The following is a 72089-nucleotide window of genomic DNA, read 5'->3' as shown; positions in this document are numbered from 1 at the left end:
TGTATTTTGAATTAAAGTTATGTGAGCTCTTTATGTTCTACCCATGTGCTGTGACATGTGATTACTCGGTGATTACCTAGCTAGATACTATAGTCTGTGTGACATTAGTATCTTAGCACCCGTCTTTGTGATGGTTATGAGTTCCGGCTTTGTGTCGGCGATGAGTTCCGGCTTTGTGTCGGCAGTTTAGTTCCGGCTTTGTGTCGGCAATGAGTTCCGGCTTTGTGTCGGCGATTATCATGTGGCCTTGGGTTAGATTTTCTGGTTTGGAACGGTGTGTTATTGCTCACAGTATAGTAAGTAGTTTCATGTTGAGATATTTTGAGGAATATATAGTATGTAATCTCATGAGAACATTTTGAGAAGTTTTGTGCTGTGTCAATTTATTCATTATTGTCATATTATTTTTGGGAAATGGTTTTGTAAGAAACTATTTGGAAACTCCCGAATTAAAAGCATGATTTGTAAATTGTTACCATCATGAAACTTGCATTTCCCCACCCCCTTTAATTTTGCTACTTACTGGGCTTTGTCTCATTCCATTATTTTTGTCTCATTCCATTATTTTTATAACTTTTCAGAGTAGGCAACAATCTTTTGAGACAGCTTTTTGGTGGCTAATAGTAGTTAGACTAACTACTGATGGAGGCTGAATTTTTGTGTAATGGATATATTAGATGGTGTACATCTTAGTCTAGGCTTGACTCATTTTTTGTATATTATAGTGGTTATGACTGTATTTCCACTGTTGGAACAAGCTGTTGTTATGTAATTGTTGTTTTCAGACCTCTATTCTTTTGTGGCTTATGGTCCTTGTAATTAATGCTTAGGACTCTGACTTACTCTGAAAGTATATTCTATGGGATGATTATGATAATCCTTGTTGTTGGCACTCGATAATAATTATGTGGATTGAATTGTCAAAAAGGAAAAAAATTTACAGGTACTTGAGACGTCTCTCTCATGTTTTGGACCCTTTGGGGTTTGGGGCGTGACATGGAATCCCCAAAAGAACCCCCACATATTGTAATGTGATCATCATCTCACCATGTGGCAGGTGGAAGGTGTGGGTTTCAAGCCGCCATCACTTAACAAAGGCCGTTATCAAGTTATGATCAATCTCTCTAGATGGGGTCCTATGCAGCCCCTCTAATCCAGTTCTCTTGACAATGTTGAGGACGCGATCATCCACCATCGGGCGTCGTTTTCGGAACTCATCATTACGACCACAACATTTTAGTGCCCCTGGATCTTGCACATGATAGAACCATGGTGATGAGATGCAATATGCCACAACCTTTGTATATATGATTGTAGCTATTGTTCCAAAAAAACAAAAATAAAACGGTTATCAAGGGAAATTAAAATATCATCCCAAAAAAAAAAAGCAATAAAGGGAGAAAATAAAAGGATGCATTGCACTTGATACATTTGTTTTTAGCTGTTTATCCTGCTACTTATGCCGTACATGCTATTGTGTAAACAAAGGGAAGCAGCAACCATGAAAAGCACGGCAACAGAGGCAACATAAAACATTTCAAAGAGCATGAAGATTTAGAATAAAGAATAGAGAGAAAATTTCCTAAATGAACTTTTCTCTCTTCATCTCTCTTCACTTACTTTGTTCTTTCTTTCCCATTTTGATTTGAATTCTCATGTGAGTTTTTATACTTGTTTTCAGCGGTTCAGCCTAATACCAGGATATAAACACCAGGGCTTGAAGTAGAACAAAGCAAGGAAGAGTGGGATAAGCAACCAATAGCAAGCAAGAATCAAAAGCAGCTCGAAACAGCCAGGCAGGGTAAATGTATAATTGTATACTAACCACCAACCAATTAATTTGTGTGTGATATTTCCTCTCTGTCGTACACATATTGTTTCTCTCCTAAATGCATATTAACACACACAAAACAAAGCATACTGATTCACATTTAAGTGCTGACTGTTACATACTAGTGTGTGCCAAGTGTGTTTGTCACGCCAGTTGATTTCAAGTATAATTTTGAAATTGTTGATTCCAAAATTATAATTTAAGGTTATGTGTCCGTATATGTGCAACAAACCTTACATACAATAGAAAAAATCACTCTTCCACACACAAATTGGCAAAACACATGCAAACCACACACACACACAAAATAAATCTTAAACCCATCACACACTTTCAGACACCCTATTCAAACCAAGCTAGTTCACAGCCATACCCATATAGAAATCCACACGTTCTAGAAAAAAAAACTCCCAAACTTAGTTGCCTAGGACCTCCAATCTGAGAGAGTTGACCTAGAATAGGGTATATGGGCATTTTAGAGAAAATAGACTTAGGTTGGGTTCAGTTTTTAGAGCGATGCTTGGTCTACTAAGTCCAACTCCAACCCATTCCGAAAACTGATGTTTAAACACAAAATCCTATTTTAAATAAAACTCAACCCATTCACTCAACAAGCTCCTCACACTAATCTTATTTTACTTTTATAAATTTTTGAAGTGGGGAATGGCCAAATGGGAACCCATAGAGCTTAATTTCAACTAGACCTTTGTGAAAATTTCTATCATGTTAGCTATTCCTTTTTTCAATCCCATCTTGGATACTTTGACAAGTAATGGGAAGAGTATAAAGTATAAGTATATGTAATTTGCCAATTTATTTTTTTTTTATTTTCTTCATTTCCAAGGTTTTTTTTATCCCTTACTAGAAACAGAAAATGAATTGAATTCAACATGTTTTTTAATAAATTTTTTTGTTGCACTAAGCCACTGACATTGAAGAATACACGATAGGTGGGCTTTGCACCCGATATAACCCTATCTAATTTACCACTAGTTTTGATGGGCTATAGAGGCCCAATTAGTGATGGGCATGAATATGTTTTTTTTTTTTTTTTTTTTTTGGATAGGTAGGGCATGAATTTGTGTAACCTTTATGTAAGGGTGTGCAACAGTCAACCAATCTAACTCAACCCAACTAACGGGCATGACTATGCATTCAAAGCTAGTAATACCATTGACAAACTTAGAATTTTAGAAATGAAAAAAAAATCAACATAATGTAAAAGGATAAGAAGAGAATATAGAAATTCAGCAGGTGGTCGGTTTTAATTTTACCTCGCCTTCCTAAACAGCGCACGATCAATGTTCTTTTAGAAAGCTTAACATCGAACGCTCCATGGGACCAGGACCGAACTCATTAACCTCCTCAGCAACAACAACAGCCATACCGCACAAAGTTTAGGGAGTCAAGAATAATATAAGCATATGTTCGAGATAAATTGGCAAGGATCTCAATATATAGCCTAATTTCTTGCACAAACGATAAGTATGACAATCAACCACAAGGAATAAAGATACATATAAAAAACTCAGTATGTTGCCAACAATTGTAAAAGCAAAGCTTTATATTAAGATTAAAGAAAGAAAGCTTAATTTGCAGCACGGTTCTGACACCAAACTCTTTTATGTTTATTATGCTTATTATGAAATCCAATTCTGACACCCCAAGCCCTCACCCTTCTTTCTCTAATTAAGAGAGAAGTTGGGGGACCTCCTGTTAAACTTTTAACCACTCAATATATTGGGTGATTAATTTACAAAACCAAAAACAGTCAAAACTAGAACACTGACCTACCTCTCTCTCTCTCTCTCTCTCTCTCCCCTTAATATATATTTCCTATGTCCTTCTTAAAAAACAAGAAAAATAAATAAATGATGTGACAAGATTTAGTTACAGACTAGTGCTCGTGTTCCCACGGCTAGGATATACAAATTGGCTTAAAATATTTGGTCTGTCACAGACAGAAACAATTAAAATCTATTACTGCAAAACAAATCAGGGTGCTTTACATCTAGTTGTTCAAACTTTAAAGGAATTCAGAATCATTTTTACTATTTTCATGGAAGTGTGATGAAATGAGCTTCACTTGTGCCAAATTTATACCACAAAATTTGATCTGGACTTGACCTATAGGAATCAAGTAACAAAATTTGTTCTACCTAGATGGCAAAAAATATATATATACCACATATTTGACGCTCAATTATTTTGATTAAGAAAAAGTAAAAGGGATTAACAGATCATGCAAGGATCAACCCCTTTTTCTCAACATTGAAACAACTTTATACAAATGATCCAAAGCCACTGTAGGGTCACAATTTAGAGCCCAAGCCCAAGCCCAACAGGTATGGGGTTCTAGTCCAAGGAGCCCGAAAACAATAAATTTGTAGAGAGTGGGCTATAGGACTAGGCCTTAACGAAGTGTATTCTAGCTAAGGTTGGGCCATACAACAATTGAAAGTAAGAAATCCCCTTCACATTCATAGATTCTCAGTCCAAGGAGACATGGGGAATGTATACGGGTCCCAATTCAAAGACTATGGTTCTTGTACTGTTCTTTTATTCTAACTTCCTTTTTTCCGTCCTCTACTTTATGGGGACTCCCCTTTCTTATATAGTCTTTTTGGAGTCATAAGGGCCTTACATTTGTTGATCATTTGGGCCCTCACTCGAGTGCTTGTCCCATCGGACATCCACTCCCATCTTTCTGTGAGTTGTGGTAGCCAAGGCAGCACTGTTCACAGGTCCTCTCCACATTAATGCGGTTAGAAAAGTAGCTGTAATGCATTTAACGTGGCAACTACAGCCTCTCCTTGGACACCCTACGCTTCCTTCCTTCCTATAGGCCTGTGGGACTCATCCTTGTTACTAATGCCTGTTGGGGTGGGTCCTTCTAGCAGGCAGAGTGCATGTTTGAGCCATATTTGTTACGTCCGAGGAGACATTTCTCCTCGGACCGCCTTCTAAACGTCTTCAGGCCCACAAGAAATGGGCCGGGAGCTTTTTTGGCACCTATGTCTTCTCCTCGGACGTGGTCCATCTTCCCATACGAGGCCCAAGGCCCATTGTATGATCTTGGGCCTTTGCCCCTACAATAGCCCCTCAAAATTCCAGTTTTTCCCTCTTATCCGAGGAGAAAATGTGGGATTTTGATACTTATGGGATAACTTATTATAATTCCTTGACTCACGCATGTGGGAGTGTAGCCTTACGTGCCTTATTATTGCCACTGGCGTTTCGTAGCCCACGAGGCGCTATTAATTGCGCCAAGCGGCTTTATGTCCCCCGCATCCAACGGTGGGACACCTAATCAACGGTAGATATTTCCCCAATTCTTTAGGCGGGAGTAACCCCGTTCAGTTTCTCCTTGCTATATAAGGCTTCTGAGGGGAATTACTTCCTCTTTTTAGAAAAGGCACTCAAACGTTCCAGAGCACTTCAGCATTTCCTCTCGCAAAACACTCAAAAGTCCATAGCCACTTCCATGAGGATTTTCGGCGGGTTCTTTGAAAGCTTGGAAGGTTTAGAATCTGCGCTTCCCGTAAGTGTTTATTTCCCCGCATTCCTTAACTCTCCTTCTTTATTGTTCTTCTCGGCTCCCTTCCATTAGTAAACCTTCTCCGTGCCACCTAGGGTTTGTAGGATGGGTAAGTTTCAAAACCTGGTAGATTCTCCAGCCGGTATGGAAGGTTTCAGGGTCAAATACCGTATCCCGCCGGGAGTGGGTCTAGAATACTGCTCCTCGGACCAAATTTTAACCAAAAGGGAGACGGGGCAGGTCACCATTCCTATGATCGCTTTCATAGAAGGAGGAATGACAATTCCTATGGGGAGGATAACTAGGGATTACTTGCGCGGTCATAGGCTGGCCCCTCACCAGTGCGCCGCTAACATGTTCCGAATCCTAGAGTGCGTAGACGCTCTAAACGAACAGATGAACCTCGGCCTCTCATGGCACGATGTGGTTCACTTGTACGAGTGCCATTACCTCAATGAGTCGTATTACCTGAAATCCAGGTCCGACGAGGTGAGGCTAATATCCTGCCTTCCCAAGTCCAACAAAGGCTTGAAGGATGACCATTTGATTGTCTCCAGAGCATCGCACGACGGTCTTCGTTGCCCAGTTAGGGCGGGAGCACCAGGTGGGGCTCTATAGGGTTAGATCCCCCGGTGGGGATCTTAGTTTTGAGCTTTTCTTTCACTTATTTTGGTTTTGGTTTTGATTATTTACCTTCTCGAACTGACATAGCCCTCCCTTTAGGCATTTTGCAGACAAGGCACATACAACTCCGAAGATAAGTTTGGTCAACGTCCAATCCCTCAACTATCTCCTAAGGTCCAAGATTTTTGTTAGCGAGGACGGGCAGTTGCGTGCCGCTCACCTCATTTTGGACTACAAGCCCCTTTCTCGAGCTTTTGTGGACGTGGGTCAAGCAATAAGGGCTGAGAGTCCCCGATTAGCCCGTATTGATGTTTCTAAACTGTGTTTCCTTACTCGGAAAGACCTACCACCAGTCCAACCGCCCGTTTAGCACGTTCTCCAAGAGGTAGCCGCCCGTAGAGGGAATTGACTCCTCGCATTCATCTCTCGAGGCTGAAATCGACTACTTCCATTTCACCAAGGAGGGCGAGGTGCCAACGAGGCCCGTAGACCTCTCAGATTCTGGCTCGGATCTTGATCACTTCTCGGTGAATCACTTTCCGGGCCTGGTAATTGCTCGGATTAACACGAGCCAAGAAGTCGAAGAAGAGGGTATGGACTTAAAGCTAAGGTCCGGTCTGAGGGGGCTTTTGTCCAATAGGAATAAGGGGCAGTCCTCTAAGGATGCCTCCAAGGAGCAGGTTCCAACTAAACTTCCTCCTCCTCTTCCTCCTTCCACTGACCTCGCGCTACAACCCCTTCCTAATTTGAGGCGGAAGAGGTCAGTGGAAGAATTGGAAGAAGGAGAGGTCGGCCCTCAAAAGGCCAAACAACAGAAAAAAGGCAAAGAGCCCAAGGACAAGAGGACAAAGTCTATCGATAGCCGAGAAGAGGCGGCTATTAGGAGGGAGCAGCGCACCTGGTCCCCCCGCCTAAAGCTGGACGACGCCCCTATCTCGTGGGACGCAACCCTTTGGGAGTCCCAGCGGGGGCAGGTGTCTTACCTTGTCGAGGCCCTACAGTAGCCCTTCCTTCTGCCTCGTGACATGGAGGGGCTCCGAGCCACTCGGCAACCGGACCTCTTCATGTCGTTGAAGAGAGATCTGGCCATGGTAAAATGAAGACTCTTCCTTGTTCAGGTCCTTTATTCCATGCTCGTCTATCTGTCGTTTTCATTTTAACGATTCTTCTGTTACTCCTGTGCAGGTCACCCAACAAATCTTCGTGGCTGAGGAGTGGGCGAAGAACTCTCGGGAAGAGCTGAACACTGAGGTTCAGTCCCACCTTGCCGCGGAGAAGACTGCGGGTGCTCTTAGGCTGAAAAAAGAGCGCTTGAGCAAGGAGATCAAAGAGGCATTTAAGGCCCGGGACAGTGCCGAGGCGGGCCTTAAGACTACAATGAAGCAAGACGAGGACATGCGCCAGCAGCTTCATCTATCAGAAATAAACCTTGCGATCAAGAAGCAAATGGTCTCGGACCTCAAGGCACAGCTGCTACAGGCAAAAGAGGCGGTTCGTTTGGTCAGGGAGGCGGCTGAGGCTACGGTGGCAACCTCTTATGAGCGCGGAGTGGCGGATACTGAAGCCAGGCTGACCGAGGAGGTGGTTGCAGTTTGTAGGGACTACATCACCATGTCCTGAGGGGTAGCCTTGGACCGGGCGGCAGTTCTTGCGGACTCCGACCTTAGGAAGATCGAGAATATCTTCTTCCCTGAGGATATTCATGAGATTTCGGGTTCGGTTCCTCCTAAAGAGCCCCTTTCCGCCCCGACCACTACTCCCGATTCCATCATACTTGAAGAAAAAGGGGGGAACGAGGAGGTACAGCTACTAGCCAAGGACAAATCGCCTGAGGACACCCTCACTACAAGGGACATTGTCGCGCAAGCCAAGGAGGCCGGACCCAAGCCCACGGCAGGAGGTGATCACCCTGAGGCAGAGGTCCCTGCAAAGAGCTCAGCCCAAGATAAAGCTTAGGATATTAGTGTAGGACTTTTCTTGTAGTTGTTTTGTTTTGTCTTTCATTTCCTTAGCTTTTGTTAATGTTTGTAAGATGACACATCTCGGAGCTTAATGAATGATATAATTTCTTCTTTGAACTTTGTTTTACTGCTTCCATTTTTGCCTTTATTATGAATGAATTTTGACTATGTTACTAGTTTTTCGAGGGTAAACCATTACTCGTAGTTTAAGTAATACGGCTAAGTATGAATGAAAGAATAGTGGTTAATTTCCCCCAAGCCTGTGGCCCAAAGAGCCATGCAGGACTTGGGTTATGTTTAACACTTAGATAAAACTGCGTAGTGGTTAATTTGCCCTAAGCTTGTGGTCCGAGGAGCCATGCAAGACTTGGGTTCTGTTTAACACTTAGATGAAACTGCGTAGTGGTTAATTTCCTCCAAGCCTGTGGTCCGAGGAGCCACGCAAGACTTGGGTTCTGTTTAACACTTAGACAAAATTGCGAAGTGGTTAATTTCCTCCAAGCCTGTGGTCCAAGGAGCCACGCAGGACTTGGGTTCTGTTTAACACTAAAAAAAACTGCGAAGTGGTTAATTTCCTCCAAGCCTGTGGTCCAAGGAGCCACACAAGACTTGGGTTCTGTTTAACACTTAGACAAAATTGCGAAGTGGTTAATTTCCTCCAAGCCTGTGGTCCGAGAAGCCACGCAGGGCATGGGTTCTGTTTAACACTTAGATGAAACTGCGAAGTGGTTAATTTCCTCCAAGCCTGTGATCCGAGGAGCCACGCAAGACTTGAGTTCTGTTTAACACTTAGATAAAATTGCGTAGTGGTTAATTTCCTGCAAGCCTGTGGTCCGAGGAGCCACGCAGGACTTGGGTTCTGTTTAACACTTAGACAAAACTGTGAAATGGTTAACTTCCTCCAAGCCTGTGGTCCGAGGAGCCACACAAGACTTGGGTTCTGTTTAACACTTAGATGAAACTGCGAAGTGGTTAATTTCCTCCAAGCCTGTGGTCCAAGGAGCCACGCAGGACTTGGGTTCTGTTTAACACTTAGATAAAATTGCGTAGTAGGTAGTACCAAGAATACGAACTTTCATTAATAATAGTACCTTTTTAGGTTATTTACATTCTAAGGACGTGGCACTACATGCTCATCCAAATCTTCTAAAAAGTAGGCCCCTATGCCGGCCACCGAGGTGGTACGATATGACCCTTCCCAATTTGGTCCAAGCTTTCCCCACGCAGGATTTTTTGCAGTGCCCAGAACTTTTCTTAATACCAGATCCCCAGGTGCTAGTTGCCTTAATCTCACCTTGGCATCATAACCTTGCTTAAGTTTGTGTTGGTAGTAGGTGAGTTGGACCATTGCTCTTTCCCTTCTTTCCTCGATGAGGTCTAAGCTTTTTTCCAGCAACTCGTTGTTGACATTAGGATAGAATGTGCTGGTCTTCAGTGTTGGGAGGTTTATTTCTAAAGGAATGACAGCCTCAGCTCCATAGGTCATCGAAAAGGGGGTCTCCCCCGTGGATCTGGTACGTCCACAAGACATAAGGCAATTCTTCCACCCATCTCCCTTTCGTGTCGTCTAACCTCTTCTTCAGCCTATTTACTATGATTTTGTTGATGGCTTTGGCCTGCCCATTCCCCTGTGGGTAAGCCGGTGTGGAGTATCTATTCGCAATTCCCAACTCACTGCAATACCTTCTGAAAGCCTTACTTTCGAACTGGAGACCGTTGTCTGAGATTAGGGTGTGAGGAACTCCGAACCTGGTGATGATGTTCTTCCAAATAAATTTCTTGGCATCCACGTCCCTAATGTTTGCTAGCAACTCGGTTTCGACCCATTTTATGAAATAATCAGTACCAACGAGAAGGAATCTTTTGTTCCCCACTGCTTTAGGAAATGGTCCTAGGATATCCAAGCCCCACTGTGCGAACGGCCAAGGGCTGGACAGCGGATTGAGGGTCCCTCCTGGTTGATGTATGTTTGGGGAAAACCTCTGGCATTGGTCGCACTTCTTCACGTATTCGTGCGCCTCTTTCTGCATGCTCGGCCACTAGTAACCTTGGGTTATGGCTCTATGGGACAAGGACCTACCCCCTGTATGGCTCCCACAAATTCCTTCGTGCAATTCCTCTAGGATAAGCTCCGTGGCATCCGAGTGTACGCATAGCAAGTACGGTCCTAAAAATGAGCGCTTGTACAGTTTCAAGTCCTCGGACAGCCAAAATCGAAAAGCCTTTCTTCTAATTTTGTCAGCCTCGCTCTTCTCTTCGGGCAAGACGTCCTCCTTTAAAAACAGTATTAAAGGATCCATCCAGCTAGGCCCTGCCCTGATGCTGTGAACATGCATCGACTCGGCCTTCACCAACGAGGGCCTGTGTAGATCTTCCACGAGTATAACCCGAGGTAGGCATTGCGCCGAGGAGGTGGCTAGCATGGCAAGAGAATCGGCATGGGTGTTTCCGCTCCTAGATACATACGCTAGGCTAAAATAGTCAAAACGCGCCCGCAAGCGCTTTGTTTGGACCAAGTACTCTTGCATTCTTTCATCCCTTGCCTCTAATTCCCCATTTACTTGTCCTACAACAAGCCTTGAGTCTGAGAACATGTTTATGGATTTCTCGCCCAGTTTCTCGACCATAGACATTCCTTCCAATAGGGCCTCATATTCTGCCTCGTTATTCGTGGCCGAAAAGCCCAGCCTTAGTGATTTCTCGATGGTAATCCCCTCGGGGAAAATCAGGACGAGCCCCACCCCAGAGCCCCTTTGATTTGCTGTGTTGTCAACATATGCTTTCCAACAGGTTGGCCCTTACTGAGAGACTGTGTCGACCAATTTTCCGTCTGTGCTTGGCATCCCTCCCCCCTCTTCTGGTGAGGGTTCAGCAAATTCAGCCATCAGATCCGCGAGGACTTGGCCCTTCACAGCTCTGTGTGGCATGTACTTAATGTCGAAGGCACCAAGAATGGTCCCCCACTTAGTTATTCTCCCTGTGCAATCGGCACTTCAGAGTATTAACTTGAGCGGGAGTTAGGTCAATACAACAGCAATGTGTGCTTGGAAATAGTGGGGGAGCTTTCTCGTGGCTTGTACGACCGCTAAGATGGCCTTTTCCAAGGAGAGGTAACGGATCTCTGTCTCATGCAACAACTTGCTCACGTAGTAGACAGGCCGTTGTATGCCATTGTCCATCCGGATCAACACTAGGCTCACTACACGAGGGGCCACGGCAATGTAGGCGAATAACACCTCGTCGGCTTCAGGACTGGACATGATTGGTGGCTAAGACAGATACTCTTTGAGCTGCTGGAAGGCTAAGTCGCATTCTTCAATCCACTCGAACCCTTTCCACTTGTTTAATAAGAGAAAGAAGGGCCTACACCTATCCGCCGAATGAGAGATAAAACGGTTCAAGGCGGCAATCATGCCGGTGAGCTGTTGGACCTCCTTGGGGTTTCGAGGGGGCTGCATGCTGTGGATAGCTCTAATCCGGTCGGGGCTGACTTCAATACCCCTGTGGGTCACCATATAACCTAAGAATTTCCCTGATCCCACTCTGAACGAACATTTAGACGCGTTCAGGCACAACCTGTACTTTCTCAGGATTTCAAAGATATCGCTGAGGTCCCTCAATTGATCGGACACCAACTTACTTTTCACCACCATGTCGTCTATATACACTTCGATGCTCTTGCCCATTTGTAATTCAAACATCCTGGTCATCATCCTCTGGTAGATGGACCCAGCGTTTTTCAAGCCAAAAGGCATCACTTTGTAGTAGTAGTTTCCAATGGGGGTGACAAAAGCCATCTTTTCTTGGTCGTCGGCGGCCAAGGGTATTTGATGGTATCCTTGAAAGGCATCTAAAAAGCTTATTCGAGGGTGTCCTACGGTTGAATCCACCAATCAATCTATCCGAGGCATAGGAAAAGGATCCTTCGGGCAGGCCTTATTCAGGTCCGTGAAGTCCACGCAGACTCGCCATTTTCCACTCTTCTTCTTCACCACAACTGTATTAGCCAGCCATTCGAGGTAGAAAACTTCTTTGATAGCCCCTGCTTTCTTTAATTTCATCACCTCCTCCCTTATCGCATCCGCATGCTCTTTCGACGGTCACCGAGGAGGTTGTTTCATAGGCGTAACGGCTGGACTAACATTAAGATGATGGCAAATGAAATTCGGATCGACCCTCGGAGCCTCGTAGGCATCCCATGCAAACACGTCCACATTCTCTTTTAGAAAATCAATCAGCTTTTCCTTCTCTTGGGGTGGCAACTTAGAGCCGACCTGAAAAAATCTTTCCAGATTGGAGTACACAAGAACTTTTTCCAAATCCTCACAACTCGCCTCTTCGGCAGGTCCCCCACCACCCGGGGCCGGGGCTGGGGCTGTTAATTGCAATAAGCCATTCTTGGTAAAGGTAGAGGGCTCGGTACTCAGTTGTCGTGAGATAGTGGACACCATGCATTGCCGGGCCATGGCTTGGTCCCCTATCACTTCTTTGACCCGACCCTCCGACGGGTACTTCACCTTTTGGTGTAAGGTTGAGGATACAGCTCCTAGGGCATGAAGCCAAGGTCAGGCTATAATGGCGATGTAGGGTGAATATACGTCCACCACTATGAAGTCCACCTCCACTATGTCCGAGCCTGTTTGTATAGGCAGCCTAATCTGACCTTTCAGAATAACAGTTTTCCCTTCGAAACTTACCAAAGAGGAGTAGTATGCTGTCAGGTCTTCTGGTCTCAGCTTCAGCCCCTTGTATAGGTCGAGGTACATTACTTCCACGGCATTGCCCTGATCAACTAACACCCTCTTCATGTCATATCCCCCAATCCTGAATGTGACGACTAGAGCATCGTCGTGGGGCTGGATGGTTCCAACTTTATCCTCATCCGAGAATCCGAGTATAGGCGAGGCCATCCCTTTAGCCCTCTTAGACTCACGGTCATCAGCTTCAGCGGGGAGTCGGGCCACCGACATCACTCTGAAAGGATGGGAGCCGGTTCATCCTAGAGCAGCAAGAATGACATTTATCGTGCCAATAGGCAGTCTCAAGGTGCTTTTCCTTGCCCCGATGCTCGTCTACTCTTGTCATCCAATGGGATGATACAAGAGATGTCTCAGCTTTCCCTCTTAGACCAGTCGGTCCAAATGGTTTTTCAGGTTTCTGCAGTCATCAGTGGTGTGCCCCGGTTCTTAGTGGTATTCGTAATATAGGCTCTGGTTACGTTTCGCGGGGTCGCCTGCCATCCTACTTGGCCATTGAAAGAACGGTTCATTCTTGACTTTCTCTAAGATCTTATGTAATGGTTCTCGGAACACAGCGTAGACTGCCTGTGCCCCGGTGGATCCAGACTGCTCCAAGTAATCCCTTCTTGGCCGGTTGTTGTTGCTAAATCGATTCGACCTGAAGTCCCTCCTCTCTTGAGGGACAACCTTCGATTTACCCTTTCTCGTCTGTTGGTCCTCTTCGACCTTCTTGTACTTATCGATTCGGTCCATGAGCTAGCGCACGCTGGTGACCGGTTTCCCAATCAAGGACTTCCTTAAACCGTGCTCTGTCGGCAGGCCTCTCTTGAAGGTGCTGATGGCAACGTCATCGTAATTTCTCTCTATCTCATTATACATCTCCCAGTACCTATCCGAGTAGGCCTTCAGGGTCTCTCCTTCTCGCATGGACAAGGACAAGAGGGAATCTAAGGGCTGAGGAACCCTACTGCTCGTTATGAAGCGAGAACTGAAAGCCTGGGTTAGCTACTTAAAAGAATTTATGGAGTTTGGCTTGAGGCTGTCAAACCACCTCATCGCCATGGGTCCTAAAGTGGATGAAAACACTTTGGACATCAAAGCTTCGTCTCTGGAATGGACGGCCATCATCTGGTTAAACTAGCTTACGTGCTCTACGGGGTCCGTCCGACCATTATATATGGCGAAAGTGGGTTAGTGGAACCGCCGAGGAAGTTCAGCCCCCTCTATCCTGCGTGTGAAGGGTGACTGAGAGATGCGGTCCAAGGCCTTACTCATGGCGTCGTTTGCTAGACCCTTGTAAGACGGACTTTTGTGGCCGCGTTTGTGAGGTTGCTCTTCCTCATAGAAATAGGTTTCACTTGGTGGGGTTCTCGACCTTCGCCTATACTCATTATCCTCTTCATCGCTGGTGTCTGGACTGGGGGAAGGATGCCTTTGCTGTACTCGGCGCAACTTCCTCTTCAGGTCATTGATTTCTTACTGTAGAGCCCTATTATCATCCCGCTTTTGGGATGCATGACCTTTCCCTTTCGAGCGACTTCTGCTCGTGTGGGAGGTATTTACGCTACCCTCTCGTCACTTGTCTTGATCTCTTTCCCGTTCGAGGTTCAGAAAGTTGACCTGCCATTGGGAGTCTACGGGTCCCGTTTAGCGCAGACCTGATCCTTCCATTTCTAACGGTCATACTTGCTGAGGCACAAGTTCTTCCCACAGACGGCGTCAATTGTAGGGTCACAATTTAGAGCCCAGGCCCAATAGGTATAGGGTTCTGGTCCAAGGAGCTCGAAAACAATGAATTTGTAGAGAGTGGGCTATAGAACTAGGTCTTAACGAAGTGTATTCTAGCTAAGGTTGGGCCATACAACAATTGAAAGTAAGAAAATCCCCTTCACATTCATAGATTCTCAGTCCGAGGAGATGTGGGGAATGTATATGGGTCCCAGTTCAAAGACTATTGTTCTTGCACTGTTCTTCTGTTCTAACTTCCTTTTTTCCGTCCTCTACTTCATGAGGACTCCCCTTTCTTATATAGTCTTCTTGGAGTCATCAGGGTCTTACATTTGTTGATCATCTGGGCTTTCACTTGAGTGCTTATCCCATCGGACATTCCCTCCCATCTTTCTGTGAGTTATGGTACCCAAGGCAGCATTGTTCACAGGTCCTCTCCACATTAATGCGGCCAGAAAAGTAGCTGCAATGCAATTACTGTGGCAGCTGCAGCCTCTCCTTGGACACCCTACGCTTCCTTCCTTCCTACAGGCCTGTGGGACTCATCCTTGTTACTGATGCCCGTTGGGGTGGGTCCTTCTAGCAGGCAAAGTGCATGTTTGAGCCATATTTGTTACATCCAAGGAGACATTTCTCCTCGGACCGCCTTCTAAACGTCTTCAGGCCCACAAGAAATGGGCCGGGAGCCCTTTTGGCACCCACGTCTTCTCCTCGGACGTGGTCGATCTTCCTATACGGGGCCCAAGGCCTATTGTATGATCTTAGGCCTTTGCCCCTACAGCCACCATGATAAACCATAAAAAAAAAATTGCCATATTTTTTAAAATGATCTTGAAATGATCATAAACCTGAAACCTTCTACATCAATCTAAAACACCCAGATTCTATTCCTTAACATATTTGGAATAAAAAACATTTCTACAATAATGACCAAGAAAATCAGAAACCCAATATCATATAAAAATAATAATAATAAAATAAAGTTTGCCCTAGAAAATTTTACTTCTACCACATAAAATCCCAAAAAATAGCACTAAGAAAACAAAAAGTTTCAAACACCAACAGAGAGAGAGAGAGAGAGAGAGAGAGAGAGAGAGAGAGAGAGAGAGAGAGAGAGAGAGAGTCCTTAATTGTGATAGATGTGGAGTCCCTACCAGTGGAGCCACCCAAAATCAATGTCTGAGGGAGAAAACGACGGAGCGAAGAGTCTTTGAAGAGTGAGAGGGAATGAGACTAAGAGAGACCGTGAAGTTTGAAGTAGAGGGAAAACCCAGTTTGAAGAGTGAGAGTGAGAGGGAAAACCAACTTTGAAGAGTGAGAGTGAGAGAGTATGAGAAGACTCGGTGTGATTTTTTTTTTTTTTATACAAGATAGAATTCTACTCTAGTCTAATCTAAGTGCATATGTGTGTAAAACTCTCTCCTGAAGACTTGAACCCTGGTCCTTGTCCCCCACACTCCACAAGCACTTATACTTGTGGAGTGACCATTGCACCAAAGGTGTGCGGTGGTTGAGTATGTTTCAGTTTGAGTGTGTTTGACTTTGAGTGATCTGTGTTTTAAGTGATTTGGACACGTGGAGGGCTAAACTAAAATTGAGTTCAAAAGACTTTGTCAGTCATGGCCATCCTCTCTGTTTATGAAGAAGATCAGCAGAATCAACAACCTTTTTCTTCTAAGAAGGAGATCATTCTTGCTGAGAAAGAAGCCGAGGTCAAAAGGTCAAAAGAGGAGTAGAAGCGAACACCCTTTCCAAATAACAATAAATATCAAAAAATTTAGTTAGTTGTGACGTTTCAAAACAATGCTGAAAACTAGCATCTCAAGTGTCTAAAACTCGAGTTCCAAGATAAAACTCGAGTTTTTAAGTCTTGATTTGTAAGCGGATGGGTCTAATGTGGAAAAAAATCCACGTGGAAATCGAGTTTTAAAGACTCGATTTATATAAATTGCAGAAAAACGCTGCTATAGGGCTTTAAAACGTCACTATAGGGCTCCCAGAACCTGGTATGGGGTGATCACACTTATAAAAAAAAAATTGCAGGAAAACGCCACTATAGGGCTTTAAAACGTCACTATAAGGCTTAAAAACGCCACTACCTGAACCTGGTATGGGGTGATCACACTTATAAAAAATAAATTTGCAGGAAAACGCCGCTATAGGACTTTAAAATGTCACTATAAGACTTAAAAACGCCACCATAGGGGAAAATTTTTTTGCATGGAACTCGAGTCTTAAAGATTCGAGATCTATGTGGCATTTTCAGTCCAAATCGTCCAGCCAAACACTCGCAAAGCGAGTCTTTGGGACTCAGGTTTTAATATGGATCTCGAGTTTCTAAAACTCGAGATGCTATTTTTCTTAAAACTTTGAAATGTTGCCTAACTTACTACATAGTTGCCCCTCACACTGCTAGTCTGCCTATTCCCCTAGGAGAAGCAGCAGAAAGAGAATAAACCTGTTTCTAACAAAGACAACGGCCTAGATATGGAGAATTATTCATGGGATCAATCCCTGTAAGAAGTCACTGTAAACGTACCAGTCCCACAAGGCACTAAATCCAGCCTTCTTTTGTGTGACATAAAGACGAACTTTGAAGGTTGGGCTCAAGGGTCAGCCTCCAATCATCGATGGACAGCTATTCACGCTTGTGAAAGTTGATGATTGTATTTGGAGTTTGGAGGATAAGAAGATGATCACTATTCTTATTTGCAAGAGAGATCTGAGCGAGTGGTGAAAATCTTTGTTGAAGGGTTATCCAGAGATTGACACACAAAAAGCTGAACTAGAGCCAAGCAAGTTGTCTGACTTGGACTCCGAGACCCGTTCTACAGTGGAGAAGATGATGTTTGATCAGACACAGAAACAGAAGGGACTTCCAACAAGCGATGAGATTAAACAAGGACAGCTGATGAAACAATTCATGGCTCAGAATCCCAACATGAAATTCCCCCCAGGAGCTCAATTCATGTGAGATTAGGAAGACAACGAAAAGATTTGATCTTTTTAGTTTGTAGTAAATGTTTATGGCTATATGTAGTTCTAATTTTTATTGCTTTCGTTTAGGATTAAGGATTTGTTTACAAGTTTAACCATTGTGATCGTGTGCTATTCAATATCAATTGTGGGCTTTTCAAATTTATCAAACTTCAATTTTTGGTTGGATTTATTATAATCTGTAATCTTTTTAGCTCATAGATTAAGACTCCATTTGGATAGAACTTATTTTGTTGAAATTGAAAACTGAAAACATTGTAGTAAAATAATTTTTAAATGTGTGAATAATGCCGTTAGACCCATTTTTAATGAAAAAGTGGTTAAAAAGTAAAGTTTGTAGGATCTGTAAACAGTGCACGGGTGCACTGTTCACGAGAGAAAAGTCAAATATTGCGGCTTAAAAAAAAAAAAAAAGAACTAAACGTGATTTTAAAACGCAGACGCACAAAAAGCCGGATCCAAACCGCATCTAAGTATTTGTTTACAGATTTAAGCTTGAGATCATATGCTATACAGTATCAATTGGGGGTTTTTTAAAATTTATCAAAGTTCAAAAAAAAATTTTTTTTTTGGGTACTATCATTAAACATGGAACAAAAGGCAAATACATCAGGTTCAGCAGCAATGCTGGATGGCCAACTTAGTGGTTGGATTTATAGTAATAATCTGTAATCTGATATATATGAGAACAAGTTTTATATTAGCTATTAGTAACATTGTAATTTTTTGGCTAAATTTAAGCCTGGTTAGATGCACTAACCATCCAATTTGCATTGTATACTGATTTTTTTTTTTTTTTTTTAATGAAAATTGTATACTGATTTAATTCTTTATGTACCGTGTGGGTACATTGAATTTTGAGGGAATAGACTATAGAGTGTAAAACAGAGCTTGCATAAATTTATAGAGTGGTGATAATTAGAAATTATATGTAATTGTAAATTTGTGTATGACAATGAATAACTCACCGTATGCAATAATAATTAGTAAAATTTATAAAAACTAGTAATATCATGCCTTAATGTAAAAGAACAAACATTTTAAGGCTCCACGCAAAGATTGATATTAATTTTTTTTTGTTTATAATAGAATTTCAGTTGAAGTATATAAATATGGTAAAGCTTAGATATTGTTTCTTAGGTTCCTTTCTTAATATTCAGTCATGTGGCTTTTTTCTCATAAGATGGAAGTGTATTTTTAGTTAAGTACAACCATATGACTGAATCTTAAGAAAAGAACCTAAGGACCGGTACCTAAACTTTACCCTATATATATATATATATATATAATTACAACATGAAGTTATTTATCAAAAAAAAAAAAAAAACATGAAGTCATGAGCGTCTCTTTTAAAAACACCAAGACGTGTTAATTGAACTACTAAACTCTTGATAATTAGAACTTAGTACATCATCATCAATTTCCACAGGAGATTTTGTCTATTTGATAAAGTTTTTGTCTCTCTCTAATGTGAGGATTAAAATGATGAGTTCTATTGGTTGAACAAGACAATGTCTTTTTCGTGTGTACCATTGTTATATTTCTCGTGCAAAACTCAGTGGATCCATGATGGGAGGTTTTAATTGTTATGGTAATTAAAATGTAATGTTTAAATTGACACAATCAAATTAATATATAGAGTCCCTAAATTTAGCCCATGGCCAGTTTTAATTAGTTCATAAAGTTTAAAGTGACCGTTTTGGCGATCTCCTGGTCCCTTACAAGTCTAAAGAAATCATGATGTGCCAATTTTTCAAAAATGTCTCATGCTAGAATATATAGATACATAGGCTAATACTAGTTGCACACATTGTTCACACTACCCATTATAACTTAAAAGGTGACTTTCAAGTCACTGTTTCAATCTTAAAAACGGTCATTTTTCAATTTAATGGGTAGTGTGTTTGCACACAAAATGTGTGAAACAAATGTTTCTGTACGTTTTTAGACCCCTTAAATACAAACAGATTAACCTAGTTATTTAGTCAAGTGATTAACTTAGATAAATTATGCAAATCTAGGTTAATACAGATAAATCATATCATTGAAACAGTGTGGAAAATAAAGAACACAACAATATGATAACCCAGGAAAACCTAACCGGTAAAAAACCTGGGGAGAATTTAACCTAGTTATTCTCAAGGTAAAACAGATCCACTATAAAAGAATTGAAGTTTACACAATAGCGACTTAGACCACTAACATCCTACAGCTACCTCAAGTAGGAAACTTATATCCATGACCATGTGATAGTTCCAAGTCCACGGACTACTTCTTTCTTGGATTCACAGCAACCACAAGTACTCTCACTTGTGTTTCTCTTTAAGCTCTTTGTGCAGCAACTGAAACGATCATCAAGCTCTTGACATGAATCTTGATTCTTGATAACCTTATGTATGAAGGCAAACACCTCTAAATCTCACAAGAGATTCATACACAACTTAAACAGCAACCGTAAAACGTGGCAAAGGTTTTTCTTTTTATACTTAATGCAAAACATAAAACCCTATACGTCATATGGGCTTGGGCTGAGTTGGAAAATTCTGCAAAAAAACAATTTGCACGAGTTTCAATTGATCGAGTCTAATTTTCGATCGATTGAACTTTGCAGATTTACATAATAAATCCTGCAGTACACTCAATTCCAACTTTACACAAAAGCACACTTTAAGCAGCTTAAATCTAGACCAAATGTTTTGATCATGGTTTGCCAACATTATACATTGAAGTTATAATACATTAGTTCCTAATTCCTTAGAACCTAACAAACTCCCCCTTTGGCAATCCGTGACAAAACACATAATAAAACAAAATGCTCAAAGTTACAAAAACAGCCCAACCAAAGACAATTCAACCTAACTACTATCTATCAGTTGCAAGTGTAGACAGCAGCACGACTGAACCCACCTGTATATTCATGTAACATTTAACAAGCACATAAATGCATGTGTGGAAAATACAAGTAAAACAAAATAAATTCTTGATTTCACATAACATAAAATAATATATATATATATATATATATCATGAATAACCTTATAAATATAAATCAATAATCAATGTAGCACAATGTGAAACAAGAAACAAAAACAATAACATAATGTCTCCCCCCATCATATACAACTCATAAAATATAAAGACATCAAAATAAATACATCATGAGCCAAAAAGTAAGTACAATGTGAAGCACCTAGATATAATCTAAAGCTCCAAAACAAAAAAAACAAAAAAACAAAAAAATCTCCCCTTATCTCCATCCATATGTACTCCCCCATTTTGTGACGAATTGCCAAAGGGCAATCAAGACTCATCATCAATAGGAGGTGGTGGAGAAGACCGTCTAATGCTCGCCAACTTCGCATGCAAAGCCTGAAGCTCCGTGAGCACGTCCACCAAAAGCTGACCACGAGCCGCCTGAACGGTCATGACAATGTCCAACATACAACAAATGCTAGAATCATCCGAAGTAGATGGCGGAGGAACAGCAGCAACAGTCGGATCAACATACACATCAGCAGTCGAATCACCTGAAAAAGAAGGAGGAGGAAGTGCAACACTCGAAGACGACTCAACTCTAGGACATTTAGAGCTAGCTCTCATCTGAGCAGCTCTCTGCCTAAGAAAGGTGGCACCTATAGGAGTTATAATTTGAACAAGCTCAGACACAGGAAACTCCTATAAACCTAAATGCAATAAAATCAGATGAATAAAAACCAAGAAGAAAAAATCATGAGCAAAAGAACTACTTCTATGAACCTCAACCAAGGAACGAATGAAAAGACGAGGAAAACTCATAGGAGCATCCGTGACAAGGGCATACAAAAAATGCACATCTCTTGATCGGAATAGTGTGCAAGTGAGAGATGGGCCAGATAGAATGGCAAGAAATCCAGAAAAACAAATAATGAATCTCGTTCAACTCATGAGAAGTAATCTGAGGATTAGTACCCCATTGAATGGAAGTACTAGTCAGATATGACATAATGTCATCGAGTGGAGGAGACTCATCATACGAATAGATAGGATGCTGTACCTTAGGCACCCTAAGAGCAGAGGCCACTATCGTATGAGTAATGGTATACTCTTCATCCCATATCCAACTCTTCATAAACTAAGTGTTGGAATCATTGGAGTGGACAGAGAGGTTCGAGTAGAACTCTTTGATCAAGGTAGCCGGAGGAGGATGGTCAATATCCATCAAAGGCAACTAGCCCCTATGCTCAAAATTTCTCCTAATCTCCGGGTCAAACTCATCTAAAACAACTTTCCTCTCAGCCTACACAGATCTAAGAATGTTCAACTTTTCATAAGTCTCCTGGTTTTTCTCATTGAGAAACCTCTCACCATCAAAAGATGGAGTAGAAGAGGAGGTTGATGTCCTATGGGCTCTAGTCTTCCTAACCATGATGTTAAGGTTGAAATAGGACAGACAGAAAAGAACCAAAGAAAAAAAAACAAGAAAACCCAAGGGCAGACTGCATCAGACATAGTTAGAGCAAAAACAATATAGAAAATAACAATCTATATGATGCATGAACAATATTAACACATGATGCATGCTCTAATGCAATGAGAATAGTTCAATTACACTTTAAAAATCACAGAATTGGCTTGAACATAAAGTTTATATCAAAAACCCCAAATTTTGAAAACCCACTTTCAAAAATCCAAACAAATTGACCAAATTATCATTACACAAGTTAGATAACAGTATATAGTGATAAAAATTAATCAATAACACAAGCCAATTTCATCAATTTTTGCTTAATTGAACAAAATCCCTGAATCGGGTAGTTTCAACCTCTAGAAATTCCATTTATTCCCAATTCAATAAATTTAACAAATTAAACCACGAAGATCATGTTAATATCATCCAACAATAAAAACCCATTGATCAATTTTGAAAGAAATCATTGAAAACACCAAAAACCCCAAAATCCCATAGGTTCGAAATTTTCCCTTTAAGTGCATGAAAAATGAGATTAAACCAAAAAAGAAAGGGTAGAATGGTCTTACCGGTGCTAGAAGACAAAAACCTTGAAGAAAATTTGAGGGAAAACGACAAAAAAATTGGCTTTGAATCTGGATCGGTCAAAGAGAGAGAGAAAGAGCTTTTTGAAAAGTTTTGAATAGTGAAGAACACGTGAAAATCTCATGCTTTAAAAAACTCTTTGAACAATTTTCAATTGATTGAAAAACAGATTTGATCGATCGAAAATTACATTCGATCGATCTAGCATCAATCGAGAATCGATTAAGCCAGGTCGATTCAAAACAAAATTTTAATCGCAATTTCAATCGGTCAAGTAATAGGTTCGATCGATTGAAAATATGGAAAAATCAAATTTTTGAAAAACAGAGCAAACTTATGCATAAACTCCTCAAAGCATGGTATTTCATGAATAAAATGCATGAGTATGAGATTAAAGGTTTTTCAAAAAACACTTGAACGTAACCCAAATCTTTTAAAAACAAGATTTTCAATCATATTGTCCTTAAATCTCAAATATTAAACACATTTTGCATTAAAATCAATGAATTTTTAATCTTGGATGGCCACAACAAGATCACACACAATAACATGTACAAAGTTTAGCAAAGAGTAACTTGTGTAATGTGTGCAACTATCAAAAACTTGAGATACATGTGAGGTTATATGTGAATAGTAATCAATCAAAATTTCTACAAAATTCATCACATAAATTTGAAAGAGACTATTACCTAAAAAGTTACATCATATAACTCTCACATCTCCTAAAAAACAAGCTTGCAATCATGTAAGTTTCTTGATTTGCCTCATAATGTACACACCAATTTTATTTGATTAGAAACTTATTAAAATAGCCAAGATAATGTATACACCAATTTTATTTTATTGAATTAATTATAGCCCAATAATGTACACATTAATTTTAGCATTAAATCGAGGCTACACCTTATGTTCTTTTTGTGCATGTGCTATACTTTTTCAAGTACAAAATCTTATGATATGCACTAAGGTGTTCATGATTGGCTAGTAAATAGTGGTGATATGGTTATTTATGTCTTTCTCAATAAGTTCAAGTCCAACAATCAAAGGCATATGACTTCAAGATCAAGAACAAGCGATTAAAAACTATAAACATCTCCCACACAACATGCACTACAAAGCTCAAACTAGTAAAGTGCAATAAAATAAACTCATCCATGCTAAACAAAACAAAGTACATAAACATGTTATGTAAAGATAATATGGTCAACCTTGATTTCAAATTCAAGAACAATAATGCAAAACACATTTTTCTTCCCTTTTCCTCATTTTTTTCTTTTTTTCTTTTTTTATTTAATTTTTTAATTTTTGAAAAGAATAACAAAAACAACCTAGAATGAAATGCATAAATGTTATGCAATACAAATCCTAGAAAAACAAAGAAAACAAAACAACAAAGAAGGATGGTCACAAAGAGTAGAGCGATGAAACACAAGGACCATGTCAGAAAGACTTAATTAGATCGAACTTTTTGCATCCAAAACTTTTTAGATGCAACTCTTGCATTGGAGTTATGATTCATATTAGAATGCTGAGCAACTCCAGGATTGGAATAAAGGTTTAAAGCCTTTACCAATTCACCAATAAGTACCATGGGATCTTGTGCTTAAGGCATAGGTACTTTTGGCTTATTTGCTCGCTTAGCAGCTTGCAATTTGAAACAGTTTAGATGAATGTGCCCAGAATTTCTACAAAAAAGACAAACTCATGCAGGTCTATCATGCACCTTGTCCTTAGGAGGGTTAGGAGTCTTAGGTTTAGACTCTTTAAGATCAACCCTAATCTTCCTAGGAGATATAACTTCTTCTAGTTTGACAATCTCACTCACAGGAGGCTCTGATGAAGAAACAAAGTTTGTAGAATGATTCTTAGAAATAGTGATGCTATTTTCAAAATCTAGACCAGTTTTGTCTAAGGGAGACTTCTGAATACTCAGCATGTGTTCAAGTTTGGAACTAGTAGTCCTATTTGTATGTTCTCTAGCAACAGATAATTCAAGTTCCAAATTTTTTACTTTATCAAGCAATAACATGTTCTCAGTCTTCACCTTATCAAGCAATTCATTTGCATCAAACAATTTCAAGAGCAAATTTTTCTTATCAAGTTTAAGAGAAGCAATTTTTTGTAAGCCTAAATCAACATTCATGGCATCCTTTACAACAATCTTGCAAAATTTATTATAAGCTTCTTGCAAATCAGCACTCTCAGAGAGTTTCCATCAAAAGAGTTCTCATCAGCCACAACACTTTCATCAACTACAGAAGTAGCTGTGAAAGCAATGAAATTTCCATTTTTATCGCTACCAGACTCATAATCAGAAACTTCATCATCACTAAGGGTTACAGCCATAGCCTTACCCTTTGATCTTAAGAATGTAGGACATTCTGATTTCACATGACCATACCCTTGACAACTAAAACATTGTTGACCTATAGAATTATTAGAAGTTTGACCTACTTTCTCTTTAGGTTTTCAGTATTATTCACCTTAGTGGGATCATTCCGCCTAAAATTTCTATATTCAGCATTGTTTTTACCTCTTGTCCTTCTGTTATTGTTCCTAAGAAAATTTCTAAAGTTTTGGTAAGGTAAGCAATCTCTGTAGCAAAGAGTTCATCATCAAATCCATTCCCATCAACATCATCAACTGACTTAAGAGCCATTGATTTGGGTTTGCTTGTCTTAGGTAGGTCCAACTCATAGGACTGAAGAGATCCTACAAGTTCATTAACAGGGATGGAGTCCACTTCCTTGCTTTCAATGATGGCAGTCACTTTGGGTCTAAAGTCCTCCGTCAAGGATTTAAGAATCTTTCTAACAATCTTAGGTTAATCATAGATTTCACTCAAATTATAAGCAAAGTTAACAATATCATTCAGTTTAGCATAGAATTCATCAAAACATTCATCATCAGACATTCTAATACTTTCAAATCTAGTAGTTAACTGCTGTAGTTTGTTAATATTAATTGCCTTTGTGCCTTCATGCACAGTTTAGAGAATATTCCATGTAGTATGAGCAACCTCAACATTAGAGATTCTCTTGAATTTCTCTATAGAAACAGTATTAAAAATAGCATTCATGGCTTTGCTATTAAAAGAGGCTACTTCTTTCTGAGAGGTTTGCCACTCACTAACTAGAGTAGTGGGCTTCTCCCGTCCGTATTCAACGGAATTCCAAACTCTCTTATCAATAGATTTCAGGAATGCTTTCATCCTTACTTTCCAATACGCATAATTGTTAGCATCAAAGTGAGGTAGGATCACAAGAGAGTGACCGTGTTCCATGACAACAAGGGTCAAGGATCAACTCTTAGATCAAATAATCTAAACACTAGAGCTAACTTGCTCTGATATCACTTGTACGTTTTTAGACCCCTTAAACGCAAACAGATTAACCTAGTTATTTAGCCAAGTGATTAACTTAGGTAAATTATACAGATCTAAGTTAACACAGATAAATCATATAATTGAAATAGTGCGGAAAATAAAGAATACAACGATATGATAACCTAGGAAAACCAAACCGATAAAAAAACTGAGAGGATTTAATCTAGCTATCCTCAAGGTAAAACAAATCCACTATGAAAGAATTGAAGTTTACACAATAGCGACTTAAACCACTAATATCCTATTGCTATCTCAAGTAGGAAACTTACTACCACGACCACGTGATAGCTCCGAGTCCACGAATTACTTCTTTCTTGGATTCACAGCAACCACAAGTACTCCTACTTGTGTTTCTCTTTAAGCTCTTTGTGCAGCAACTGAAACGATCATCAAGCTCTTGACATGAATCTTGATTCTTAATAACCCTAAGTGTGTATGAAGGCAAACACCTCTAGATCTCACAAGAGATTCATACACACAGCATAAACAACAACCGTAAAACGTGGCTAGGGTTTTTCCTTCTATACTTAAGGCAAAACATAAAACCCTACACGTCATATAAGCTTGGGCTGAGTTGGAAAATTTTACAGAAAAAAAAATTTGTACGAGCTTCGATCGATCGAGTCTAATTTTTGATCGATCAAGCTTTGTAGATCTACATAATAAATCCTACAGTACACTCGATTCCAACTTTATACAAAAACACACTTTGAGCAGCCTAAATCTAGACTAAATATTTTGATCATGATTTGCCAACATTACACATTGAAAATCTAATACATTATTTCCTAATTCCTTAGAACCTAACAATTTCCTTTATAAATAACTAATATAATTAATTATGATCTATTAATGTTTTGCAATAGATCAATGACCATGGGGGCCATGACAAAATCATGGGAAAGACTTTATTAATTTCGAGAAAAAATATTCCACGTGTTAAAATATATATATATATATATATATTTTATGAATTAATTAAGTTAGTAATTTACTACTTAAGCTTAACTATGACCAAAACGGAAAGAAAGCCAAATTTCTGTTGTGATCTTAACTAACTAACTATCGGTGGCAAATCTGTAAATAACACGATTAAACTATAGTACAGAATCGTATAAATAGGAGTCATCGCCTTGTGGAATGGAAGCGCAGAGAAAGAGAAAGAGAAAGACAGAGAGAAAAAAAAAAAAAAAAAGCAAACTTTTCAAAGAGAAAGAAAAGGTTTTTACTTTATACAATTCATAATGGCGCTGATTCCACGACATATACGTCGAAATCTCTGCAAAAGGAATTCCGAGATCAGAGTGTATGCTGCTAATGAGGTTTTTCCTTCCACAACCTTAAATTCTTCTGTTTTTGATCTTTTTGCCGCCTTTTTCACTATTTCTATCTCTGTTTGGTTACTGAGAAAATAATATACTAAAAGAATAGAAAAGAAAAACATATATAACAATTAAGAAAGAAAAAGAAAGGAATATGTATATATGTGTGTGTCAGTGTGCATGCGTGGGTATTATTAATGTGACTCACTCAACTCAAGCAGTAGTCAATTAGTTTTATATATAGTATCTTTTTTCTCGTTTCGTTTGTGTAATACTATTTTCTCAGACACCAAACGCAAACAGAGCATGCATGTTCTTTTTCGCTTCTTTTCTTGCTAGCTATTATTTCTCAGTATCCCTCTGTTTCTGAGCGGCATTTCTGTCTGGATGTGGTGTTTTATGCCCTTCAAGAAAAAGGAAACTTTCTTTTTTCTTGATTTTCTTTTTTCTTTTTTCTTTTTCCCAATCTGGGTATAAAATATATGCACACACGTTCTTGTGTTGGGGGCATTGGTTGATTTTATATGCATGAAATATTTCTGCAGATAAAAAAAATCGTGGAAAAGGTACAGAAGAAGATTTTTGACAGTCCTCATGAGAAAGAGAAAGTTATTAAAGATATAATCAACTTGTTGGTGACAAAATTCGTAGCCTCGACAGTGGAAAACCATATAAAGGTGATGATGAATTCATCATTTATCTTTGTATCTATCTATGTTGTTTAATTGTTTATTTATTAAAGTTAGTTTCTTGTATCAGGGAGGACTAATGGGACTTGCTGCTGTTGTGGGCGGGCTGGCTACAGATACAAATGTGTTGGACCCTGCTGTACCTCATCTTGAGGTACACAATTTATGTCACTCAAAACTATCTTGTTCTTGGTGTACCCTGCTACCATGATTCATCCTGTTAAGAACTAAACTTGTCATATTGATAGCTTAAATGTTTAATTATTTGCTATAAACTAGGGTTTTTTTTTTTTTTTTTTTTCATTATTATGGATTATATTGAATTATTTGGGAATTTATATCGTAATGTTCAATTATTAATTTATCTTCGTAATCGTTAATTTTTTATTTCGGAAGTATTTCCATTTTTATACTTAACATAATCGATTCTTCTACTTTTTGATGATTAGGTAGCAAAACAAAGTATCTTTAAGTTCCTCAATAAGATTTTTGGAGCAATCTGCAAGCTTTTTGCTTACTCAGATCTGGCTGTACAAAATGCCACTCGTACACTCAATGACAGTCTTCTGGTATATTCTGATTTGATTTTTCCTTTTTATGTTATGCTTGGAAAAAAAAAAGGGGTAACAGTTGAATTCGCACTACTCTTGTCTTACAAAAAGAATTTTCTGCCAATTGATAAACAGGATATTGTGAGAAATCATAGTGAGCCCCGGTAAGCCTCCTTTTATTTTACATGTTAGTTTCATATTGCAAAATATTTCTGCCATATTTTGTTGCTGAATTTTGTCTAACTTTATTATTTATGTGATTTACAGCACTGAAGAATTCATGAATTTGTTGGTTGAGCGTATAAATACACCGAATCCTTTTGGACGAAAAATTTTGTTATCCTGGATTAAAGTAATGCACAACGATCCAGAAGTTGATATGCTTGGTTATCTTCTGAATATTATTGATGGTAACTATTGATTGTGGTTGAGGTTTTGAATAAAAGCCTTTTTTTAGTTGGATTATTAAGATGACATAGGAAATAATGAACTGAAACTTCAGGTATGTTCAACATGTTGAGTGATCCGGATCGTGAAGTGAAAAACGAAGCTGCTACAATGTTATCCAATTTTCTCCGAGAAACTAAGATCTCACAAGTATGTCTTTTGTTCTGCCATATCCACTTTTGAATTATATATTCTATTATTTATTCTTGCCTTGCAAGCCTGATTAGTTTAAGTTAATCTCGTTTACTATTTGATTCATGAGTCATGCCACTTAGTTTGTTTCAGAAAAACTAATGCAATAATTTTACACACTTATGGATTAGACATCCTTTATTATCCAATCATTTTCTCATATGACAATAAGCATGAAAAGCTTAGATAAGATGTGCAATTTAGCATTGCATTCCGCAAAATTATCTCTAAACGTGAAAAGATACTAGATTAGTGTAAGATCTCTAAACGTGATGCCATTCAACATAACACTTTATTTGAATCAATATATTACCAAATTTCACAATTGTATTATATGCTATCCTTGTTGATAATTGACCACTCGTTCCAAAAGTTTAAACTATCAAAAAATTATGAATATAATTATTTGACTATTATTCTAACACTCTCTCACACATGTGGTCCAAACTCCATCTTAATTAGTGAGTCTGAATACCATGATAAATTACCATTTCTCCAAAATGTTTAAGTTGTTAAGAAATAATGAACTTAATCATTTAACTGTTATTCTAATACTAATGTTTGTCTTGCATGCCAAATTAATGATTCTTAGCACCTCCCAGAAAATTCTAGACTAGACTTAACAACTAATATATCTTTAATTCATTAGGATTGCAAAAATTGCAAGTTACCTTTGAATACAAAAAATTGATTATAACTTGTTAACCTAGCAACTAAATTGAAGACTATTTTAATCCTAGGACACATATCATTAGATAATCAAAACCATATGTTTTTTATTTCCATTATTATACTTTACACGTGGGTCCCATAAAATAAGTTTTGAATAGATGAGTTTGCAAAGTAGTAACCAGTGCATCAAAATACCATGTAAATCATAACAGATAGGCCTGATTAGACTGGAAAGGAAGAGGATGGTTTAAGTAACAGTAACAGACATATGTAGCCAAATGGGTTCAGACTATTCTGTGTTTAGCTGAGGATAAATGAAATACTTTTATTCTTCTTTTTAACTTTCTGTTTTCATGATTCATCCATGTCAAGTTTTTGACTTTGCTCCTCTAATAGTCTGTAGACTATGTTGGTGTGAGTCAAGTATTATTATGTAAAGCAGCTCTTCCAGACAAATTGACTCGGTTGACAGCTATCACATGGGTTAGTAGCTAGATATAAATCTATTTATTTCTCACAAAAACCTTATCAGTTTTCATATCACTTTTCTTCTTCTAATAAAGGATTGGCATCCTTCTTGGTTTATTAATACTTGTGATGTGTCACCATCAATTTAGATGTGGAGTTAGATATTTAAATTCAGTCCAATGATATGACTTTACAGATTAGCGAGTTCATACAACTTGGTAAAAAAGAGCTTGTTCCTTATTTTGCTAAAATTGTGGGAGTCATGTTGGATAGCATATCAGATAATGACTACGCGATAAGAAAGGTAAACCTTTATTTGTTTCCTCAATTTTTAGTTTATAAGATCATTTGCTATGTCCACCCTAAACTATAAATTTGCTGCAATAACATATTAATTTCAGACTTTGAGATTAGTCTGCAATGTCCATCCCTTCTCCAAATTAGTGGTTGGTTGGAATGGTATGGTGCACTAACATGTCAAAATTAATAGATTAGTTCCTATAACCTTATAATACCCACCCCCAATCAGTCCACTAATTTGTTAATTTCACAACAAAAATTGTATTTTTGTGGTGAACATGGAATGACTTCATAGTTAGGGTACAATTTACACTTCTAGTTATATGATACACATATTCATAGTTTTCCTAAATTATTTTGCATCATATTTCATGTCTTTTGCTTACACTTATTTGTCAGGTTGCCAATCAGACTAATAAAATGTTTAGAAAAATTGTGAAATCTTCAAATGCAGACTGGGATGTAGTAAGAGCAATTCTCTCTGTTGTTGCTAGGTACTGTTTCATTGCCAAACAAAATCTTTCCTTAAATCATTAGTAGCAACAGGACAATGAAACAATATGTTTGTTCTATATGTTGCAATTGGTTTTATGAATGAAGATGGTTATTAATTGGTTGTGTTTGGCCATTCAGGAATCTATCTAGTGAATGTACCAAAATCAGAATCCAATCATTGAAATGGATAGCAAACTTGTCTCTAAATCCTGCTGAGGTAATTGTTTTATTTTTATTATAAGAACTGTGTGACAAAGTTGGGCATATATATTATTATTTTTCTTGGCACTAGTTTTCTTTTTTCAATGTGTACCATTTGTTGTGATATTTTTGCAAGGACCCCCTTATTCATGTAATGAAATTTTTTTTGCTTAATGTTGAAACAGATTTTATCTTCACAAGATGACTTGTTGGACAAGCTTCTTAAAATGTTATTAGATCCATCAACTGAGGTACTATCATTTTCTTGGTTAACTTTCCTTTTTCCTAATTATATTTTGTAGTTTTAGTGCATTCCCTTTTTAAAATATCAGTAGACTGAATTCATCAGTGTTTCACACCTGTAATTGTGGTTTCAAAACATTTGATTATCCTTTGTCTATAAAATATAAAGGGGCTATCTAAACTATGGAGCCTGCCTTTGGATCAAATGTCATAGTGCTTGTTTATGGAAAAATATTTACTTTTAAAAAGGTTTAAAGCTGTGAAAGATAGTTCTGGCATTTTTTTTGCATGCCTTAGTTGGGCACTAATTACACATCACCTATTTTACATGTTAAATGTAGACATGCTTAAAAAGTGTAGACATCTTGTGTTAAAATATAGACATGGTAGTTTATAAGAATATTTTCCTGAATTGTTTTGGTAGCTTTCTCTTGTACTGGTTAAAAGGTTACAATCATTTGTATTTGATTATACACAGGTAGTGCGGCAGGCACTTGAGGTGCATGCAAGAATGGCCAAGGATGTCCAGTACTTCAACCGTCTTATTGCATATTTACTGGATAGTTTTCGGGTTCAAAACTCACTGCTTCAAACGTGAGTTCACCCTGTCCCCTCCCCTCAACATTATCAAATTTTCTTCTAGTCAACATTTTTATTTAGAAACAACATTTTTAGGAACTTGCAGGGCATTTTCTCTCTCTCTCTCACTCTCTTCCTGTGTTTTCTTCTAGCCATGCTTCGTTGATTATTCTTCAAATGTGTGAACATTTGGGTGCTGAACGGGTTTACCAGAAACTTGCCGCTGAACTTAAGGAAGAAAAAGACTTAAATTTTGCCCTTATTATGGAACAAAATCTTGCTTATTTCACTGGAGTTATCTGATCTTAAGGTTCTCTCTCTCTCTATATATATGTGTGTGTGTGTATGTGTAAAGATTACTTTATGACTCATTATGGTCAAAGCATTGGAATCACTACTAGCATATTAGCTGAACTTTGGGAAATAAGAGATGGATTAAGCATGTGTTTGGATCTAAGGATTTATGCACTAATAGTAGAGTCAGATGCTAAAGTTTTTGTTGATTTGATTAACAATGACAGCTTGTCTATTGCGACTAATGCCTCCCTTGTGGCTGATTGCAGGCTCCTTCTCTCCCAAATTCCACAGGTCAAGGTGGTGCACTGTTTTAGGGAAGCAAACTGTTGTGCTGATGCTAATGCTAGAATAGGAACTTTCCAGGACTCGGATATTTTTTATTATAACTCCCCTCCCCCTGTGCTTTTGAACTCTTTTCTATCGACCTCTATGGCCTTGGTCATGCCAGGATATGTCCTGACTTGGATGTAGTTGCTGCTTTTGTTTAGCTGTTGAATGAATTCCCTTTTTACCAAAAAAATAAAAATAAAACCCAATTCTAATGTTCAAAATTTATCTGAATGATAAAAGGAAACTTAGAATAGAAAAATGGATGTCATAGCTTATTGCAATTTGCTGACTGTGTTTTTAGTCCCACCTGTCAATCTATACAACAACAACAAAAAAATTCGATCTCACGTAAAGACTGGAAGATTCAACCATATTCAGACCAATGTCACCCCACTATGCAGATATTAAGGTAACAGATTAATGGACATACCATTTAAGAGAACTGATGACATATCCAAATTGCAAATTGTGAATTCCTCAAATAGTTTAGTGCACATATTTAAAGACATGCACACACTAAATACATGTAGATTTTTACATATGCATACACATGGATAACCCTCACATTGCGATGCCCAGATTTTATGATAAAATGTTTTTAATATAAGTGGAACATCTCCCCTCTACTCATTCTCCAAATTCCTCCAATTGGAAGGGATTATAAAAAGGGATGAACATGCTATAAGCCTATAACACAGCATGGTTTTAGAACTAGAAAGTTTACTTTAAACATGGCACGCTAGATGAATTCCCTTTTAAAAATTTCACCATAGTTTGTATGTGAAATTTCCCAATAAAGCATGGCTTATGTTGATTCAAGGAGATGTAAAAAGCTATGTGGAGGTAAGTATGATATGAAATCCATATCCTAGTTGGTGGTTAAGGCAATTATTGATGGTATTAGGATCACGGTGACCAAGTGCATAGCATCCTCCTTCAATTGGGTTCCTAGAGAGATGAATAGAGCTGCCCATGAACTAACTAGGTGGGCAATATGCTCAAAACTTGAAAAATATATATGCTTTAATTTGAGTTTGTAGGGAATTTTTTTATACTAAAATTATATTACCATTCCAAAAAGAATAGTTTTGATTCGCTCCAGACTATAACAAATTTGCAGTCCCCTATCATGTCTAGAATTCCTCAGCAAGACAAAGAATTTGAGTAATGTTGATAATACCAACCTGTCCTGAATTAGGAACTATAACTGTAAGTAACAAAGGCCATAAAAATAAAAGCTCCATCATGCTAGGAAAACTCTCTGCATATCCTTTTTTTTATGAATTTTTTTTTAATTTTTTATTTTTATGAATATTCTCTGCATATCTTATTAACAAAAAAGTAAAAAAATTTAAATGAACATGTACATCAGTACATGAATAAATATATAGGTACATATTGGTTCTTTTAGTTTTGATTCACTACATTATCAACTTCATTCACTCACTATTTAAATTTTTGACTTTTTGTTACATTACCAAGTTCATGTAATGTCCATGTCCACTGGGGTTTTAGTTTTGATTCTTTTGATGGCAAGAGTCAGCAAGTTTAACCGTGAGTGAATCATTAGTCATAAAAGTGAGTGAATCATTAGTCATAAAGTAGTTGAGAAGCTAGAAAAAACTAAAACAAATGCTTATTACTTGGTAATGAGACATTAATTGAGAAGGCAATTATAATAATTTAAAATTTGAGAACTAAAGGGATTTGTGTACAGTTAGGCAGTCACTCCAAAAATCAGGGAGAGCTTGACATTGCATTATGAATGTTGTCCTAAGGATTGAGGTTACTCAAATACATGTGTCCAGTAAAAACTGACAGTAATTGTCAAAATGTAAGTATAAATGGAGGCTATATGAGCAGAAGGGACAAGATTCATGTTAAGGTATTAGATGGATTGGTTTGATATATGGTGGAAATTGTTGTGGTTGTTTAGAGGGAATCTGATCTCGAGAATTGCTGTTGGGGTAGAGTAAGAGAATTAAGATGTTACAGTAAGAAATTAGAATGTCATGTAGCAGAGAGCGATTTGCAAGATAGGTAGATTATTAACATGAACTTTTGGGCTAAATGGCAGGAAACAAACCTTTATATGACTGGCATTTGTCATGGGAAAATTGTCGATCCCCAAAGGACACGTAAAGGACTACAAAAAAGCACAGAAAACCATATCAGATGAATTCCAATATCATACCTATTAGACAAAAGAAAAGTAGTTTCTTTAGCTGTTGTTTTTAATTCCTGCTCTTTTGTTTGCGTTAAAAGAACTTTCATCAATTTATGATAAAACCAAAAAATTTTGTTCGGTATTGTAGCATGGTCTCTGCCTATAGATGAGTTCTTATCCTATGCTTTTATGCTACAGGAGTTTTTCCCATAAGAGGACTGGATGATGGTGTCTCTACTCTCTAAATTCAGACTAGGAGCTCTTTTAGGACAGGACTGAACAGAGCATTTACAAAGAGGATGCTGAAATTGAAGGAAAAATCTTGAACCTTAGCCATAAAGACCATAATTTATCTTTAGATTAAACCTCTGCCAAGGCTGATGTTGCTCAATTATTCTTGATACTATTGTATTATCTTCCAACAGTAGTACTTTTATTTAGATTTGCAGATGCTCTTTAAAATTATCTAATCTCTGCTTTCTTACGAAAACACCAAAAGTTTCAGAATTTCAGTTGGATATTCTAATTAAAGCGGTTGTTTACTTTTCTCCCCTGAACTTGTTTGTTTGGTTTTATAAATATTTATTTATTTATTGGCCCCTCAATTATCAATATAGGATCTTGTTTGATTTTGGCTCAATTCATCACACGTGCTTTGCGTGTGCAATTAGGCTCTTTTTTATTTTTCTTTTATTTTGGATCACATTAGAATTGATAAAAGTTTGAAATCTAAAATTTAGGAACTTTTTTGCCATAGAAATAATGTACAAAACGGAGCACCATTTAAGGAAGAAGACTAGAATGACGATGAAGAAGTTGGCTTCATAGAAGTTGCCTCTTCTGGTTGTCCTACTTCATAATACGGGCACACAAGATACTACATCCTCACTCAGGCATGGCTCTACTCTAGATGTAATGAATGCAATTGCCTAAGGCCCTCAAGTGAAACAAGGCCCCTAAATTTAAACTAATAAAATTATCTCTTTATGTGTAAAAATATTAATTAAGCTTCAAATATTAATTAATGCATATAAATAATTTTTTTATCAAAGAAAAAGCATAAAAAAAAATTGTGAGCTATGCAGGAGAATTGATAATCTCTCATCTATATCAAAGAAAAAAAAATCTCTTCGTGAGCTGTGCTCTTAACGGTTCGATCTCTGTGTGGGAGTTTTGATTTGAGCGTACAACTCAGTCTCCCAAAACAGAAACAGAAAAATCTTTCTCTCTCTCAACAACTCAATAAAGAAAAACTAAAAACAAGACCCAAAAAAATCAATCTCAAACCCTAGATTTTATACTCATTGCTAGAAATTCTGCCATTCTCCCCATTTAAATTTTCTGTAGCAACTTGAAATTTGTTATGGTTCTGATCTTTCTCCCTTCAGGTTTGGCTCTTAAAAACCTTTCAGATTTGTGTCAAGCTCTCACTCCATTTCTTTTTCTTCCTAAAATTTCGTTTTCTTGTGGTAGTGGTAGAAGACAAAATAGAAGCCACATATTGAAAAAGTAGTTTCACTTACTGTCAAGATGTTACCTCCTCACCCTTTTATTTCTAGTCATTATTTAGTCAAGTGTTTAGTATTTTTAATATTTCTCTTTCTAAACTTATCACACAGCCACAGAGTGACCCACGTGATGTACCGAAAAAAAAAAAAAAAAAAAAAAAAAGCTTTATTTTTTTACTTTTCCTCTTTTATTACACATTAGCTTGGTGAATACTGGTACAATTTTAGGATGTTGTGAACAATGGAGACTCGATAGAGCTAAATTTTTTCTTTTCATTTTTATCATTAAATGGTGATTTTGGATGTAAATTTGCTTATTTGTTTAGCTGTTGATAGTGGTTAAAATACAATCATATATACATATATATATATATATATAATATTTTGACACTGATAAATGATTTAGATTTTTTGATAAAACAAGTTTTAAAAATTTTTTTTACCAATAAATGAAAATTACTTCAATTGAATTATTAAATTATATAAAAAGAGGCCCCATTGAACATGGTCGCCTTAGGCCACAAAATATCTCAAGCCGGCCCTGTCCTCACTTTAGGCCCACCACAGCAACATACATATAAGTAATGGAGTGAAAAAGTGGGTCAAGAATTCCTTGCTACCATACATTTCCATTTAGATTTGCATGAACAGAATCAAGAGAAAACAAGATGTGAAGGTAAGAAATGTACAAGACTCAAGTGCCCAAGAAATCTAAAACAAGGCTAGGATGTGATTGCTGATATAACGTGAATGGATGCTAGGTTATATTATTTCCAAAAAACTGTAGTAACTTGAAAAAAGACAATTTTCAATGCCAAGGTTGTGGATTGTTAGGAATTTATACAATTTAAAGTAGAAGAGTATTCAGGTACTCAAGATCTTGGTTGTGGATTGTTAGAATGAAGAATTGTGCTTTTGAAAAGACAATGAGGAAATTAGATTCTTGAAAGAAGACAATCAAAACAATTTTCCTATGATGAATATGCACTTCAGCACACAAATTTCTCTATTCTTCTAATTACATTGTTACTGTAGACTATAGTTAACACTTAACAGATAAGGATTTCATGCGTTGCCTTTGACTCATAAGTCCTTTGAGATTAATTCGTCTCTGTCCTCCATCAAATTTATCAGCACCTGGTATGTCTTATTATATACATACCTTATTCGTGACCCCTTGGTATGCCTTGCAAACATACTAATTATCCTTGATTCAAGCATAATCACTATCCCCTATATAAGTCAACCATTATGTTATATATACCCATAAAAGATGTTGTCTCTAAAAACTTTTTAATGTGGATATAAGCCCTCAATCCAAACCACATTAATTCTCCTTCTTCCACTTTTTTTCTCTCTAAATCTTTTATTTTAATAATACTGTTCAAATAGTAACCAGCCAAGTTATAATATGTTGATAACTAATATGACATTAAATTATTCACAACCGTATCTTGTTTGATTTTTTTTTTTTTTTTTAATTTTAGAACAATTTATTCGATTTAGTGTTAAAACCCAATTCAAATGTTCAAAATTTATCTGAATGATAAAAAGGAAACTTAGAATAGAAAAATGAATGTCATAGCTTATTGCACTTTACGGACTGTGTTTTTAGTCCCACCTGTCAATTTATACAAAAACAACAAAAAGTTCTCTCTTGTAAAGACTAGAAGATATTCAGACCAATGTCACCCCACTATGCAAATATTAAGGTAACAGATAAATGTGCATACCATTTAGGAAAACTGATGACTTATCCAAATTGCAAATGGTGAATTCCTCAAATAGATTAGCGCACACATTCAAAGATAAGCACACAGTAAATACATGTAGATTTTTACACATGCATACGCATGGATAACCCTCACATTGTGATACCCAGATTTTATGATAAAATGTTTTTACTATAAGCGGAACATCTCCCCTCAACTCATTCTCCAAATTCCTCCAATTGGAAGGGATTAGTTTCAAACCTCTCCACCTCCCTTTCCCTTTACTCCCCTTTCCATCCAAACAAGATGTAATAAATGTTGATGCTCCAACCAAGTAGAGGACTTACAAATGGGTGATAAGGTGAAACAATGTCAGAACTAGAAAGTTTACTTTAAACATGGCATGCTAGATAGTTATTTAATGTTCTAAAAAATCAAATTGAATGGTAAATTTTCCGAATGGGATGAATGCATTAAATGCAATCTTCAGAGTTATTAAATTTATGCTTTATACATCTAATCTAATATTGCTACTGTACTTATATTTCAGAAAAGCAACTCTTTAAAAAAAAAAAATTGTGGTGGGGATGTTGAACGCTGGATTTGAGATAGACTAATGACGGTATCTTTTTAGCATTTGTGAAAATTAAAAGAATCTTGCCGATTTGAAAAAAAAAAAATTAGATAATTTTTCTTATCCTGTACATCTTTCAAAATATCTTCTTCTTTTTTTTTTTTATAAATGCAGTCAAATGAGCTTTCGAAATACTTAGTTCTCAATCGAGCATCATATCTTCAATGCTTTTCATTGAAGTATTGGGGGATTAGCAGTTGCAGATTTCTCATCACAAAAGAGAGGGTTCACAAATTGTTGAGGGCAATGAGGAGACCAATTCGTTCGACTTAGTGACATTGCTCTTTGTTGCAGAAGTTTAAGGATGTACAACGCTAACATCAGGAACACGTGAGAACTCAGATGTATCCCCCGTTCCACTGCATCCATCTTGTCCCAGGTTTTCTGAACTCCACAAGGCCATGCTTATTATTATTTATTTTTTTATATGATCCCACTTCTGTTTGAGTTCATTTAAGCAATGTCATGAACTTGAAAGCAAAATATGCAGGATGTACCAGAAATCAGATTACCAATAATGCTTCACCTAGTGCAGGACAAAGCCATCCTCATTCAATATCATAGAGAGAGGCCTAGTGCAACTTAAAGAATAATGTTTCTTCTCCATTGGCATATATAACTCTGATTTTGATTTGCAAATGAATAGGTTGTACGCTGTTTTTTTTTCCATAAAAATACAAAGAATGCCCTTAGCCTAGGTGTGTGATCCAAATTGGAAGAAATGGATGACATGCAATTTCAAACTTCAACTTTTACAATGCTACAGGACTGCTTGTAAAATAATATTGATATGCCATCTGGGCCGGTGCATTTATGTAAACCCATGTTGAATACACTACTTGCTTATTTCTTATTCACTTGGAATCTAAGTTAGCATCTTATTCTTGTTACAAATATGAGTCTAATCAGGCCAAATTATCTGATGTGAGTGTGACCCAAAATAACTCAACGTAATGCTTTTTTCACAACTAATTTCATAATTGTTTGATTGGTTGACTGTGAACAATAAATACAACTATTACTCATGAGTTATGTCCACTTTTTATCTACCATTCACAATCGACCCCTTTAGTAATTGTTAAGTTTGATTTTTAAAAAGTTATGTATTATTGTAAATTGAGCAGTGTTAGTATTACTAAGACCAAAATAAAAATTTTACTTACACTCACATACTCATATTAGAAAATTTATCTATGCGCCTATTTCATGGAGTGTGCATCTCACAAGCATGTGAGCCCCACAATGTGAGAGGTGCACTCCATAAGACGGGCACACCAGATACTACATTCTCACTTTAGGCCCACCACAGCAACATACATAAAAGCAATGGTGTGAAACAGTGGGTCGAGAATTCCTTGCTACCAGACATTTCCATTTAGATTTGCATGAACAGAATCAAGAGAAAACAAGATGTGAAGATAAGAAATGTACAAGACTCCAAGTGCCCAAGAAATCTCAAACAAGGCTAGGATGTGATTGCTGATATAACGTGAATGGATGCTAGGATATACACGACGTTTCCACTTTTTTCACGATTTATATCAAGAAGGAAAAAGCAAAATTAATAAGCTCATTGGCACTGAAATTCCATTTTTTTCTTCTCTTTTGGTGTGTGCTTTGCAGTGCAATGCAGGTGAGTGGCAATTGCACGTGAAAGACTATGCGCGCAAAATTGAAATCATATATGCATTTAAAACTTCTTTATTTTCTTTGTTTTTTTACCGAGGCTCATAGTTCTTTATTGCTACCAAAAACAAAGAATTAAGTTTACTAACACCATATTTTTTCCCAATTTGTAGAGCTGATATACTGTGAAAGATGCAGGATTATTAGTGGCGTTAGTGATAACATATGTGCCAGTCATTATACACATAATTGAAACATAAAATGATTAGGCTTATACTTTTATTTTCTTTAATCTTTTTTTCTCCGCTTATTTATTATTAAATTGTTCTCTTTTGGCTATGTGCCGCATTATTATTAAGTTGTTCTCTTTTTGCTATGCATCGCCTTGAAAGGCAGCGTTTTCAATTGACAGGTCGGGGTTAGCTTTGCTAGTAAAGCTCCAGATCAGAGATCACATATGTATACAATTTTATGTTTCTTGAATAAGAAATAAACTATTATTATCAAATTATCATTGAGTAAACATATAAAACCATGCACAATAAAGAAACCAATTTAACCATTTTCAACGAAGAAAATCAGCACTTTCATATTTTGAGTTCATATAAAAACCCATTATTTAAAATGAGGCAGAATCAAGAAGCAAGGAGGAATTAAATTCACCTGCAAGCTAAATATACAATAGAGCAAATGACACAATACAAAAGGGCAAATCAAATCTTAACGTAAAGCAAATGGAAGGATTATACTGAAACACAATTTCTGTCCTTTCCCAGGGAAAGCCAGTAACAATGTTTTTCCTAAATGCAGGTGGGTGTAGCTGGGAACTCATGGCTTCCACAGAAGGGTGGTTTCTGCAATCATGGAAGTGACCACATATGGATCCATGTTAGAAGCAGGCCTCCTGTCCTCAAAGTAGCCTTTTCCTGCTTTTTCTGTGTCTCGACCAACTCGGATTGATGCTCCACGGTTCGCAACACCCTGTCCAATAGTCAAATGTAAGCAAACTGAACCAGTATCTTTCATATTATGAGAGCAAGTTAAAATATCGTTGACCCGAAAATGCACTCTAATCATATCATCAAACTGAAGCTACTGGGTGCAGGCATGTGCAGCATGGAAGAAACTACTTGTCCTGCTCAATTATCACTCCTAGAACCATTCTAAACAACAGGTAATATTTAACAAATATGCAAACCTATGCAGCAATATGGGAACAATTCATCCTTATCAATTATAATATCCTTACCCATAAGAAAGTGTTAATGTCAGCTGTTTCATGTCGGCCAGTGAGACGGCGCTCGTTGCCTTCACCATATGCAGCAATGTGCTCTTTGTGCCTCAGCCCAAGTTTTTCAATTGCCTTCTTGATGACCTCATAGCCTCCATCATTTCTCATGGACTTGGTACTGGAAAAATACCAAAAATAGACATGAGAGAGAGGGGAAAACATGACAACTTCTAGACCATTAAAAGAGGCAATTCTACCACAATTACAGATGTTGTAAATGAAATATGTACCTGTAATTTGTGTGAGCACCAGCTCCATTCCAATCACCCTGATGGACAAGGGGGATTAAAGTCAGACATTTAAGAAGTCACAAGCTCGAATGATTGAACAGAAAAATAAAGGCCGGGGAATTAGAGGGAAGGAGCTTAGTCAAAAAATGATGGGGAAAAATTCTGACCTGAATTGGCTTGGGATCAAAGGAGACCACAACCCCAGCAATCTCTGTAATCCTCTGTTAATACAAAAGAAAAATTGAATATTAGGGAAACACATACTATTTAGTAATAGTGGTAGTTGAACTAATATTGTGTTAATTTGAGTACATAAAATTACCTCCAGAATATAGCGAGCAGCCCACAACTCATCTCCAGCAGATATACCAACAGAAGGGCCAACTTGGAACTCCCACTATATAATATTAACAGTTCAGAGATTGAAATATGAAGTAAGGTATATAAAATAAATTAAAAGAAGATAATGGGGAAATTGTTATTGTACCTGGCCAGGCATCACTTCTCCATTGATGCCACTGATGTTAATGCCTGCATATAAACAAGCCTTGTAATGGGCATCGACTATATCACGGCCCCAGGCTTTGTCAGCACCAATACCACAATAGTATGGTCCCTGTTCAGCAACAAAAAAACCTTCAAATCACACAGCTGCTACAGGTTAAAATATTGGCAACCTAATTATTAATGAAGAGGAAAAAAGGACCAAATCTTTTTGCAATGAAAGCCACAAAATCATATTTAAAACTTCAGTTATTAAGCATCAAAATAATAGTAGGACTATACCACCAGGGACACCATGTAAAATATCTTTTTTTTATAAAAATGAAATTTTATTTATAAAGTGATAAAAACCAAGACAACCTAAGTTCACAGGAAGAGCACTTGAGTTGCAACAATAAATTATCAAAAGTTAGTCCAGAAAATAGGAGGAAGCCAAGAGCTGAGTTACAAGACGCAAGCAATGCATATGGATATAGAAGTAATAGGAAGAAAAATAGACGCTAAAGGAATGTAGAGCTCAATGAAAAATGTGTGTTTGTGAGAGAGAGAGAGAGAGAGCGAGAGAGTGGGAAACTAAGGAAAGGGGTATTTCTATAAGGATACTTGTTGCACATAGTGTGTACACAATGCCTGAAATAAAGTCACTCAAACTTGAAAACTTGACTTAAAAATCACAATTTCAGTTATTTCAGGCATTGTGTGCAATAAACACTGCCCTTTTTATAAAATTTCAATACCTGAGGGCCTGGATAACCACCAGTAGGCCACCCAAGAGGCCATTTGACATCTTTCTGCAACAAGGTGTACTCTTGCTCGATACCGTACCTGTTCATCATTGCAAGTAAACCCACATGGTCCAAAAAACATTAAACATGGTACTCAAAAATAATATATTAAGTGTGAGATGAAATGGAAGTTACCAGGTTTCTTCAGCAACAACAGCAGGATTGCTGAATATCTTTTCAGCATTATATCTTTTGTTTGTTGGAATTGGCTCTCCCGCAGGAGTGTAAGTATCACAGATAACCTAAGTCAATTAGCATTGACAATACAAGTAAATTAGTAAAACACTTTACCATAAGCCAAATTAAATAAATAAATATATGTATGTGTAAGTGTATGGTAGATAAAAAGAACTCACTAGGATATTGTCGCCTCTCCTAAATGGATCCTTGAAAATTGCCTGGGGACTGTTTCAATAAATCAACAATACACAAAATATGAGGATGTCCAAACATATATAAAAATTACTATCACCGACATAAAACTTACAAGTAGCAAAAAGAAAAAACTTACAAGTGGCAAAAAGAAAAGGAAATGTAGAATAAAATAGTAAGCTTACTATAAGATCACTTCGCTATCTTGACCAGGAGCTTGACCTGTACTGGAACCATCATAATTCCACTTTGGGAGCTTTGAAGGATCACTTACGGGTCCTGGAAGGGTCTTTGTTTACCCAAAAGTACAGTTGGAAAAATTAATAATCCAAATAATAACAAAAACAACAATGGTTTTCTATTCTTTATTCAAAAGGAGAAGGATTATTACCCTTGCTTTGCTTCTGAGGTCCATTCCAGATCCACCAATCCTGTACAAAAAATTATAGACAATAAAATAAAATTATTCAAAAGCACTGTTCAATCAGGAATAAACAGAAAGGCAGAGAATGACAAAATTAAGTGTACGGAAATTAACCATCAAAGTTCAATAAAATATAAAACTCCCCCCACCCCCATAATGGTACAACACAACAAATTTTAACTGCTTTATTCAATACTTGTTGAAGTGGTAAATTGTGAACAGTACAATATCACTTTCACATTGGACCACCATTGCATCACTTTTATCGTATATCAATCTCAACCTGCCCTCAGTAGTTGTGAAATTTGTTGTAACCTTAAAACTTACTGGAACTCATAAGCCCATATGCGGTAAAATCCTAGATTGAGTAAAATCCTAGATTGATAACAAAGAGGGAAAACTAACAGGGCATAGCCATCAAAGTCAACCCTTGATAATTCCATTAAAATAAAATACAAGCTCCATACAAACAACAAAGAGGACGAAATATATAATTGAACTTCACAAAATGAGAATAAGATATTAATAATCTACTTCGACTCTTATAAGGTTAAGAGGACATCAAAAATACAACAATAATTGGTTATCAAAAAGAAAACAAAAACAACAATAATTGGCCTCATACAAAAATATGGCCATCTTCACTTTCCCCTTTCAACTATATGGCTTAATTAAAGTCAGCTTTCTATTATCCTGCAACTCATAAACAACATATAACATGTGAACACTCCAACATATTATTTTCTACTGCTTCCCTCATATGGTCTTACAAAAGAAAAGCAGAGAAAACCAAAACAAAAAGAAAAAGAAAAATTAAATCTTTTTCATAAATACAAAAGCAAAATTAAATCTTACATACTAGTAGTTGATACGAAAACTAAAAGCAAAAACATAAAATAAAGAACTTTAAGAGAGCCTTAAATTTAAAGCACAGGGATCTAACAGAAACTGATCAAAAGAAGAATCAAGAAATCACGATCCACCTGTGAGAAGCAGAAATAACCAAAGATCATATCCTTTTTCCTTTTCCACTGTTTCCTCAGTAACCATACAGACCAAAACAGAGAGAGAAAAAACCAACCAAAAAAGCACAAAACAGAGATCTCAAAGCTACAAGTATTATATCACAAAAACAAAGAAAACCCACTACCAAGCTCACCAAAATAAACAAACCCATTAACACAAACATATAAACAAGTACAAATAATTGTAGAGAAGCAGAGGAGGAGGAGTACGAACAGAGTAAAGGAAGAAAAAAAAAAGTCAAAAGAGGGTCTCACCATATGTACTCAGCGATGATTTTCTTAGTGGAGTCTGAGAGGTTAAGGTTGATGAGATCTGAGAGCAAAGCCATTGCAAAAAGAAAACACGAACAGAGAAGAGAGTGTTTTGGTTTGGTTTCTTCCCTGAAGATTAAATCAAAACAGAGTCGTGAAGAGAGAAGATGGGGTTGGTGACCTTTTATAGTGGTGTGTATTCAGAGTTGGAAATATAAACGACTTTTTTTGATAATAATATATTTGCCTTACCTCAAAAAAATATAAAATAAAATGAAATAATAATAATAATAATATTGACTTTGAAAAATTTTACTAGTAAAAAAGTTTTTTTTTTTTTTTTTTGAGAAGATAGTAAAAAAAAATTATCCTTTTCTTATTTTTAAAAAAATATTAATTAAATTATTTTATAATACTAAGATATTCATATTACTGTGGATAATAATTTAAAATTTTTAATTTTAATTTTTACAAAATTTTCGTAACTTGTTGATGTGGTTTTATGTTTCATATTGATTGATATATACATCATTAAAATTGTATCTATTTTTTATATTAAAAAAATAACAAATTAAAAATATTATGCACTACATTTGGGAGATATAGAACAATTTTCTATAATATGAAGTCCTTTTTATTTTTTCAATATAAAATAAAGATATTACTTTGACTGGGATTGATAATTTGTAAAATACTAGTTGTAATTTGTAATCTACTGGAATCTAGAAAGTTAACAAAGTTTTTTTCAAAACTTCTCATATATTTCTTTTTTTTGTAAATTTTGAAAATCTAACCGTTAAATTTTATGTTACTTATGTTCTTAATATGCATATCAAATTTCGTTCAAATCGAATATTATTTACTATTTGATCAATTAAATTATTTTTATATACAACTTTAGATTACAAAAACTTGAAATTATAACATTTATTTGATTACATAACAATTAATCTTTGATTATCTTGAAATTTTATAAGCATTAAGGATGTTATAAGAACATGTAATCTAATGGTTAGATTTTCAAAATTCAACTCAATATAAATATATATAATGAGTTTGTAGGATTTCTCTCCAAACTAATTTGGAGAAAAACTTTCTTCCTGGCAAGTCTTTTTTTTTACAACTAATGGAAAATGAAAAGTCCATTTTTCAGTATAAAAAAATTTTAAAAAAAAGTCTGTAAAAAAAAATAAAATAAAATTCTTTTTTTAATCTTAAATGGGACTTAGATTATATTTAACTGTGCGTAAAGAATCTTCTCAGTGGACTCCACGTTACCGGCTACTGGTTCTCCCTGTTCATTTCAATTCACTTTTCTCCTTTTTTATTCAAAAAAAAAAAAGTAAAAAATTTAAAACCAACAAAACCTTAATCCAGCATTATTATTCATTATTACGCCTGAAAGTAATACTGAAAAGATTCACAAATCTCTATACCATTTTTGAATCCAAAAGAATCTGCAGGTTTCAGCAAACTAGGAAAACTAAGAAAGGTATTAAGTTAAAAATCTCACCAAAAAAATAAAAATCTCCCATATGATATGGAATATTTGATTCTACATTACGGAATCATTGCTGTTTATCTTTAATTATAAAAGATTCATAAGAGATGATAAAATCATAAAAAAAAAGCTTTGGAATCTCCTGTATTTCCTAAATAAAAACATTTAAGGTTAAATTTCATTTCTTCCATTCTAACTATCAAATTATAAAATAAAAATAAAAATTATATTATTAAAGTTTTTAATTCAATATTTTCAAAAACAAATCTTAAATTCAGTATTTTTATTAATGTAAAAAAAATGGGATAATACTTTTATTGTTAAGAGTGTTGTAACTCAACCAACACTTCCTTATATTTTTAACGAGGACATGGGTGTTCATTTGTGTTCAGCTTATTTAGTTAGTTTTTAGCTTTTATTTACCTTTTTTTTTTTAATCTCATTTTTTCAAAGTATAAACATATGTTAGCACATTTTTGGCAAAAAAAACTAATATTAAACACACACATCAGGTTCAATTCTCTCCTCCCCACATATTGAATTGTACAAAATAAAAAATAAAAAAAATAAAAAATACAATATTTTTATCCTTAAAGATGACTTTTTTATTCTTGAAATGTCAAAAGTTTTATAACTTAACTAGTTGACATTTTTCTGGTATTTTTAACCACGACATTTAATATTCAAATCTACCATCCTCATTATAATTATCAAATTATAAAATTATATATATATATATATATATAATCATATGATAAGAATAAGTTATGCTAATGAAAAAAGCTATGATAGCTAGTTGTTTTTATGGAGCAGTTACAACTTACTATAGTTAATATATGACAAGTATGCATGCATTCTTATTGGAAATTAAATCAAAGTCCAAAAAGATTCATTGAATGTGTTGTGTTAATCAATAAAAATGAAAGGAATCTTAATTTTACATTTATTGAGCATTAAACAAAATTGATAATAGGAGGTTGGCAGAGCTTTGAAGTATAAACAGGAAGAACTTTATAGCTAAACCGCACCTCTTCAACTCCCTCAATTATCAAATCATTTAAAAAAATTGAAACATTAACTTTTGGTAAGAGTTTTTTTTTTTAGAAATAATTACAACATGCTGCTAAACCCGCAGTTCAAACCCTTTCCCCCCTAAACCCCCCAAACACTTTGTGCATGAGGAGATGCCAATTCACTCGTGGGTCTCACACTTCAAATTTAAAACTTATCATTATTATTAGAAAAAAAAGGGTACATGAGCTCTACTCCCTTATCATTATCCACACAAAAAAATAATAATAATAATAATAATCTACATATTCTACACTTTACTTTTTGTAATTTTTTTTTTTTAAATCTCAAAAATAGAAATGGTTTCCCAAACAATTTTTTTTTTTAGTATTTTGAAAATTGTTCTTAAAAGTGAAAGGTAAACACACAATATAAAAATTATTATTTGAAAACTAGTTTCAATTTCAGGGTCTGTTTGTTATCGTTGTTTAAACAACAATTTTCAGTATTTAAACAATATTACACGTATTTTCACACACTACCCACACGTATTTCCAAAAAATACAAACAACGTTACTACAATTTTCACGCACTGAAAATTGTTTTTTTTACTGTTTTGAAAACAAAAACAAAAATCCTTCCACCAAACAGGCCATTAATGGAGGCAAAGTGAAGCTTATTGTCTTTCTTTTTATTTTGAATTATTTAGAAAAAAAATAAAAGGATGAGTATAAATTTTTTTTTTTATAAATCATTTGATGAGAATAGTTTATGCTATTGAGAATAGCTAGTTGGTTTTTATGGAGTAGTTACAACTTCCTATAGTTAATGAACAAGACTTAGGTACAGTACTTAAATGTTGTTTTTTAGGTTTCTACCATATGAATTTTTTCTCATGGGATGGAAGTATAATTTTTAGTTAAATAGCCACATAATTGAATTTTAAGAAGAGAACCTAAGGAACAGCACCTACAGTACTGTGCTTAAATTTTGTACATAGTTAATATATGACATATACGCATGCATTCTTCTTTGGCCATTAAATCAAAGTCCAAAAGATTTATTTAATGTGTTATTAATCAATAAAAACGAAAGGAATCTTAATTTCACATTTATGGAGCATCAAACAAAAGTGATAATAAAGGTTGGTAGAGTTTGAAGTAGAAATAGTAAAAACTTTGTAGTTAAACTGGGTTCTCTTTATATTTTTTATTGGAACATTCATGGCTGATATTCACCTTTCTCAATTATCAAATCATAAATAATAATAAAAAGGGAAAAAAAATTGAAACGTTAACTTAGTGACGGCAAAGTGAAGCTTACTGTCTTTCTTTTTTATTTCGAATTTTTTATAAGAAATTTTTAAAAAATAGATTGTTAGAGTATCAGCAACCAAAAGGCTAAATGCCAAATTTAAGCTTATTTTACCATTTAGTCCAAAATGCCCACTTCATTAGATGTTGTAAAATGTAACTATTGTAAAAAAAATTTACAATTGTGCTACAATGCAATTCTAAATGTAGAATTGCACTGTAGCTCAATTGTAAAACTAAAAACATTATTTTATTCTCTCAACTGTTCTCTCTCATTCTGACTCTCACTTCCTCTCTTTATCTCTCACAAGTCACAACTTCCCCCTCCTCACTCCCTCTCTCACATCTCTCTCGTTCAAAGCTTGCATCGGTGTTGGGTTTTGGATTTCGAAGGTTGGATCAACGGGCTAGGTTTGGATCAGTGGACTGGGATCGGTTGATGGTGGGTTTGGATTGGTTGATCAGTGGGTTTGAATTGGTGGATCTGTTGATCGGTGGGTGGATCTGTTGGGTTGATCGTCGGTAGCTCCGATGGTGGCTCTAATGGTGTTTTTTTTTTTGTTTTGAATGGGTTTGGTTTTGGTTTGATGGTGGTGGCATTGCTTTAGGGTGGTGGCTCCGATGGTGATTTTTTTTTAATGGGTTTGATCGTTTGGTTTTGGTTTGATGGTGGTGGCAATGCTTTAGGGTGGTGGATTTTGATTTGGGCTGAATTTTGCTATGGATTTTGCTCAGCAGAGGTGGGTGGTGTGACTAAGAAGCTGGATAGTGGTGGTGGTGGGTGGTTGAGAGAGAAAGAGAAATAGAGTTCAGAGAGAGAAATGAGAAATGTATTTATATTATTTTTATTTTATATTATATTATTTTAATATGTAGTATGGTAAAACAAAGGTTGAGATGCTGGATTTATTATAAAATGATATTGTATAATTGATAAAATGATTTTTTAAGATAATAAAATAGGATAGGATGACATAAATCATTATGGATGCTTTTTTTTTTTTTTTTTTTTTTGATCCTCCATCTCTAATAATTGTGGATGCTCTTATAGTTTATTGAAGTAAATCACAAATGTCCCGTTTGATTAAAGGGTGATTATCTCAATAAATGGCACTGACAGACAACCGTGACGATGACAATAGAAGGAACGGGGGTAGTTGGATGCACGTTGGTTGAACTAACAGCTTCTCAACATTGCGTGTTGCTTCAATTTTGATTGTTTGAACTTTGAATTTAGTTATTCAAGTTTTTAAAAATATTTGATTCTCAAAAAAAAAAAAAAAAAAAAAAAAAGTCTTTAAAAATATTTTAATGTTATCCTTATATAGTATAATTTACTATCTTTATATGAACGGCTAAATTGGGTTTATGTGACAAACTTTTTTTTGGTACACTTGTACTCATAATATATATATTTTAATATGGGAGTATGTAACTTTTCAAAACCTAATTATGCTGATTCTTCCGCATGTAGTTTTGGGTTTTGTGGAGCATAGTTTTGTTTGATCCGGTTTAACAACCCGACCTGACCCGAATAATATTGCGTGGTTTTTAATGGGAGATTTACTGAGGTTTAGTCAATGGAGCGGAGGCTTGGGCCGATAATTTTTTGGGCCCATTTCATATATATAAACCGACTTTGCCGTGATTAGGGTTTTTAAGATGGTAGGTTGTTGTTGCCGCATTCTTGAGGGTGAGAGAAAAAGTGTTGTAGCCGCAATTTTGTACTTTGTATTCTTCCCTGATAATAGTGAAATCCCTGCAAGTCCGTGGACGTAGACAAATTGCCGAACCACGTAAATATTATCTTGTACGTGTGGTTGTTTTTCTTTGGCGTGTGTTTTCTCTATTATTTTGTTCCTCACAGGTTGGGAATTCGGTTTGATTCCCTACATGTAGTTCCTCCATCTCATATACTTTAAGCAATTACAATGAATAATCTCATGTGAGTAGTACTAAGATGCTGACTAGGTTCGAACTCATAACCTTACGGATCTCATTAAGTCCTAAAAACCTCTTGGAGTTTATGATAATGATATGTTAAGCTATATGTTTTTGCAAAATTAAAACAAAATGAATTCATAAAAAAAATAAATAAATAAAACAAAATGAAGATGAATAACGCACAGTATGACTCATATTATTTTGTATTTATTCTATTTTAAAAAATACTACATTCATGTCTCTCTATATATGTGGGGCTAGAGAATCTGTGGCCCCGGCCCACTTTACATTAGAACTCAAAGCCCGAGCCGAGGAGAACTATTGCCGAGGACGCATAATGAAAGTCCAAAAAAGGGCTAAGGATATGGCCGAGGACAATCTTATGCTCGGCACCCCATAGAGCCTCTAAAGGAAAGGACCAGCTCAGTGCAGGAACAAGCCAAGTGAAAAAGCTGCCAATACAGCAATAAAGGACTTTGCGTCTGACAGGTCCATGCCCTTCACCATGCTATAAAACTTTTACAACCACCCCCAACCACTCCAAGTGTAGGCTAATAGGACAAGTCTCAACCCCAGAAAGTGGAGCATACACGTGGACACTGGAAGGAGGGTAAATGCTAGTATAAACGAGAAAAAGAACCAATGGAAGAGGGAGGGGGGTCTTCCAGACGAGGAAGTCCTAAAAAAGGAGAGAAAGAAGAACACTGAGCTCCTCGGACGAGGTCTAAAGACCGAAACCACTCATGCCCCTTTAGAAGAAGGTCTTGTTAGACACGTCAAACTTACCTTCATGTAAATTTCCATAGAAACCATGGCTAACCGCTGTTCGTTAACCCAGGTCTAGCCTTTCAAGCCCACGCTCTACAAATGATATTGTTTGGGCCCTTTAACATACGAACCCAATATCATTTTGGGGTCGCTATAAATTGTGTCCCTACAATTGGCGCCGTCTGTGGGAAAGACTTGTGCGTTGGCACAGACAGTGGGTCGAACTCCTGTCAACTCAGGGCCTGCGAAAGCCCCTCCATTACTTCCAGCGGCCTGGTGTTGTTGCCCTAGTATAAAGTTCTACTAGGGGCTATGCTTCGAAGCACGAGTGAGAAGGACAGTTCTAGGGGCTTCCAAGTTTTGGACAAAACCAAGGCGTTGTATGGTCCTCGGACCCGGGCCTATGGGGAAACCAACTACTTAAAAGAGTTTTGGACAGAATCAAGGCGTTGTATGGTCCTTGGACCCGAGCCTATGGGGAAACCAACTACTTAAGAGTTTTGGACAGAACCAAGGCGCTGTATGGTCCTCGAACCCGGGCCTATGGGGAAACCAACTACTTAAAAGAGTTTTGGACAGAACTAAGGCGCTGTATGGTTCTCGGACTCGGGCCTATAGGGAAACCAATTACTTAAAAAAGTTTTGGACAGAACCAAGGCGCTGTATGGTCATCGAACCCGAGCCTATGGGGAAACCAACTACTTAAGAGTTTTGGACAGAACCAAGGCGTTGTATGGTCCTCGGACCCGAGCCTATGGGGAAACCAACTACTTAAAAGAGTTTTGGACAGAACCAAGGCGCTGTATGGTCCTCGAACCCGAGCCTATGGGGAAACCAACTGCTTAAAAGAAAAATTATAAGTTTTGGACAGAACCAAGGCACTGTATGGTCCTCGGACTCAAGCCTATGGGGAAACCAACTACTAAAAAAAAAATTATTATAAGTTTTGGACAGAACCAAGGCACTGTATGGTCCTCGGACTCGAGCCTATGGGGAAACCAACTATTTAAAAGAACAATTATAAGTTTTGAACAGAACCAAGACACTGTATGGTCCTCGGACTCGGGCCTATGGGGAAACCAACTACTTAAAAGAAAAATTATAAGTTTTGGACAAAACCAAGGCACTGTATGGTCCTCGGACCTGAGCCTGTATATATATATATAAATCTTTATTATTATTAATTAATTGTTATTATAACTTCTGGGCAGAACCAGGGTATCGTATAGTCCTCAGACTCTGACCCATGGAAAGATTACCCGTTAAACATTGGGTTAAGTCCTAGACTGAATAGAAGTCTTGGTCTACCCTCGGATCCTCAATTTCAAGGGAACTAACACAAACGAGTGCCTAGGCCCGGTATAGCCATACCTTAGTCCTCGGACCAGGTGCCAAAAACGAATAAGATCATGTGTTACCAAGAACGTGGTCAAGCCCCAAAGTACTCAGCAACCCTCTTGAACGGTTTATTTTAGGTTACTCATTCTCGGATGATTGCCTCACGCGCAATACAGGGCATTCAGCTGTTATCACGATTAGTCTCGTATGTTTAACCTACAGTAGATTGTATTGTTATGCTTGACAGTCTCAATAAGTTCAACACAATAGCTTTTTGTTACAAGGGTTTCTGCCCTAAGCATCGTTAAAAAAAAATACACATACGAAATACATCCATTCACAAAGTAATTACTGCAGAAAAGAAAGAATATGTAAAATAAAACGAAATCATCTTTTATTAAAACAAAGAAACAGTACAACGTACAATGAGGGGTTTAAGTAAGCCTATACCAAAAGCTAACTACAGAGGCAAAAAGAAAAAAAATACAAGGAAGAGATAAATCCTTCGAAACTCTGCTCTGGTAGAGATTATGCATGACGAGATGGCCCCGCTAATGGAAGAGAAGAAGAAGCAGAGGAAGAAGAAGTAGAAACACCAGGGTAGCCCCGGTGATGAGAAAGAAGAAGAAGCGGAGGCGAAAAGAGACACCAGTGAAGGAAGAGAGGAAGAAGCAGGGATGCTTAATCCCCGCATCAGCTCTGACTCCTAACACACAGGTGCCATATTAGCAACGCTCGAGAAAGAGCGAATGTTACTGACGACGAGAAACCCCACTGCTGTCGCACCAAAAATCTGTCGCGACCAGCACCTGCTTCGGATTTTGACTGAAAGAGATGAATGCATCGCTCCCACCTTGTAAAAGCAAAGAACTGTCTTGAGTCTGTGTCTCCCTTGTCCCGACCGCGCCATCTTGAGTCTCGGAATGACCCAGTGCCTTTGGAACGGGTGTGGTTCCTTCACCCCCACTCGTGCCTCAGACATATCACTCTAAGGTTTGATTGCACTAGAGATGAAGACTTGGAGCACAACTAAAGGATTAGGAATTTGAAGGGACTGAAGGATCTGCACTTAAAGGGAGTGACTCCCTACCCTGCTTCTTATATGGAGGGCAAGCGGGCGGCATTTAATCTACACAGATTCTCAAGAAGTGCTACAGACGAGACAGTTTCTACTCAACTCCCCATACCGTCTTCAACCATAGGATTTAGGTAGCCTTGTAAAGGGGACATATTAAAGACGCGCCTCGAGCACTGAAACGGCGCGGACGCCGCGTGAGTAAATCTAAAGGAATGTCTCATAATCCGGTGCACCTCCCAGGCAAATGAAGAGACACCGACATTAGTGAAGGGCTGAGTTGGGCAGGCCATGATGTGGGCCCGACATCACCAAAACCCTCCTCCCCAACCAAGAAGTCGAGCAGTAGGATTTTGAGGGGCTATTATGGGGCCAGAGAATCTGTGGCCCCGGCCCACTTTACATTAGGTCCTGTTGAGGTCCAAAAAAAAAAAAGATTACAATAAAATAAGCCCAAAAGAAATGGAAGAGCAAGTCAAGCCCAAAAGAAAGAATCCAGACCAAGCCCAAAGTAACAGGTACGAATGACCCATGGGGGATAAAAGGAAGGCCTAGGATCTTGAAGCCCAGAAAAGGAAGAAGCACCCAAAAAGAAAAAAAAAGACCACGGCAAAAATAAAAAGAAGCGAGGATCCCCAAAACCCTTTAAGCACAAATAAAAAGGGAAGACTGAGACAAATCGGTAGAAATAAGACAGGAAAAGAGAAAAGAACAAGGAACGCAAGCGACCTTTCATGGCACAGACAGCAAAAGGGCCTCGGGAAACCAGGACAGGGAAGAAAGAATGGCAACGAATGACTTTCAAAAATGGCAGAACAGGATTCCGTCCAAATAGGAAAGAAAGGAATACGCCAGAAATGAGGATACCGAGAAGGGCATACCTCAGCACGTCCCAAAGAGGATGGCCAGCCAGGAGCTTTCGAAGGAATCAGAACCAAGAGAAGGAAAGAGTGAGAGAAAACGGCAAAAAGACTTACCAAGGTGACAGAGACCGAACATGCTCTGTTTGCAAAGTAACAAAACAGGGGAACCCGGGACGCCCAGAAAAACTCCATTATAAAAGGAGGGGACGGGCCGTGAAGAAAGCAGCGAAAAAAAAGGGAAAAGAAACACACAAGAAAAAAAAGAAGAAACTCTCGAGGAAGAACTATCAGAAAAATCCATCCAGAAATAAAAAAATACTAAGGGAAGAGCGAAATACTTCTTCCCGATATCCTGTAAAGGCCACTATTGCACATACTCGGATTCAACAGGAATCAAACTTTGCAAGTTTTGAAAGCTGAAACAGCCATTCAAGACTGCAATTTTTGAGTTTGATTGGACCTTGTATCACGTCCTAGTGAGCTTTCTGTAATCAAACAGATAACTTGTTAATGAAACACTGCCTCATAACTCCCAGGATCCCCACTGCACCTTCTTTTTTTTTATCGTTTTGCCAATCCTGTCATTGTTCTGAATTTATGTTGCTAACATTTCTGGGCATTCCACGATATCCTTGTTTGTCATTTTTCTTATATTGTCAGGAGTATTCTCTGTACCTACTTGATTCTTAAACAGCTCGTTAGCTACGGTGAGTCAAGGCCCGGTCCACCAAATCCCTCCTTTTTTATTTGGGCCCGGGATCCTTGGGCCTAAGTATCCTAAAAAAAGTGCACTCTCACAGGTCCCAAAGCCCGAGTTGAGAAGAACTATTACCGAGGACGCATAATGAAAGTCCAAAAAAGGGCTAAGGATATGGCCGAGGACAATCTTATGCTCGACACCCCATAGAGCCTCTAAAGGAAATGACAAGCTCAGTACAGGAACAAACCAAGTGAAAAAGCTGTCAATACAGCAATAAAGTACTCTGCGTCTGACAAGTCCATGCCCTTCACCATGCTATTTAGCTTTTACAACCACCCCCAACCACTCCAGCTGTGGGCTGATAGGACAAGTCTCAACCCCAAAAAGTGGAGCTTACACGTGGACACTGGGAGGAGGGTAAATGCTAGTATAAAAGAGAAAAAGAACCAATGGAAGAGGGAGGGGGGTCTCCCAGACGAGAAAGTCCTCAAAAATGAGAGAAAGAAGAACACTGAGCTCCTCGGACGAGGTCTAAAGACCGGAACCACTCATGCCCTTTTAGAAGAAGGTCTTGTTAGACACGTCAGACTTACCTTCATGTAAATTTCCATAGAAACCATGGCTAACCGTTGTTCGTTAACCCAGGCCTAGCCTTTCAAGCCCACGCTCTACAAATGATATTATTTGGGCCCTTGAATGTATGAACCCAATATCATTTTGGGGTCGCTACAAATTGTGTCCCTACAATATATTATAGTACAAAAATTAAGAAAATCATAGAAGCTGTCAAAATGCAATTTTTGAACCATCAAAGGAGTGATACGATGGTTCATTGGTTCAAGCTTTTGGCCAGTAATTCAATTGTTGGATCATTGATTCAACCGTTGAATTCTTTCTTAAAAAAAAAAAAAAAAAAAAAAAACCGTTGAATTAATATTTTTTATTAATATATATTAAATAATTACATTAAAAACAAAGATAATTTCTTTAAAAAATAGACGCTATTCAATTTAAACCTTAATATGTAACCATACCAATATTGAACTTAATAAAATATTATTATTTCCTATTAAAAAAATAATATATTATTATTTAACAATTTTATTCAAAACTACAATTTAAATTATATATATATATATATATATAAAATATGGTTAAAAATATGACACTTGAATTGAAATTTTGAATCTTGATTACTTACTTTAAGTATAAAAGAAAAGGGCTTAAAAAATCCATAATGTGCAAACCTGGAGGAATATATGATTTTATCAAAATAATTTAATACTAGCCTCTAAACAGTGGCAGCTCTAGAATTATTTTCTAGGAGTTTCAATAAAATATAAATTATATAAAATTTTAAACAAAAGATAAACTAAATATATTGACATCACAAAAAAAAAAAGCAAAAAAAAAAATCTTTAATACATAAAGTTTTATAATTTTCTTATACAATGTTTCGTATTTTGAAATTATTATATAATATTTTCATTATCAATCCTACTAGTTACATCTGTTTTAATGTACATAGTCAAGAAATCATTCATCCACTAATTTTTCATTTAATTGATTTATTTAAAATTTCTTAAGATTTAAATGAGCTTTTTCTAAGGTTTAAGATTGGCAAATTCTACTTTTGTTATTGGGCTAATTAAATTTTTTTTCCAGATTTAGATCAAATTGATTTGTTATTGAGATTTTTCTTTGTGTTTAAAAAGGTTAAGATATTGTTAAAATGATTATATTTAAGTTTATTTCAGTTGGGTTAAAGGTTAGGGTTTCAAATTTTTATTTTAAGTGTCAAGAAAGGAAATATTATAATAATTTTTAATTTTTTTTGTTCAGTTCAAGGGGTTCATTTGAACCCCCTCGGTCCAAGTGGAGCCGCCCTTACCTCTAAGAGCATGTGTTTAGAGGCTTTTCTATTTTTTCTTTCTAAAGATTAATTATTTTCAACTTGTAAAGTAATCACATATATGCAAAGTGGATGCGCAAATAAGTAATTTGTAAAAATGTGCTAAAAAGAAACTGAAAAATTCCCTAGGAAAGAAAGTCTAAAAAGACTTTTTGAAAATAAATTTTTATTACATCAATATTGTAAAATAGAAAGAAGAAGCAAACCCAACCAAAAAAAAAAAAAATGATATCAACAAAAAAAAAATAAAAAACCTTGAAACTTATTCAATAAAATTCTTGGATCTCATTGCTCTTATTTTTTCTCTATTTGACATAATCTACTAATTTCTTCTCATAGAGTACCTTCCTTCTCTTTATTAGAAATTTGTGGTGGTTAACATTAAAAATTATCACAAATTTTTTTTTCTGTAATTGTGTAGCAAATGATTATGAGAAGTTTTGACTTTTGAAAATAATATGTACATGGTAACTAATAAGTAGTTTTTTTTTTTTTTTTTTAAACAATCAAAAAGTAAGTGGATAAGAAAAGTTAGTGGAATTTTAAAATGGAACACAATTTTACATATTTATTGTAGTAAGTGAATGGGATATATATACACACACTAGCCTCTTAGTATGCGTGTTGCATATTGCGTTTGGTCAGAAACTCTTCTATTTTTTTGAGTAAAGGTTAATAATTTGTATCTATTATAATTTAGAAATATATTTTTTTCAAACAAATAAAAAGGATTAACTTAGAAATAAGGAAAAATAATATGACCGTGAAAGGAAAGAAAGCTAAATTTTAGAAGTTTTCTTAATTTTTTTATTTTTAAAATTGGGGTGTTTTACCATAAAAATGCTAAATTTTAGGGAATAAAAAGATGAACATGAAGGGAAAAAAATCCTACATTTTAGGAGTTCTATTTTTGAATTCAAAATGAAATTTGTTATTTAACATTTATGACTTTATCTCTAAGAGAAGTTACCCTTCATTAATGAGGGTATTTTTGAACCACATAAAAGTTGAGTTCAAATAAGGGAATCCTCTTATATATAGTACTAGTCTCTGAGCACGCGTGTACTCATTGGCTCTTCTATTTTTTTGGATAAAGGTTAATAATTTGCATTTAATATAATTTAGGAATATATACTTTTTATTTTTCAAACAAATAAAAATGATAAATTTTAGAGATAAGTAGTAATTGTAATTTCTTTTTTGAACGTGAAATGAAAAAAATTCTAAATTTTAGGAGTTATCTATTTGAATTAAAAAAAAAAAAATTTGTTATTTGACATTTATAACTCTATTTTTAAATGAAATTACATTTCATTAATGAGAGTATTTTTGAATCACAAAAAAGTTCAGTTAAAAGAGGGGAATCCTCTTTATATATATATATATATATAAGTGGATAATGCAATTTGAAAACCAACAATATAGTAGTTATGTATTTATAGACAATGTTTTAGTGGGAGTTAAGAATATATTTTTATCAAATTGTCCTCCAATTTTGTTTTGTGAAGTGTAAGGATTTTTTTTTTAATATCGGCTTAAGAATATTTTTGAACCACAAAAAAAAAAAAAAAAAAAAATCTCAAACAAAGAAAGCCTCTTAAATAATAGTATTAATATTTTTTTTTTTCAAGAATCTGTGTACTCTGTACTTGTGTAGATGTAGATATAGGCATATAGCTTAAAAAACCGATTCAAATAAAACCTTGCCTGTATGGTTTTGAATCTTGATAAATATGCTTAGCAGTTTTGTCCTCTATAATGCCTTGCCTCAAAAGGTTGAAGTAATTGTAATTGAATAAAGTTTACTATTTTTTATATTAAAAAAAATTAAGCATGTAAACTATAGCTGTATCAGTCTGTAGAGACCTTAGACCATACCTTTTACTTACATCTTTGGAATGAAGCATGGTTTTCGGGACCAAAAGAAGTGGTATTCATTCCCTCCACCCCCCCAAAAAAAAAAAAAAAAAAAAGAAGAAGAAGAATTATTGTATATGACAGAAACTCACCTAATTTGAGTATCAATGTTCCCATTTATGGCAACAATTTTTTTTTTTAGAAACCCATTTATGGCAACAACTAAAACTCATTAATTGTATCAATTTCTCTGATAGTATCGACAACTAAAATAAGATTATCAAAAAAAATCAACAACAAAAATAATGTTGAAGTCATAAATTTCAATAAAAAAATATTAAGCTGAATACATATATATAGTCAGCCGACTTGTTTGTTGATAGTCTTAATTTATATTCTCAATCAAAATAAAAATATTACGTCACAATATTTTTACTTTAATTTTATAATAAATTTTATGTGACAGGTTAATACTTATTTTAATTTATTATTAATATATAAATTTTTTGTCTACTAATAACAGTTAATAATGACCAATTACCTAAAATTTATTATAAAATTATTATAAAAATATTATAATTTTTTTAAAAAAATAATAAGTTTTTCCATAAAAATAATATAAGTTATAGAACCCGTTACTTATCCTCAAAAGAAAACAAAAAGTTATATAACCCTTATTTTTAAATTAAAGATTTGAAGATGGCCACTAAGAGTGTGTTTGGATAGAACTTATTTTGTTAAAATTGAAAACTCAAAACTGAAAACACTGTAGCAAAATAATTTTTAAATATGTGAATAGTATTGCGAGACCCATTTTTAATGAATAAGTTGATAAAAAATGAAATTTATGGGTCATAAACAGTGCACGGACCTACTGATTGACAGAAATGTTTCAAACAGTACTGAACAGTATTTCACTGTTGCACTTGTCCCCTGAAACACGTATAGAAAAAATTTAGAAAAAAAAAAAAAAAAACAAAACAAAACTCAAACGTGGGTCCAAACCTACCCTAAGATACCATTTTTTTTGTCTTTCTTAAAAAAAAATAAATAATAATAAAAAGATTCAATTTTTTTTATAAGGGCTTTGGAGTTTGGTGGATGAAACCTGTTTGGCCGGTAAAATGAAGTGGAAGTGGTACGAAGCCCAAGGCGAACGGGTTAGATAGTCAGTCACGTGGGTTGTAGACTTCGTAGTACGGCGAAGGACGAGAGAGAGAGAGCAGAATTGGATTCACCGCCACGTGTCTGGAAACATTATAAGTGCACTACTGTGTTGCGTGTTTCGAAAAAAAGATTAGGTTCATTGGGTCCACTTGCTGCCTTGAATCTCCCAATTTTCTCTACCTCTTCTCTGCCTCAACTGTACGATTCTCTTGGGGTAATTATATTTATCCCTATTTTTTATATTCATGAGCTCTCTGGTTTCACATTAAGATAGTATAAAAAATTAAAAATCACTGTAATTTTAATGAACTACATTGACAATTGTAGCCAAAAAAATGTTGTCAACTACATTGAGAAGAGGGTAAAGAGATTCCGGTAACGATTAGTGTGAGGACTGGAGGATTATTCAAAAACAATTTGAATTAAAACTGTTAGATTAAAGTGTAAATTTCACCTTTTAAATTTAAATTTTGGGTTTATTTAGATTTTGACCTTAAAATGTTTCAATTTTTTTAAATATTCGTGCTTATATCAATTTCTATTCAAACTAGACATGTAATCTCTATGGCTGATACAATCAAAATGTGTTGTATCATTTTAAATTTATAATTAAAAATCTTTGAATAGATCGACACAAAGTCTTGGCAGCTTTCAGTGGTCATAATACCCCGTGATGGTGGCATGGTTGCAATAATGGCTTGGGGCGGTGACAGTGTCAGCTTTGAAAAATTTTCTAGGATAATCGGTTTAAAAAATTAGTAAAAAGTTAAATATATCAATATAAAATTTTATAAGATAGTCCGATTTTAGTTATTTTTTCGGTGCATAAAATTGTGTAAAATAATGTACATGAAACAAGTAGTTTATCTCTCTTTTTTCTATTTTGTTTTAGAAAAAGAAAAATTATTAGTCTATGACTCTATATTGTACTAGCAATGTAAAATTTACATTATAAATTAAATAAATATATATAATATTATTCACATTTATAAAAAAATTAATGTACAATAATTTAAAATTTGCATTACTAGTACAAAGTAAACCTTTAATTACCATCTGTTTTATTATTGGGTAATAAGAAAGTTTGGGGTGATGATTAATTTGATAAAAGTGAGAATGGGTTTGAGGTAGTGGCGGCTTTAGTTTGGAGACGTGATTGACGAAGGTGGCTGTGGTTGTGGATTGAGAGGGGATTGGTGGCAACAACTTCCAGTATTGATATTGAATAGCCATCGAAGAAAAGGGGGTAGGGAAATTATTTATTTATCTTAAGCAACCATTTTTTTCTTGACGTGGACTCAATTGGTCCAAAACTATATAGTTTTATGGTATTAAAATGACTCCATATTTTAGTTTAGTTTGCAATTTGGCATTGAATAGCCACATCATTATCATTGTGCAGACCCATAAACTACCAATTCAATGAGGTGTGTTATAAAGAAGTAAGTACGATCATTCATAGCTCAACGGGGGAAAGAGAAAGACACAAACATTTTAAATGATGCAATTGACCGGAGAAAATACCGATAAATACGAGTCAACCTCAAATATTATAAGGGTGTAACCCGTGTATATGTACAGATATAATTAAAAATAATTATAATTATATTGTTTAAATTATACACTTTTTTTAGAAGAAGTTTAAATTATACATGATATTAGTTCACACATTTTTTAAACTATACATTTCTAAAATATGTAATGGTTTCTCATTATATATATATATATATATATGATTTAGAATTTAATTGGATTTAGATTCTTCGGTTTTTGCATCTAATAATTCACTTGCTACAAAAATTAAAAAAATTAGATGAACATATAGCGCAAAATTGAACTCCAATTGAAATCCAAATTAGAATTTAACTGGATTTGGATTCTTTGATTTTTATACTCAACTAGTGTGTAGTCCCGTGCATATGCACAGGTACAATATATATATATATATATATATTAATAGATAAAACTGAGAGAAAATCAAATTTGATTTCAAATTGGAACTCAATTAGAGTCCAATTTTGAGCCATATGTCTCATATAATCTAATTTTTAAATTTTTGTGCCAAGTTAGTTAAATCAATATAAAAATTGGAATTCAATTAGACTTAATTTTGTGCCACGTATCTCATCTAATGAAAGTTTTTTTTATTTTTGTGCCAGGTGAGTTAATTCAATATAGAAAACGAAAAGTTCAATATAAATAAATCATAAAAAACCTAAACATATAGGAGTATATATATATATACCATGACTGTATACGGTCCATTACTAACTAATATATATATATATATATATATATATACAATGCTTAGAAAAAATTTAATTAGATTCAAAATTGAATTTTTCTTTTATTAGCTTTCCATACAAATGAAATTGTTTAGATTTTTGCTGTTATTTTTTATTTAAACTAATGAGCATATTTTTTTTATACTTTTTCTATTCAGATATTTTGTATGCCAAGATCTTGAACATAACAAATTATAATTGACCTGAACGATCTCATACACACATCCCCATTCAATTTAGGAGAAACTATTGGACCAATTTACTCTTTTATTTTGTATTGTATTTAGTAGAATTTTACTGAAAATTATTGTGAATTAATATTGTATATCCAATAGTGATTTTAAAAATTATATACATAATAGCAATGTAATGAGAAACTTGAAGTAACCAATATTATGAAAATTGTAAGAAAAAACTATTTTAGTACCTCCAAATGTCCTAGTTAAATTAATATCCTATATGTTTTATAACTCAAGCTAACATCAATAGCACTATTACAAATCATCATGCATGGGTTACATACTAGTAAAAAACAATCACAATTATACCATTCAAATTATACTTTTTTTTTTTTTGAGAAGATGTTCAAATTATACATAATATTAACTTATACTTTTTTTAAACCATAAATTTTTAAAATATGTAATAGTTTCTCATTATATATATGATTTAGAATTTAATTGGATTTAGACTATTTAATTTTTGCATCCAATAATTTACTTGTCACAAATTTTTTTTTTTTTAAAAAAGATGAACACGTGGCGGAAAATTGAACTCTAATTGAAATCCAATTTTGAATCTAATTGGATTTAGACTTTTCGATTTTTACACTCGATAATTCACTTGGCACAAAATTTAAAATTAAATAGGACATGTGGCACAAAATTGAGAATCCAATTGAAATCTAATTGAATTTTCTCTGAGTTTTGGCTTTTAACATATATATAGATTAAGCCAATATACAAAGGATGCAATCATGCAAGGTGTCAATCAATGAGGCAAGAAAACTTTGGGTCTCTTTTAAGTATTAGGCTAAAATGCAAAATTCACCTTTTATATTTTACCAAAATTCATTTTAGTTCTCTAACTTTACTTTCACTCATTTTAGTCCTTTAAGTTTTAAATTTATTCAATTAAGGCTTTTTCCATTCATTTTTGTTATATGTTGTGGCTAATTGCCCAATTGTTTATTTTTTCTTCAAATTTTTTAAATTAAAAATATATATAATTAATGATTGAAAAATATTTTCCATCAATTTTATTTTATTTTATAGAGAGGCCTTAATTGAATCAATTTAAAATTTAGAGGATTAAACTAAACGAAAGTAAAGTTAGATGACTAAATAAATTTAAGAGAAACTTAGAGGGCTTTTTTTTTTTTTTTTGAGAGAAAATAAATTTAAAAGGCTGGTTTTACATTTTAGCCTAAGTATTAATAGTTATCTTTTTTTCTTTTCTTTTTCTTTTATTTATTTTATTTTATTTTTTTACCTATAACTATGATTCCTAAACATTTATTGCTTAACTTAGATTATTAGCCTTCAAACACTTTAGCCCCCGGTTTAGTATTAGACGTTAGGAGAATTATTGCACCTATAAACCTTAGGGCAATGTTTATTACAGATTGCTTTATTATACATAAAGTATATACAAGTTTTCCAGAAATGAAATCTTTTCGTTCTTCCTAACCCGAAATTGATCAATCTAGCCATCAGGCCTCTGGCACAACATGATTATTCTCGGAGGCAATTACATTATGTTTCCCAGGCTAAGACTACTCCAAAAGATCCGCACTCTAGCCCAATTGCTTCTCTTCTAGTCACTTCCTCATATTCTAGATCATCCTCTCAAGTTTCCTTTATCCCGTTGAACAAGTTTTGAACTAAAATTGTGACTTGAAGTCACATTTTTTGGGTTTTTTTTTTTTTTTTTTAATATATATATATATATATATTTTTTTTAACTTGTGTATACAATGTGTGTAACAAATAGTGTACACTAACAATTACCCTAAGCCCTATGATTTAGGGCAATGTTACAAAACAAACACTCACATCCCGACCTTTAAGTGTGTGTGCGCTACTTGCTAAGAGGTCAAATAAAAATCGAGTATTAAAAAGAGGAAATTAACTTGCATTCAGAATCAACTTCTCCTTTTTTTTTCTTTTTTTTTCACACAGAATAGCCCTAAAAGTTTTCATTGGAAATATTAGGAAGTGTCAACCAATTAAGTTACGAGGCTTTTGGCTTTCACCTTACATTCTTTATTCATATTTTTTTTTACAATTTATTAATTAATTAAGTAATTAATTATATTATCTTAGATATTCATAAACCTTTTTAATGTAATTAAATATGATGGCTGATATTAGGAATATTGTAAAATTTATTACATAAGTCTTAGAAACCGTTTTGCACAACTTTTTTTTTTTTTTTTTTTTGGAGAAAAAAATCAGCATACTTTTTATTGAATTGGTAATAAGTCTAAAACAAAACAACTATAAATATTTGGAGAAATAGATCCATCTAGACTAATAAAGGAAATAAAAATCTCGTATTATTGGCTAAAGCATGTGCTAAGACATTATCTTGCCTATAAGTATGAGAGAAAGAAAAACCCTACAAAGAGGTAGCAAAAGATAACATGGTATTAACAATATGACCAGAAGAGGTTGTAACATAACACCATGTCTAAAAGTGTTAATGGACATTTATAAATCACTCTCAAATAGGGGTTTGTAGAATATCCGCTTGACCTGCCAACCCGCTCGACCCGTAGCTGACTCGCCCGCCCTGTGTGGGTCATTAAGTTAGGTTGTTTGGGTTGGATAGATGCCCAAAATAGCGGATTGGGTTGGACAACGGATTGAAATATTTTCAACCTACTACAACCCGACCCGCTTGCTTAATTACACATAAATATATATATATATATTAGTTCAAATTGATCAACCATATATTCTGTATATAAAGTTAATCAATTCACCTAATCAATTTTTATTGCTATCAATTAATTCCTTATACAAAATATAAAAAGTCAACATTGAAACCCTAAAATCACTTCTACCGTATACTAAATACACTCTGTATTTAGCCTTCACTTTTAGCCACTTCCTCTCCCTCCCTCTTTCATGTTGTTTTGTCCTTTTCTTCCTCAACCTTTTTGAAACCTCTTCCTTCTTCTTCTTCTTTTTTTATTTTATTTTTTATACATATATATATATATATATATTTTTTTTTATCCCTTCAATTCTCCACCTTCCATCAACTGTGTACTCTTCTAGACAACCACAAAGGTAGTTATTTTTATGTCTTGTATTGCTTAATGGTTGTATCTATATTTTTATTGAGTACGTTGTTTGTATTTTTGATTTGGGTCCCATATATTCTTGTAAATCTTGAGACCATGCATACCATTTTTAAATTTATTTGTTATGTTGGTATGTTATTATTTTGAACCCTTGATGTGATTTTGGGAATGTTAAGACTTTGGTTCGTTGATTTAATTTTCTTTAGTTGTAAGGCAGCAGCCTACTATTTCTTTTTCCCTTTTTGTGGAGACAAGGTCTATTAAAGATGATATATCTCTTTTTTATTGACCCTATATTTGTGTTGGAATTGAGATTATTCAATGAAATCAACCTTTAATTTTTTGTGTGCATTAGTTATATTTTGAGATTGTGCAATAATAAATTGTAGATTGTGATAATTTTTTTTAAAAAATAACATTGTTAATGCCAACTCGCATAACCTGCCTAACCCACCAAGTTGAAATCACCAAAATTTGTAACCAATCCGTCAGATTTAGACTTTGGTGGGTCGGTGGCAAATTGGAATTTTCCTAACCCACTAGTAGCGGATTGGATAAAAATATTGGTTTTTACCCACCCAATCTGACCTGCGCACACCCCTACTAGTGTCAAAGCTAGAACGATATAACCAAATCAATTATATATATACCAACCTCCATTCTTCTAAGTAATACTCTTTTCAAAATAAGTAATTGTTTTACTCAATAGTTTAAAATTTTTTCAGGTAGTTGTAGTTTTATCAAATATTTTAATAATCAAGCCAATACTCATATTGTACAAAGTGACATTTCTTAGTATTTCCCAATGAATCGTTTAGGGTTTTAATTTCCACTCTTCTATCATAACTATTTAATTTTTTTAAAATCATTAATAAGAAAAACTAAGAATAAAATTTGAGGACTGAAATTAGATGTATTTGTGGGACTTTATTAGTTTGATTATATTAAACTTTAAATTTTTATTTATTTATTTAGGATATTAAATTATTTGTCATAATACTTTTATCCTTGATTGTACGATTTGATGAAAATTCATATGTACGGTCAAAAATTTTAAATAATTAAAACTAAATTATTAAATAAATAGTAATAATAAATTATAAAATAAGTAAATAATTTTAATAAAAATAAGTACTTTAAGTTCTAATTGTTTATAGTTTAGACTTTATCAATCTTTATCTATTTTTATATTTTAAAATTCTCTTTGTGCTTTGTGTTAATTTCTTAATATTAGATATGGAATGAGTTTGATCATTCTTATTTGGATTATGTTTAATCTATGCCCTAGCTAGCATAAACAATAATAAACAAAATAGTTTCTCAATACTGATTTTTTCTTAATAATAGTCTAATTGAAAAAATCAATACACTCACAAATTAAATATACTAACAAAACTAAAAGTCAAAACATACACAAAAGAGTTCAAAATTTGAGAATATAAAAAAAAAAAAAAAAAAAAAAACTTACATAAAATAACCAAGAACTTAAATGGGTGTCCATTATTTGGCTTCTTTATAGTAAACTTCTTTTAAGATAATATCATGCACACAAATTTTGAAGCAAAGAATAATAAGTAAGATGAATTTGTTATATTAAAACATAAGCATAAGTTGCATTTAAAAAAAAAAAAAAAAAAAAAACAACAACAACAACAACAACAACAACAACAACATGGGGTGTAGTGTGTGAGATTTAATTATAGATGATTGGTTAAGAGAGATTGTATTGAGAAGCCATAGTTGAATATATATAAGTTCAAAATTTTTTAATAATAAACTTTTTAATTGGAGTAGAATTTAAATTATAAAACTTAAATGATAAAGTTATATCTAAATTAAATTATTGTTAATCTTATCCCTTAGTCAAGTATCCTAATAAAATGTTAATTTAATATTGTAAGATGCAACTTGAGAAAAAAAAAATGAAAACAAAAACATGGGTTGTGTCGTGTGTGGGAGTTGAGTTTAGAAATTTTTTATAATAAACTTTTAGTTTGAATATAATTTTTTTTTTAAAAAAAATTATTGTTAAATCATGCAACTCGAGGAAAAAACAAAAACAAAAAACATGGGTTGTATGAGATATAAGTTTAGAAATTTTTGATAATAGACTTTCAATTTGAATATAATTTAGTTTTTTTTTTTTTTTTTTAATTATTGTTAAATCTTATCCCTTAGTCAAAACATGTGTTATTGTTTTTTTGAAAAGAAAACGTAGGTTGTTGTGTGAGATTTAAGTTTATAAATTCTTTATGATAGACTTTTAGTTTGAATATGATATAAATTTTTTGAAATTTAAATGATAAAGTTTTATCTAAATGAAACAGTTGTTAAATATTATCCTTTAATTAAGGAAATATATCATGACAATAAATATATAATTAATTTACTAATTAGTAAGATTGTGAGAGTAGTCATTTAGTACAACCATGGTTTTTAAATGATAAAGTTTTATCTAAATGAAACAGTTGCTAAATGTTATCCTTTAATTGAGAAAATATATCATGACAAAAATATATAATTAATTTACTAATTAGTGAGATTGTGAGAGTAGCCACTTAGCACAACCATAGTTTATAAACTCAACTTTTATTATATAATATTGTAAGTATATAATATGATATGATTTGTACTTTTAAAAAATTAATTTAACTAATTAATAAGATAGTTAGTTTCCAAAAAAAAATTAATAAAGATAGTTTTGAAAGAAGTGAAGACTAAATTAATAAGTATGTGATATGATATTATATATATATATATATATATCTTTCAAAACCATCTTATTAATTTTTCCTATAAAAAAAGAAAAAAGAAAAGAAAAGAAACAAACACACACAATTAAAAAAATATAAAGATGCACATGAAAAAATAAGGAAAAAAAAGTTGATAATAAGAAGTCAGCTTTGACGAGTCAAAAAGTTGTGCGGCAGCATGACGTCCTTGGTTGGTGACCGCCTAAAGATCCAATCCAATTAGGACTTGGCCCTGGAATCAATATGCTGACCGCTGCAGTGCAGGCCGATAAATGCTTAGTTTTTTTTTTTTGGTTTTTTATTTTTCCTTGAGTGAGAAAGTCGTGTGACATAATTTTTATTTTTTGCCACAATTCTTAAAGTGATTGGCTTCGATATCAAAGTAACTGTCCACTACTTATATTGTCACTTCAGCAAAGTTTGGTTTACTTTCTTTAGGTACTTCAATAATTTATTTCGATCTTGTTTACAAGCGAAGTTGGGCAATTGGGGTCAAGATTAAAAGATAAAGTTAAAAGTAAAAATTAATATAAAAAATAGTAATCGATATTAATATATATATATTAATGTAATTGTCACGCATAAGATTTCTTTTGTAGATAATGACTTTGAATTTGATCACTTTCATTAGGAGGATAATTATAATTTTTTTTCTTAAACTAAGATCTATGGAAAGAGTTGCAAATTTTGTTTCAATATGAGTTCGTTTAGGACTTGATCTGGACTCATTATTATGATCGTAATTCTTCATAATCTCAATTAACTATCAATATATATTTTATATCATTAAAATAAAGAAAAATAATATTCATTGTCAAAAACAGTTTAAACCTATAATTTAATTCTTAAAAAAAAAATTAGTGTAAAAATATTAAGAATATTTTTTAAAAATTAGGTAGAATTCAACATTTTTTCTTTGTCTTTTTAGTAGTTAAAACTGAGTTTATAGCAGAAACTCTAGGTTTGAGACGGAAAAAGGCTGATACCCCCAAAAAAAAATTGATGGTAGGCAGAGGCTACAGTAAGTGGTATTTATTTATTTCATAATTATATACTAATGCATAAAAGTTGCTTAGAAGTCGGTAGATGTTTCTAGAGCAGTTGGTTGAGCTAAAAATTATAGTAGCATTTAACAACTTAAAAAGTTATAGTAGCATAAAAGTTGCTTAGAAGTCAGTAGAGTAATTTCACAGTACATTTTACATCAATGGTTTTATTTTTACCATTAGCTAAATACTATTTAATTTTTTATTAATTTCTTTGTCACTTTCTCTTCCTTCCTCTTAAACCCAACTAAGTGATAAAATAAATAAAAAATGGTAAAAAAAAATGCTTTTTAACTCTACTGATGTTATTGCTAGCAGTAAATATATTATTTTATTATATTAAAAATTAAAATAAAATTATTAAAATTGAGTGTTTTATAAAATAAAAATATAAAATAAATAAAATATTTTTTTTGTGATGTTAAATTACTAAATTAATTGAAGTTTGAGACAGTGAAATAGCTTCTTTTTTTTTTTTTTTTTTTTTTTACCAGCACTACGTTTAGGCCCTGTGGTAGAAAAGTAGGTTACTGTACAAGTTTTAAAATCTTTACTAGGTGGGACCAGTTTTAATATAAGAGTTATTAAAAAATAAATAAAAGCTGCCGTGGGAATTGATGTTTACACAGTACAATATGCAGAGAAATTGTTTGTCCTTTGTGCTAGGGGGTGGGTGGGTGGGGAGGACAAGACTTTTTAGAGAGAGAGAGAGAGAGAGAGAGTGTTTAAGGCACCATGCTTCGGATCATACCCACTTAAAATCTATTTTGGTATTTTCTATCTAATAAATAAATGAAACTTGTTTAAAAAAATCATATCAAACTATTTTAATAAATTAATCATAATATTTTATACTATTGAAAAAATAAATTAATAATTTATTGGAGTAGTTTAATGTGGTTTTTTGAAACAAGTATCACTCATTTATTGGGTAGGAAATGCAAAAAAAGATGTTGAGTTTGTATTATTGAAATATGGTATACTTTCTCTTTTTGTAGAGGAGTTTGAATAATGTTGTTTGTATTTTTTTGAAATACGTGTGAATGTAAAAATGTATGAAAATGTGTGTAATTTTATTTAAAAACTAAAAACATGTGTTTAAGATGCTCTAACAAACGGAGCCTAAATATCTCTGTTGAAAATTCAAAGAGATGCGAACTAATTGAGATACCGTGGGTTACAGTTAACTTAACTGGTAAAATCTTTGATAGTTGAATAAGAAATCTGGAGTTTAATTTCTACCTACACAAAAAATCGATTGATGTCTTGACTTGATAATAACTCTTTATTATCATAAACGAATGTCATAAGTTGAAATTTTCTCTAAAAAAAAAAAATTTCGAAATACAAGACTCTTGGCAAAAAAATTTTTTAAAAAAAAAAACTATGAAAAAAAGACATTAGTTAAGGAATAATAAATATTCAAGTATCTTATTGTGGGGCCAGAGAACTTGGCGACCTCAGCCTACTTTGTGCTGGGCCCAAGACCCGCGTCGAGGAGAGAAAAATGTCCGAGGACATATGATGAAAATCTAAATGGCCTAGAGATGTTGTCGAGGACGATTCTGTCCTCGGCATTCCAGAATCTAGAAGGAAAGAACGACATGCCATCAAAGGCAGCCTCCCAAAGCGTTCCCTGAAGAAAGGATGAGTACAATAGGATGCACACGGAAGTATGGTGTAGGAGCAATTCAAGAAAAAGCTGTCACCTTCACATTTAATGCGCCCAACTAACGTCCTGACCGCATTAATAAGGAAAGGATTCCTGAACAGTGCGATCTTGGTTGCCACAACTCACAGAGGGTTTGGGAAGGTGGCTGATGGGACGAGCACTTGAGTAATGACCTGCACAATCAACAAATGGAGGGTCAAGATCGACTGGAAAGAAGTATATAATGAGAGAGACACTCCAAGAACGGGGGATCGCGAAAAAAGAGCAGGAAGAGATAAAAAGGATAAAACTGTAGCAGTTTGCATGGTCTCCAAAACCGCTGTAACCTAGTACTGAAAGTAGAAGAAGAAGAATACCAAGTGTGGGTCCGGGAAGTTTACGATCCGACCCAAGTTCTATCTGGGTTCAGGGCCCCTGCCGAGG

General features: G+C 35.0%; 2 protein-coding genes and 1 pseudogene across 2 annotated transcripts; 2 read left to right on the top strand and 1 right to left on the bottom strand.

The window, feature by feature from the left end:
- Positions 1 to 16040: 16040 nt before the first annotated feature.
- On the top strand, positions 16041 to 17395 carry LOC115967426 (annotated as a pseudogene).
- A 9660-nt stretch (positions 17396 to 27055) lies between these two features.
- Positions 27056 to 32704, top strand: LOC115974203 (protein VAC14 homolog). The gene is made up of 15 exons (XM_031094449.1): positions 27056 to 27157; positions 27703 to 27834; positions 27917 to 28000; positions 28296 to 28415; positions 28533 to 28561; positions 28665 to 28807; positions 28900 to 28994; positions 30105 to 30191; positions 30373 to 30480; positions 30876 to 30970; positions 31110 to 31188; positions 31358 to 31423; positions 31894 to 32009; positions 32147 to 32304; positions 32558 to 32704. The coding sequence occupies exons 1-14, from the start codon at positions 27080 to 27082 to the stop codon at positions 32295 to 32297; spliced, it is 1383 nt and encodes a 460-aa protein (XP_030950309.1). The 5' UTR covers positions 27056 to 27079; the 3' UTR covers positions 32298 to 32304; positions 32558 to 32704.
- Positions 32705 to 40822: 8118 nt separating this feature from the next.
- On the bottom strand, positions 40823 to 45397 carry LOC115975984 (glutamine synthetase cytosolic isozyme 2). Its single transcript, XM_031097038.1, has 12 exons — positions 45155 to 45397; positions 43842 to 43881; positions 43636 to 43739; positions 43435 to 43483; positions 43214 to 43320; positions 43031 to 43118; positions 42277 to 42405; positions 42112 to 42186; positions 41957 to 42010; positions 41790 to 41827; positions 41518 to 41677; positions 40823 to 41249 (listed from the first exon to the last, which is right to left on the bottom strand). Exons 1-12 carry the CDS (start codon positions 45226 to 45228, stop codon positions 41097 to 41099), a joined length of 1071 nt encoding a protein of 356 aa, XP_030952898.1. The 5' UTR covers positions 45229 to 45397; the 3' UTR covers positions 40823 to 41096.
- Between the last annotated feature and the right edge of the window lie 26692 nt (positions 45398 to 72089).

The sequence above is a fragment of the Quercus lobata genome, chromosome 2 (assembly GCF_001633185.2).
Source record: "Quercus lobata isolate SW786 chromosome 2, ValleyOak3.0 Primary Assembly, whole genome shotgun sequence".
In the NCBI taxonomy this organism is placed as follows: Eukaryota; Viridiplantae; Streptophyta; class Magnoliopsida; order Fagales; family Fagaceae; genus Quercus; species Quercus lobata.
This window is presented reverse-complemented; position numbering and strand designations above follow the sequence as displayed.

Bases quoted from the DNA above. Each gene is read 5' to 3' on its own strand.
- LOC115974203 (XM_031094449.1), top strand. From the start codon at position 27,080: ATGGCGCTGATTCCACGACATATACGTCGAAATCTCTGCAAAAGGAAT. The intron at 27,835-27,916 runs GTGATGATGAAT...TTCTTGTATCAG, and splicing joins CAGTGGAAAACCATATAAAG to GGAGGACTAATGGGACTTGC. The intron at 28,808-28,899 runs GTAACTATTGAT...CTGAAACTTCAG, and splicing joins TCTTCTGAATATTATTGATG to GTATGTTCAACATGTTGAGT.
- LOC115975984 (XM_031097038.1), bottom strand. From the start codon at position 45,228: ATGGCTTTGCTCTCAGATCTCATCAACCTTAACCTCTCAGACTCCACT. The intron at 42,011-42,111 runs GTAATTTTATGT...TTGTATTAACAG, and splicing joins CTGCTCGCTATATTCTGGAG to AGGATTACAGAGATTGCTGG. The intron at 41,250-41,517 runs GTAAGGATATTA...ACTATTGGACAG, and splicing joins ACATTAACACTTTCTTATGG to GGTGTTGCGAACCGTGGAGC.